Below are 69,609 nucleotides of genomic sequence, written 5' to 3' on the forward strand. Positions count from 1 at the left end.
ATTATGGCTACATCTGTCCTAGACGAACCCAACCCCTGTGTTGAGCCCCAAAGTCAAATGCACATGATGCAAACAAACGTTCTTACTAGGGATCCGACATGAGATTTTGTTATTCTAGGTTTAAACCTGGGGATGTGTTCTAGACATGGCTTACCCAAGCGGACAACTTGAGTCGAGGTGGGAGCGACATACCGGGAGCACGAAAGTCTACCCGGCCTAGTGGCTCATCCATCTTCGTTCTATTTGGTACGACCTCTAACAGAAAAGTGGGCCACGCATACGTGTGCCCCATATTTTTAGAAGACTCAGAAGGGAGGCGTAAGAAGACAGTTTAATACAGCTCAAATAATATCAAAGCGGTAAATAAGCGGCAATTAGCACATTAGATCCACAAAATACAGTAATATCAACATTAAACAAAGCCAAGTAAAAATCACATTAACAAGCTCGAATTCTTGAACCCTAAACCAGAGATTCTGGGTTCTTATCCCCAGCAGAGTCGCCAGAGCTGTCACACTCCTTTTTACCACCCCGAAAGGATATATAAGGGAGTTTTTCTAATTAAAGTGATAATAATCAAAACGGGATTATTTATTCAAATTTAGAGTCGCCACTTGGGATAATTTATGGTGTCCCAAGTCAAAAATATTTAGAATAGCGATACTAAACCTAAATTAAATATTTACTAAAATATGTAAAATCTTGGGAAGGGTAAAAAATTACATGTGTCACGACCCTAAATCCCAACCCAGCCGACACACCTCCAATTCACTTTAAAAAACTAAAACAATAACTACTAAGACTTTAATCAGAAATAAAATCCCCAAATGAGCATTTAACAGTATAATTTGCGGAAATAAAAACCAACACAACCCGACATCGGGGTGTCACTAGTCAGAGCATCTACTTAGGTCCGAATACAACTAGAGTCAAAAATGTACTAAATACGGTCTAATGAAATCGAGAGGGAGAAAAGCAGTACTGCGAACGTCGGGCAGCTACCTTGCTAAACTCCGATGACTCTGCCTCTGAGCAACCAATACCCGCTACCGGGTTCAGAAACACCTGAATCTGCACACAAGGTGTAGGGAGTAAAGTGACTACTTCCAACTCAGTGAGTAATAAAAATAAATGAAGACTGAGTGATAGGAAATCACGAAGAGTACATCAACATGCTGTATAGAAGCAGTACAAAACCAGTAAGAAAGGAATGAAGCTGTGAAATCTCTTAAGCACCTTAGCTCAGTTTAAACTTCTTCAAAAATGGCTTTTCGACAGTTAAGCAATTGAATGCAAGCAATTAGAACAGATAAGCATAGAAGATCCGCCCCTCGGGCACAATTACATAATTAAACAGGTACATGACAGGAAAATAAGAAAGATAAGTACATAAAGGTTCGCCCCTCGGGCACAATGTCAACAAATCCGCCCCTCGGGCAATATCTCTGAACAATACCAGCCCCTCGGGCTATATCTCAGAACCATACCAGCCCCTCGGGCTATATCTCACATCACAATGGTGCCCGCGCTCACTAGGGGTGAGCAGACTCCTGGAGGGGACCCTTACGGCCCAAGCGCAATATCAAGCCATCTCGTGCCATCATAAACAGGCTCTCGGCCTCATATCAATATCAAGCCACCTCGTGGTGCACAATCTCACGCCCTCGGCCTCATTATCATAATCAGTATATCACTGCTGCGGCGTGCAGCCCGACCTAAAAGTATCCTCACAATACAGGCCCTCGGCCTTACTCAGTCAGAATCTCATAAGCCCCTTGGGCATCAGTAAAATATGAAGCTCAGCTCAAATATCTTTGAAAATATCAATCTGTGTGTTTAAAACAGAATTACATAGCTAAGTTTTTAAAATAGTGAAAATATAGCATGACTGAGCACAAGTATGAAATCAAACAGTGAGGAAAATATCATTAACAATCCCCTAAGGGTTCAAACAGTTGGCACGAAGCCCAAATATGGCATTTAGCCCAAAGTATAATAATATCAAACAATTAGCTGCCCGTTATACAGAAAAATAGTCATTCGGGATGGAGTAAGTCACAATACCCAACAGTGCACGACCCCACGCTCGTCATAGCGTGTGTTTCACCTCAATATAGCACGACGCTGTGCAATCCGGGGTTTCATATCCTCGTAGCAGTATTAAAAATCATTACTCACCTCGAACTAGCCCGAAAAGCTACTCTGCAACACGTTTGCCTATCGACCCAACTTCCGAGTGCTCCAAATCTACCAATTTCAGATTTTTATCATCAAATTATGCTAAATGAATGAATTCCAATTGAAAAATATTGATTTTAAGCACAAAACCCGATATCAGTCAAAACCCGACCCCCGAGCCCGTGCCCCGGAACTGGACAAACCTTATACCAAAATATTTTTCATCATCTCACGAGTCCGTACACATGAAGAACTCAAAAATCGGAGTTCGTTTGACCCCTCAAATCATCCCTAGAAGGTCTCATAATCTCAAGCCCTAACTCCACCTTTTTTTACTGAATTTCATGTCTAAATCCATGTAAGATCACATATTTAACTCAAAAATAGGAAGAAATCACTTACCTAGTGTTGCTTGGTGAAAATCTCTCCTTGAGCTCTCCAAAATCGTCCAAGCCAAATGAAAGAAATGGGCTAAAACTCGTGTTTAAAACAATCTGCCCAGGCTTCATCGAAATGTACCTTGCGCTGTGCAGGTTGTACATCCTCTTACCATTTTTCCCTGTTGTACACCTTCTGTTAAAACGCCCATAACTCCTTGTGGAAATTTCCAAATGACAAACAGTTTGAAGATTTAGGAACTAGACTCGAAGATCTTTCATTTGATAGGTTGTACACCATATAACACTTTATATATTCCGAGATATGAGCTTCTACAGTCGGCTCCAAGCATCAGAACATTCTATCGAAACTGCTCCACCAACCATCTTCAATCGATCATAACTTTCTGATAAAATGTCCAAATCATGAATGGTTTAACTTTCTGGAAACCAAAATGCAAGCGCCACAACTTTCATGTTTTGCAATATTTCTGATTCCTTATAGATTGCCAGACATGAGCTTCCAAACTCGACTCCTCGCATCAAAAATTTTCTGGTGAACAACTGAAGCTCAAAAATCTGCAACTTTTCCAAAGCATGAAATAGTCCATTTAACCACCCAAAACTCACCCGAGGCCACCGGGACCTCAACCAAACATGCCAACATATCCCATAACATCATTCAAACTTGTTCCAACCTTCGGAACGCTCAAAACAACATCACAACACTAAATTCGCATCGGATTCAAGCCTAAGAATTTCAAAATCTTCTAAATTACGCTTTTGACCGAAAACCCAACCAAACCACGTCCGAATGACCTAAAATTTTGCACACACATCCAAATGACACAACGAAAATAGTGCAACTCTCGGAATTCCATTCCGACCCCTATATCAAAATCTCGCCTATCAACCGGAAAACGCCAAAAACTCAATTTCGCCAATTCAAGCCTAAATCTACTTCGGACCTCCAAAACACATTCCGATCACGCTCCTAAGTCCCAAATCACCTAACGGAGCTAACCAAATCATAAAAATTCTAATCCGAGATCATATACTAACAAGTCAAATCTTGGTCAAACCTTTCAAATTTCAAGCTTCAAACTGAGAACTGTTCTTCCAAATTCATTCTGATCACCCTGAAAACCAAAACCAACGATTTACATAAGTCATAATACACTAAACGGGGCAAGTCATACCCGAGAACTGGCGAGCAAAGTGCAAAAGCTCGTCGTTACATCCTCCCCCACTTAAACATACGTTCGTCCTCGAACGTGCCCAGAGTTGTTCCAAAAGCCAACCAATCACCGAATAAGCTTACCACGCATATACCCAGGGGCGATCCCACGTCACCCTATATCACATAGGTCCGATAATACGATATAACTAAATTTTCACAATCCAACCTAGCCCTTAAACCTTAGAACCACATTTCCACTTCTGAAATCTTCAATACGATCAGAATCTCACATTTATACTGTCAATAAGTCTGAACAAGCTGTAACAAACCATATCTGTAACCTTAGGTGCAATTACATGATATACCACATAACTCAAACACTGGTAGTGATAACTTCTAATCACAGCAGTTGCACACAACAACCGAATATCGATAGAAAACCTCTTATCAACTAAAGTATCATTCCGTCACTTTCATATACTGCCAATGATATATGAAACACGCAATAAGCCATAACCATTTCTCAGATCAACCATTCATGAAGCCACTTCTCCGTTGGCAAAGATCATAGCAAATTTCAGAGCCAAACCTCGATATTATCCTTCCAACATGCTGAAATCGAATCACTTTGTACTCATTTCAGATCCCGACGATCTCATCTAATCCAACACCACTACTCTGGTGACATGACACATCAATACAATCTAAAGCCACAACTCGTGCAATCCGTGCACCAATAAACAACAATTTGAATGTACTCCAATCATAAAGACGACTCGAACGAAAGGGCTGTACCACTAACTCACCAGTACCACCACAACAAAATGCTGAGAACCCATCACACGTCGTAGAAACAGAATACACGAATCTGACCCGAAGGGTCATACCTCCACATAACTTCTCCGATATGCGCGACCCTATCCAAACACTGGTCCACATGAAACACCTCAAGTCACTATGCTCGAAATCGACAACCACGCGCAATTTGTTATTTGGAACCAAAGCAAATCATCATACCCACGGTGAAGCAAATAACATACACCACACTAACCTGAAAGGACATAACCGATACGCCATTCACCGAGCCCAATGAATGGCGTATGTGCCTATAACCACTATGAAACCCCAATAGAACCGCACCATATGTGCCTATAACCAACAAATCATAACGCCTCGCAACACAGAAAGGTAACTCATAGATCTCCCCAGATTACTGATAAGCTCAATAACAATCGAATCAACACATCCCTCAATATTACAACTCGGAGCCAACCAAGCCGACTCAAGTTAGAACACACATCCACATTGGCCTGCCCACGAACCCCTTATCAAGGAAATCCTGAAGCTGCTCCTTCAACTCTTTTAACTCTGTCGGTGCCATACGATACGGTGCCCAGCACCAAATCAATACCAAAATCAACAACCCGGTCCGGTGACATGCCCGGTAGCAGGAAACATATCCGGAAGAATCCCTCATCACCAAAACTGAATCAATGGTAGAAGTCTCTGCACTAACATCCATCCCGAAAACCTAAGTAAGAAAAACAGTCCTTCCCAACCATCCGCTAAATCTTCGAAATATAAAACCACCCTACTAGACCATAATCCGTTGAACTTAGCCACTCAGTCCGTGGCATTCTCGGCATAGCCAACATCGTCGCCTTAGCGCAATAGTCCAGAATAATACGACACGGAGACAACCAGTTATACCCAATATCCCTCAAATCCTAACTTACCAAGCAGCAAAAGATCCACTCGGGTCTCCAAACCCCGATAGTCACTACACAGTGCCAATACACGCGACCCACAACCACAACATAACCTGTTTATGAGAACTCCCAGTCTCCAACTCCATATAGCACACGAATCACCATATCCGATCCTAATTCCACCGTCTGAGTATACAACACACCTCTAATACCCAATCATTCCCACGGGAGATACTCTTATGATTCTTCCGTGCCACCCAGCAAACCCGAATATGAGCAGTCGATCCAATAAGAAAGTGCTGCAATACTACCGAAGTACCCTCGACTTAATCACATTGCCTTTTTCTAAAACATATACCCTCGTCAAATCAACCCAATTAGCAATACCATTTCCTTAATCATCTGAAGATCATTTCCCTAATCATCTGAAGCTCATTTCTCTATTTATCCGAAGCTGTCCGATGCCTAAGAGTTTTATGACCTTCCTTTCAGAACTGAACCATAACCTTGCACACGCAAATCAATCCTCCACAACATACCGCATATACTATACCATCCTAGGATAACATGAGAACTTCATCTCCCTTCCGAGCCACAAACATCTACGTACTCAACTAGTCAAGAACTTCCCATTGATCCCACCTAGAATAAAATCATTACACATCCCATGCTCTTCACGCCAGCAGAAAATATACCTCTCTAACCGTGGTAGAAACCGTCAAGAACTCTTCTGATTCCTTTTGCACAAAACTAAACCGTCGGGTCTGAATCCTTCTAACTCAACCAAACTACGCAGGCCACTATCACCCAAGAGCATTGCCGTGAAACACTTGTAGAAACTCATTACCTCGTAAGCACCCAAAGAACTAATCACATCCTTACCATAACGATTCAGCCTATTACCAAGCTACCCCATCTATTCGAGTTTCCTTCTGATTTACCTTCGACTTGATACTCCCTCTTGCTGTAGCACCACAATTCCTCAACCCAGACTTACCACACAAGATCTAAGAATAAAACCACACCGTCTAAGGCTCACAAGCCGTTGAGTACTCTCTTAAATGTTTCCAAAAGCACCACGTTCAAAATACCTACCCCGAGAGACTTCATGCGAATCTGGAACCATTACCTTCCTAATACCGATATAAGAATCCCCTAATTGATATAGAAATGACACAAGTCTTGACACCCTCCAATGCAAACCTCAGTTTCTAGCCAAATTATACACCTGAAAATCTCCAATTATTACATGTAAAACCTTGAATGCATTAGAACCATTCTCTAGAGTCATCCACTCTACTCAAGCTTCAATTATCCTAATCAAATGAACCAAACAACCCGTGCCTCATTAGGACTCCGACACCGCAGAATGTAACCTCATCCCAATACAACCAAGCAACTTCCTGCTCTATGCACCGAGCATTCCTTACCAACAACAAGTCAAGACATTCCGTGTATTCTCACACACCTATGAAGCATACTATAACCTTTGCCAAGAATTTTTACTCGAGCCATCCTCGATCTCGATCTCCGTAGGCCATAACTGATTCACCAGTACACCTCAAACTGGAACCAACATAGCACATAACCGTGCAATCAACAACTCAATAGCATACTCCCCCACTTGGCTCGAAGTCATAGGCCAAAACACACACTATAACTCATAATGCATATACTCTATTGCTGCCATAATACCATAGTGAGATTAAACTCAATCCTTCATCAGCTCGTGAAACACAGACCATCTAGTAATTTAAATCTTCTACAAATCTCGCATTCACTCTCATAACAGTTAAACCCGCTCTCATAAGCGACCCAAACTTAAATTTCAACACATATATTTCACTTGTAAATGAGATCTTGTAACAGACAACATAAGGATCACACAACTTCAGAACACTCCGCATGAGATAACCCACCTGTTTTGCCTCAAACTAACATTTCTGTATACCTTCCACCGTCATAAACATTACGCAGTCGCTTGATCTTCCTGAGTCTGAACTCATACCGCAACATGAAATTTACTTCACTCCCAACTAAGAAACATGAAAAGGTTCTTCACACACCCATAACTCGGGGCTATACCTCCAATCAAGATGGAAATCATGCACCTAATAGTTCTTCTATCCTCCAGCAGACCCTTCTCATCGCTTCTTAATCATATGAATACATCTCGCAGTCACATCACACTCATCACGTAACTATCCAGCAATCACTTCTACTAATAGGGGCACTACCGAATATATAAGTTCAAAAATACAGCTTACATAATCAGCACCTCGGTGCTCAAGCTATAGGTAAAAATCCGGCCTCAAGTCCTCCAGACTGGCCCAACGTCAAACACACATAGATCACATCTCGCCCCTCGATCAGGGAATCACAAGCCATCGATGCACATCTGATACTGAGCGCTCATGTGCGCATACGAACGCGTGGAAGGAATTTCAAGAGTTACTTTTCAAGCTGAATCAAGGACGCACGATAAGAATTCAAGAATGTGAAGTTTTTCCTAAAGGTTCTGCAGCCTCTTGAGGATAAATACAGACGTCTCTGTACCGATCCGCGAGACTCTACTAAACTTTCTTATGACTCGTGAGACCAATGTAACCTAGGCTCTGATACCAACTTGTCACGCCCCTAAATCCCAACCCGGTCGTGATGGCGCCTCTTGTGAAGACAAGGCCAGCCGACACACCTCCAATTCACTTTAAACAACTAAAACAATAACTACTAAGTTTTTAATCAGAAATAAAATCCCAAAATGAGCATTTAACAGTATAATTTACGGAAATAAAAACCAACACAGCCCGACATCAGGGTGTCACTAGTCATGAGCATCTACTAAGGTCTGAATACAACTAGAGTCAAAAATGTACTAAATACGGTCTAATGAAATCGAGAAGGAGAAAAGCAGTACTGCGAACGTCGGGCAGCTACCTTGCTAAATTCCGATGACTCTGCCTCTGAGTAACCAATACCCGCTACCGGGTTCAGAAATACCTGAATCTGCACACAAGGTGCAAGGAGTAAAGTATGTACTTCCAACTCAGTGAGTAATAAAAATAAATGAAGACTGAGTGATAGGAAATCACAAGGAGCACATCAACATGCTGTATAGAAGCAGTACAAATCCAGTAAGAAAGCAATGAAGCTGTGAAATCTCTTAAGCACCTTAGCTCAGTTTAAACTTCTTCAAAAATGGCTTTTCAACAGTTAAGCAATTGAATGCAAGCAATTAGAACAGATAAGCATAGAAGATCCGCCCCCCGGGCACAATTACACAATTAAACAGGTACATGACAAGTAAATAAGAAAGATAAGTACATAAAGGTTCGACCCTCGGGCACAATGTCAACAAATCCGCCCCTCGAGCAATATCTCAGAACAATACCAATCTCTCGAGCTATATCTCAGAACCATACCAGCCCCTCGGGCTATATCTCACATCACAATGGGTACGCGCGCTCACTGGGGGTGTGAAGACTCCTGGAGGGGCCCCTTACGGCCCAAGCGCAATATCAAGCCATCTCGTGGCATCATAAATAGGCTCTCGGCCTCATATCAATATCAAGCCACCTCGTGGCGCACAATCTCAGGCCCTCGGCCTCATTATCATAATCAGTATATCACTGCTGCGGCGTGCAGCCCGACCCAAAAGTATCCTCACAATACAGGCCCTCAACCTTACTCAGTCAGAATCTCATAAGCCCCTCGGGCATCAGTAAAATATGAAGCTCAGCTCAATTATCTTTGAAAATATCAATTAATGTGTTTAAAACAGAATAACATAGCTGAGTTTTTAAAATAGTAAAATATAGCATGACTGAGCACAAGTATGAAATCAAACAGTGAGGAAAATATCATTAACAATCCCCTAAGGGTTCAAACAGTTGGCACGAAGCCCAAATATGGCATTTAGCCCAAAGTATAATAATATCAAACAATTAGCTGCCCATTATACAGAAAAATAGTCATTCGGGATGGACTAAGTCACAATCCCCAACGGTGCACGACCCCACACTCGTCATCTAGCGTGTGTTTCACCTTAATATAGCACGACGCTGTGCAATCCGGGGTTTCATACCCGCAGAACAGCATTTAAAATCATTACTCACTCGAACTAGCCTGAAAAGCTACTCTGCAACACGCTTGCCTCTCGACCCAACTTCCGAGTGCTCCAAATCTACCAAGTTCAGATTTTTATCATCAAATTATGCTAAACGAATGAATTCCAATTGAAAAATATCGATTTTAAGCACAAAACCTGAAATCAGTCAAAACCCGACCCCCGGGCCCACATCCCGGAACTGGACAAACTTTATACCAAAATGTTCTTCATCATCTCACGAGTCCGTACGCATAAAGAACTCGAAAATTGGAGTTCGTTTGACCCCTCAAATCATCCCTAGAAGGTCTCATAATCTCAAGCCCTAACTCCACCTTTTTCTACTGATTTTCATGTCTAAATCCATGTAAGATCACATATTTAACTCAAAAATAGGAAGAAATCACTTACCTAGTGTTGCTTGGTGAAAATCTCTCCTTGAGCTCTCCAAAATCGTCCAAGCCAAATGAAAGAAATGGGCTAGAACTCATGTTTAAAACAATCTGCCCAGGCTTCACCGAGTTGTACCTTGCGCTGTGCAGGTTGTACATCCTCTTGCCATTTTCCCCTGCTGTACACCTTCTGTTAAAATGCCCATAACTCCTTGTGGAAATGTCCAAATGACAAACGGTTTGATGATTTAGAAACTAGACTCGAAAATCTTTCATTTTATAGGTTGTACACCATATAACTCTATATATATTCCGAGATATGAGCTTCTAAAGTCGGCTCCATGTATCAGAAAATTCTGTCAAAATTGCTCCACCGTCCATCTTCAATCGATCATAACATTTTGATAAAATGTCCAAATCATGAATGGTTTAACTTTCTGGAAACTAGAATGCAAGGGCTACAACTTTTTTGTTTTGCAATGTTTCTGATTCCTTATAGATTGCAAGATATGAGCTTCCAAACTCGACTCCTCGCATCAGAAATTTTCTGGTGAACAGCTGAAGCTCAAAAATCTGCAACTTTTCCAAAGCATGAAATAGTCCGTTTAACCACCCGAAACTCACTCGAGGCAACCGGGACCTCAACCAAACATGCCAACATATCCCATAACATCATTCAAACTTGTTCCAACCTTCGGAACGCTCAAAACAACATCACAACACCAAATTCGCATCTGATTCAAGCCTAAGAATTTCAAAATCTTCTAAATTACGCTTTTGATCGAAAATCCAACCAAACCACGTCCGAATGACCTGAAATTTTGCACACACATCCCAAATGACGCAAAGGAACTACTGCAACTCTCAGAATTCCATTCCGACCCCTATATCAAAATCTCACCTATCAACTGGAAAATGCCAAAAACTCAATTTTGCCAATTCAAGCCTAAATCTACTCCGGACCTCCAAAACACATTCCGATCACGCTCCTAAGTCCCAAATCACCTAACGGAGCTAACCAAATCATAAAAATTCCAATCCGAGATCATATACTAACAAGTCAAATCTTGGTCAAACCTTTCAAATTTCAAATTTCAAATTTCAAGCTTCAAACTGAGAATTGTTCTTCCAAATTCATTCTGATCACCCTGAAAACCAAAACCAACGATTTACATAAGTCATAATACACTACACGGGGCAAGTCATGCCCGAGAACTGGCGAGCAAAGTGCAAAAGCTCAAAACGACCGGTCGGGTCCTTACAACATGTCTACAACTGCCCCTCTTTGACTTGAAACGCAAAGAGTTTTCACACAAAGAACGACGAGACAGGTTTTTTGACCCGACCCTTATTTAAAGAGACCAAAAACTAAGAGAAAGGAGAATGTGACCGAGCCCTGGTATCTGAGCTGCATACATATCCTTGGCTATAAAGGAATCAGGCCACATGTAGTTCAGAAATGAATGAGGTGATGGAGTATACCGATGTGGAGAGTTGATTGAGGTGTCGTCGAGGTTCCAGTCTGCGGTCCCGTTATTACATCAAAAATCAAAATTGAAAAAACTAACTAAGTCTATCAGCTACGAGTTACAAGATTCTTATCTATGAGTCTTCTGAAGCTTGATCTTGAGTCTTGAATGGTTCTTCATGCGGACTTTAGATTTGAACCTTGACGCTTGCTAGCTGCAGGTGCTAGTTCATTCTTCTTTACCTTTTTGGATCAAGACCGACATGTAGGGCTCATGACCACAACCACGCCTTGAGCAGTTCACATTTTTTTCTGCTTCTGCATTTTGGATTCACTTTTTTTCTTTTTTTTTTTGGATTGAGACTACTTCTGTTGGTCATCTCAGATTGTTGACTCGCATTCTTGCCGCGAGCTTTTGCTACTTCTAACTTGAATTGAATTCTGAAATAACTTCCCTTGTTCTCTAGGTGGACGCCTGCTACTACAACAAAACAGACCAAACAAAAGAAACTTTTCTGCCCCAGTTTGGTACCGGGAACATCTGTGAGTGTTAATCGAATCCTGTTATACGAAAGAGTTCTATGAATTTAAAAGCTAAATCCCATTATCCAGGAGGGTCCTGAAAGCTAAAATTAAATCTCATCTTAAAAGTGAAAATTTGAAAGCTAAATTCTTTTTCCTAAAGGTAAAACTTACGCTAAATCTCATTGTCTATGAGGGTCCCGAAAACTTAAAACTACATCCCATTATCTAGGAGGGTCTTGAAAAACTTAAAATTAAATCCCATTATCCAGGAGGGTCCTAATTTTAAGACAACTAAAGATTGATAATTTAAGAAACTAAAATTGACCCCTTCTTTTTTTTTTCGAATCCACACTTCCTTTTTTTTTCAAATTACCCTAGGAGAAAATTCGTCAGACTAGATTTTCTATCTTAGGAGAAAGATTCATCAGACTAAGATTTCGATCCTAGGAGAAAATTCATCAGACTAGGTCCTTTTTTCTCTTTTTTTTTTGGTATCTTAGGAGAAAGATTCATCCGACTAAGACGTTTATCCTAGGAGAAAATTCATCAGACTAGGTTTAGAAGGAAATAGATGGCTAGGATTAAATCTTGCACTTAAGTGGGCTAATGGGTTGGGATGAATGGGCTAAGGGTAATTGGGTTGGACCATGTCTTTTGGGTTTGAACTTAGGCTAAAAAGACCAAATAATACAATATATCTATAAAAATGTAAAAATCACTCTAAATTAAAATAAACTAATATAAAACTAAATACTATGAGTGAACCTAATTTTTTTATTTTCAAATGTTATAATACTATAAATATAAATATACTAATTGACTTTAACCTAAAGATGAAAAATATTTTTTGCAATTTTTATTTTTTTGTGATAAAAATAAAGTAAAAGAGTCAAAAATATTTAGAATAGCGATACTAAACCTAAATTAAATATTTACGCTAAAATGTATAAAATCTTGGGGAGGGTCAAAATTACATGTCTACAAGGGGCAGCTGTGAGCATGTGATTTTTGCCCTATATGAATTACTCCTATAAAATCCAAGAAAATAGATTTTTGCCAATTATTTGCCATTTTTATAGAATTTTTGTAGGATTTTATTAATTGTTTGCACTTTTGTGCATATTTAATTTTTATTTAAATCATGAAAAATGTCAAAAAAATACCGTGCATCGCATTTAGGTTTTGTTTTACATTTTTAGGATTAATTAGTTAATTATTTGTTCTATTAAAAATAAAAATCACAAAAATGGCTCATTTTACATTTTTTACCTTTTAATTTTAGATTATTGATTTTTTCTCTTTTAATTTAGGATCAAGTAATTTTATAATTATTATAATTAGGTAATTAGTTTAATTTTATAATTTAGATTAATTTAGAAATTTAATATAGGAATTTTAAAAAAAGAAAAAAAAGGAAATGAGAAGAGAATTTGAAAGAAGGGGTTTTAATTGAATTGGGCTGTTTCAATACCCAAAATTAACCCCAAATCCGTTCCCAAACCCAGGCCCAAAATTGCCTTACCCGGTCCACCCCCTTTCATAGCCAAAACGACACCGTATCACTTTGTTTTGATCCCAGCCGTTGTCACTTTGGATCTAACGGCTGGGAACTAATTAGCCCTTTACTATATCAGTGTCCGAAACAGACCCCCTTATCCCCCAAAAGCCCCCTCACTTCATCTCTTCCAATCTCTCTCTTACCTCTCTGAAACACCGCCGCTGGCTGCCGTAGGAAATCGCCTCACGGCCGCGGCGATCCTCCAAACCTCCCGAAAACGATACCATACAACCCCTCTCCCCTCCTCTTCTTGAATCCAACATCAATTTCCCCAAAAACACTCTCAAACTCCCCGGATTTCAGATCTGAGTTTCAACCTTAAAACCCTAAGTCACCTAAATGCCACCAAATTCACACCCTACAATCCTCACACCCCTTCTTCGAATCAGCCCCAATCTGGTCGAATCTTAAATATAAGATTCTGAAAAGAAAAAAAACCTAAATTTTCTTTTCTTCCTTTCTTGGTCAGTTTGTTGGAGCGGGTGAACCCAAAACGTCCATTAATAGACTGTTCTTGTTAAGAACAGTCAATTAATGGTTGTATAAGTTCACGTTTTCTTCTTTCAAAAGTTCATTCACTGGTCCAGTCCGAAACAGCCCTAGGTAATTTCTTTTCCGTTTTTGTTTTCTTTATTTCTTTTCTCTTTATGCTATCTTCTGCTTTCTTCCACTTGTTTCTTTCTTTTAGCACGTATGACTTAGATAATGACAGTGTTTTCCTTTTAGTTAGTATTGTTTGTTGTTTCATGTGTCAATTGAAGCATGCCGAATATTGTAGTTTAATCTCGATTACATCGGATTTAAAATAATTAGGGTTAATGTTAGATTTTTTTTATTTTTTATAAACTGCCTGATTGCTCTTTTCCTTCTCCATGTTTCTGTTTATTTTCCTCTGGTGTTTATTTGTTTATGTTCAGTAAGATGATTAGGATAGTTTTGCTCAAGCCCCAAAGGGTTAATTAACAACCCATCAGACCTGTTTTCAATTTAGCCTTAGAAACCTTAGCTCGGCTGTTTAACTCGTTTGGGCAATTTGATTAGTTTAATTTTTAGATTTTTCTTGGCTTCACCACCCTGTTTTGTTTTTGTTTAAAATAAAGGTTTTAAGATTCAGTTTTCCTGTTTAAGTTTAACTTGTTAAGTCACTAGTTTAGGAGTAAATATTTTGAATTAAGCCCTAAAATACTCTTAAGCCTAAAATTCTTTTTAGAATTAAAAGGACTTTGAAACCAGCCTAGAACCCCTAATGCTGGAACCTTCTGGATTTTTCTAGGAGATTCCACAAGAGTTTTTAAAATCAGAATTTAGGTCAAGGCTAGTTAGAATTGAAATAAACCAGCAAATGGGAGGGTAAAACTGGATTTTTACATAGGCTAATATCAGAAGGTTCTAGGTCTTTGGACAGCTGCCCCATTTTTAGCAAAGATGCTGAAAATTGAGTGGGAAAAGGACAGACAGCTGTAAAAAGATTCTGTACTATTCTGATTTCAGAATTTTAGGTTTGAATATTCCTTTTTGATGCCTTTTTGTGCACTCTATAAAAGGAAAACATTCCCTCACTAACACACACACATTCATCATCATTCTCTGCACAAAAGTTTTTTTTCTGAAGAAAAACATATCAGATTTCAGGAACCCTAAGAAATACACTTTAAAAAGTTCAGCTGTCTTACTTTTCCTTTGATTTTAGCAAACTTGAAGAACTTCTTTGGGGATTTCTGGTTTTTTTCATAAGTCAAAAAATGGTTTGAAGCTGAAAATTTCTCTTCTGGAGATCTATTTGGTTGTTGTTCATTGCTGTGTTTGTTTAAAGCTTGGTTGAGCTCCAGATCTAGTTATTTGACCTCTCATTTTGGTCTTCTACTGTTCTTCTTTTCTTTTCTGCCTCTAGGTATGTGGCTATACCTTCATACTTTACCATGGAATGAAAATCTTTGTTTAATCCATGCTTGAGCACATGTATTTTGTGTTGAGTATTAGATTTTGCTGTATATGTTTAGGACTGTCCAAATTTCTATCACATTTGACTTGCTAAATTAATATTTGGACTGATTATGTCATAATCTAGTTTGATTCAACATGTTATATAGGATTTCTTCTTTCACTAGTCTTTGATGTTATTCATAATGACGATATCCTTGTTAAGGAGTATTTATTTGAGAGATGAGATTTCAGGATTGAGGCAATATTAAGGATGTAAATTTGATTATCAATTGGTCAGATTTACTCCTGAAAAGTGCAAGCACAATGAATGTTGGCTATAAAGGGCAGAAGTATGTTGGTTCTATGACTAGATGCAGCACCTAAATTTTATAACTAATTAGGACTCGTTCAGATTTGGGAGGTTGTAATTAATAAGGCTGTGTTTTGTTGCTGTAATAGGATAGATGTTAATTGATCCATGATATTTTCTTTATCATTTTTGTTCAATATAGTTTGAAGTTGTTCCATCATGTAATGAGCAAGTTAGTTAAAAGATTCTGATTATCCACGTTTGTTTAGTACTCTAGTTTCAGCAGTATTGAAGTGACTGCATATTTAAGTTCAATATGACTCATGAACAAGTAGGGTTCAAATCTTCCTTTATTAATACTCATAGCATGTTAATGGTTAGGCTTAGAATATGCCCTTTTTTTGTGCTGAAATTTTTAATATCCTGGGCTTGCATTTCGTGGCCCAGACTTTAAAGTCCTTTAACGTTATATCGCCTTTGTAAATCTATTTGAAATCCAACCCTATGATATATGTCATGTACTGTTAATGTCATTAGCCAATTCAAATGCCTTGATTATTTCTATGTAACATCCCTTGTATGAATCAATTTAAGCTTGACAGCCTTTGTTTTTGCTTTCAAAAATGGCTGAAAACAGGACTGGCCCAGTACTTGAGCACGAATCTGGGCCAGATTTCAGCTTGGCCCATGATTTTTAGGCTAACGAACTTAGTCTTAGAAGACCCTGAACAAACATATATTTTGTAGTCCGAAATGCCTCTATCATTCTTAAGTAGATATTGCAAATAACTTAGGAACACCAATAATCATGAACATTTTAGTTTGCTTTAAATTGAATACACCCCTTCTAATAAAATTGTTGTGTGCCATACACAAGTAAAAAATCCGTAACTTATGGCCCTCATATTAGGTATTAATTTAGTATAGTGAAATACCCTTTTAAACACTCGTAGTTTGCTTTAGGCGCGTTCATAATAAAATCATCATAGTTGCGGGTACGGTTGTGACGATCCGACACGTCGTCACGTGAGTTACCGCCCTGTTTTCCCCATGTTACGCTTCTTTAAGTTTCATTATCAGTATTTGATGTGTTAGAGTTGGTTTGGAATGGTTTTGATAAGAAATGAGACACTTAGTTTCTTTTAAGAAGGCTTAAGTTGGAAAAGTCAACCGGATGTTGAATTTTGTGTTAGAGGGCTCGGATTTGAATTCCGATGATTTGGTTAGCTTCGGGGGATGATTTGTGACTTAGGAGTGCGATCGGAATTGATTTTGGAGGTTCAGTGTAGAATTAGGCTTGAATTGGCGAAGTTAGTATTTTGGCGAATTCCGGTTGGTAGGTGAAATTTTGATCTGGGGGTCAGAATGAGATTCCGAGAGTTGCAGTAGCTTTGTTAGGTGATTTTGGATGTGTGCGCAAAATTTCAGGTCATTCGGAGGTGTTTTGATTGGGTTTCTGATCGAATGCGTGTTTCGGAAGTTTTAGAAGAACTTAGGCTTGAATTCGATGAGAAATGATGGTTTTAGTGTTGTTTGAGGTGTTTTAATCATTGGAGCAAGTTTGAATAAGGTATTGGATCATGCTTGTATTTTTGGTTGAGGTCCCGAGGGCCTCAGGGTGATTTCGGATGGCTAACGGGAAGTTTTGAACTTAAGAGATTTGCAGAACCTGTGCTGCTTCTGGTATTCTCGCTTCTGCGGAATTGGGACCGCAGAAGCGGTACCGCAAAAGTGAGAGGAGAGATGCAGAAGCGACAGGGACCGCAGGTGCGGAATTGGTGACCACATCTGTGGAGTCGCAGACGCGACAGGAGGACCGCAGATGCGGTATTTGAGCTCTTATGGGGATCCGCAGATGCGTTAATTTGTCCGCAGAAGCGGAAGGCGCAGGAGCGGATATTAAACCGCAGAAGCGGATATGTCCGCATAAGCGGTGCATCGACCGCAAAAGCGGGAGCCGCAGATGCGGCCATGGAGCCGCAGATGCGGAAATAACTGGTCAGAATAGTTTTATTTCCCTTCGCGAATTTTTGAAAGGGTTTCATATTTTCACTTCGGACTTGGAGAATTTGGACGAGTTGGAGGAGAGGAATCAAGGGATTTCATTGAGGTAAGAATTTCTAAACCAAAAACATGATTTTATGGTGCAAACACATGAAATTAGACTGAAAACTCAAGGATTTAAGGTCAAAAATGGTGGTTTAGGGCTTGAAACCTAAGAGAACAAAAATGAGAATTTGAGGGGTCATTTGGACTACGATTTTGGTGTTCTTTATATGTATAGACTCGTGGCGAGATAAGGAATTCGGTGATGTGAATTTTATAATTTTTTGAGAAGTGGGCCCGGGGCTCAAGTTTTGCCAACTTCGTGATTTTCGATATTTTTCGAGTCTTTTCGATTGGGTTATATTCCCTTAGCATATTGTGACGTATTCGTTGTGGTTTTTATCAGATTCAACGCACGAAGAGGTGAATTCGAAAGGCAAGGGCATAGCAAGCTAGGACCTTGGCCGGCTTGAGGTTAGTAATAAATGTAAATGTTGTGTTGAGGGTTCGAAACCCCGAATTTGCATAATGTAGTGCTATGTGAGGTGACTTGCACGCCGGATAACGGGCGTGGGGTAGAGCACCGTCAGGGATTGCGACTCGGTCCGTCCCGCTTAATAGAATTGATACCTATTTGATTGTAGATTTGTAATATCCTTATAAAAATGGACTAATTGTCATAATTGGGCTTCGTGCCAACTACTCTAATCCTTCAGGGATTATTTTAATGGTTTCTTACCATATTTATAAATATTAAACTCAGTCCTGGTATCTAATATTGTGTTTGAAATCTCAGCTATTTTCTTAAATTAGAAATTAAGTTAATATTTTTAAATGAAGTTTGGGTTGAATATTTTTATACTATTGTGTGATTTTGGACTGAGTATGAGATCGGGCTGCACGCCGCAGTAGTATTATAATGATATTGATATGAGGCCAAGGGCCTGTTTGATGCCACGAGATGGCTTATTATTGCGCTTGGGTCGTAAGGGGCCCCTCTCGGAGTCTGCACACCCCCAGTGAGCGCCGTCGACGTTAAATAAATGGAGCGGGCTGCACGGCCGCAGCGGGGTACTGGAGGTACCGGTTTATGTGTTGCATTGCATACTTGATTGCCATTTACTTATTTGTCTGTTGTGATATTTCTATAATTGTATTCATTAGTTTATTGAGTTGAAATGATTTAGATTGAGCTGCTGTAATTATAGCTTACTTTGTGCCTGTCCAGGATTTCTTACTCTCAACCCTTATTTATGTTTATTACTTTCTGAGTTGGAAGTACTCACAATACTCCCTGCACCTTGTGTGCAGATCCAGGTACACCAAAGGGTGAGTGAGGGCTTGTTAGCTGAGCAGCAGTTATCTGGGAGTGTCGAGGTAGCTGCATGGCGTTCGTAGCCTTGATCTCTCCCTTCTATCTTTCATTTTTTATTCGTATTATTTTTCCTAGTCGGACTTGTAATAGGTGAATAATCTGCTTCTAGAGGCTCATGTTCGTGACACCAGATTCTGTGGGCTATTTAGTATTTTACTTTGGGATTTTCGAATGTTAGAGATTATATCAGAATTTCCGCACTAAATTGATATTATAGTAGTGAACATTTATTTATTTAATTAGATTATTTGGCTAAGGTTGTGTAAATGGTCGGGCTTGCCTAGCAATGTGTTGGGCGCCATCACGACCGGGGTTTGGTTCGTGACAACGGTTCCCGTGACGTAGTTGTGGTACCTAATTCGGGGGTGCATTTAATGTAACCTAATCATAACAACTTCGAATTTTTAATAAAATAAATATGTCGTGAATTGCGGGTGCATTTCATATAGCGTGACTCGCGTTGTGTTTTATTCAAGTAAATAATCCCATGGATCCTAAAAGCAGTTTCTAAATTCATAAAAGTGGTTATAAATTTAAAATGCACAATAGGTTTAAAACTTGTAATTAATCAGATATTAGGCCAACTTTAATATTTTAAGCGACTGTGCTAGAACCACGGAACCCGGGAGTGCCTAACACCTTCTCCCGGGTTAATAGAATTCCTTATCTAGAATTTCTGGTTCGCATACTTTTAAATAAAGTCGAAAATTTCCTCGATTTGGGATTTTAAATAAATAAACTGGTGACTTGGGACACCGTAAATATTCCAAGTGGTGATTCTGAAATTGAATAAATAATCTCATTTCGATTAATGTCACTTTAATTGGAAAACTTCCTTATATACCCCTCTCGAGTAAAAATGAGGTGTGACAATAGTATATTACTAATTTTTTTTTTTAAGGAATGATCCAATCCTCTATATACCAAAATAACATATTATATACCATTTTGGGTAATTCAATAGTGTATAATTTATTGCATTGAACTAGTGAAGAAGAATTTGTACTGTATACCAAAATGATATACTATATACCACTTTGGTATACAGTTCATTCCAATGATATACTATTATAGTATACTATATAATGTAACGGTATACTCTTATAATTAGGTCTTTAAAAAAAATTAAATTTTTTATTGACAACTGAGATTATTTCAGAATAATTGAATTAAAAAAACTTTTTTAAACACTTTGCGTACATCCCTGTTGGTATAGCTATATACTATATGTCACGCCCCAAAACCAAGGGGCGCGACCGGCGCTCTACCGAGCAAGCCCGACTGAGCAAGCCTATTAGGTTTTTTTCTACCCAAAATTAATTTATGAATAACAAGGAGATGAACTCCATAAATCCTACTTTATGAGCATTACATTGACAATTTTTATCTTTGTCTTTCATTAACAGTTCAATCATACAAATCAAATTATTACAATTAATAGATACGAAGGAAACATTCTGCCAAATAACAATATATCTAGTTGAAATTTTTCAATACCCGACACCACCCACAACCCATCTACGGAGCCTCTAAATACAACTGAAGAGTAATATGGAAATGCCGGCAACAAGGCTCCGGCTATACCTTAAAATACAAAGTACATGATAAACAACGGTACAGGGCCCCGAAATGAAGTGGGGCTCACCAAGTCAGCTGAAAGGAAGATGCGTCACAAGAATAAAGAAATCATAGGGATCAACAAAGCTTTAAACAGTCACCACATCATCAAATACAAATAAGGGATCACATAGCTTTCACACAATTTCCATAACTTTAGGTTGGGGCATTCCATATTGATGCATCATCATTCACAATACCACCGCTTTCTTGCGCGGAGTCCGATCACGACCCGATCGGCTAGGTTGCCTCATCTGAGACATGTACCTCAGTCACAATTTCATTCTCACTTTTTGATGTCAGTATCTGCACAATACCACTATGTGTGTAGCATGGCGTCTGATCACGACCCGGTCGGCTAGGCCGCCTTACCAAGACGTTGTTCCTTTCTCATGAATCATCTCATTTCAATCTCTATTTCACATATATCAAATCATAGGCACATAGGGCCACAATTATCACATCATTCCCACTTTCAACGTTAACCTTGCAATTTAGGATCATAGGCACATACAAAAGCAATTCAAGTTGTAAGCATAGAGAGCATTTCACGTAGTTTGGCAAAACAATCAATTTAAACTTGACTTCAAATCTAGGCATTCTAGCACATAGCTCGCATTCTTCACACATTCTCAATTCATCAAGAATAGCATATCGTGCACATTGAAACACACCTTCCACATATAATCTTGCAACATTATTTCATCTGAAGTAAAAATTACCACATTTATAAATTTTTCAGACTTACACATTTATATGGATACCATGGGAGCTCAATTTCTAAGAAGAGGGGGTTTTAGCCATACATACCTCAAAGAGTTTTTCCTTAAGTTTCTACATCCACCAACACCTCTATCAATAACAACCTATAAGGAGATAGCGGGAATCGATTAATAATTGGGAAGAGCACCCATGGTGTAACTCTCTGTGACGACCCAGCTGGTCATCTTAAGAATTAACGCCCCGATCCCCTATCAACTGCTTCCCCAAGTCTATTTTCCGCTAAATTGAATTGTCGGGATGTTCGGTTTTGAGTTACGGAGAGTTTTGGGACACTTAGTCCCTAAATGAGAACTTAAGTGTTGGAAAGTTGCCCATAGTCGGAACAGTGTGAAGACGGCCTCGGAATGGAAACCCGATGGTTTCGTTAGCTCCGTTATGTGATTTCGGGGTTGGGAGCGTGTTCGGAATGTGTTCTGGAGGTCCGTAGCTAATTTAGGCTTGAAATGCCGAAGTTTGAATTTTTGAAGTTTTCGGTCCGATAGTGAGATTTTGATCCGAGGGTCGGAATGGAATTCCGGGAGTTGCAGTAGCTCTCTCATGTCATTTGGGATGTGTGTGCAAAATTTCAGGTCATTCGGACGTGGTTTGCTTAGGTTTTTTATCGAAAGCGTAATTTGAGAAAATTTGAAGTTCTTAGGCTTAAATCTTTAATTAATTCGAGATTCCAACGTTGTTTTAGGTGGTTTAAGGATTGGTGCAAGTTTGAATGATGTTATGAGATATGTCCGTAGGTTTGGTTGAGGTCCCGGGGGCCTCGGGTGTGTTTCGGATGCTCAACGGAGCATTTTGGAGTTGTGTAAAATTGCAGAAATCCATCAGCTGTTGCAGACCCCTTTTTCCTCTTCGCGATCGCGTCCTCCTCCACGCGTTCGCGTAGAGTAATTTTGGAGGACGACCAATTTCTTCTTCGCGTTCATGTTCAGTGCCCCCGCGTTCGCGAAGCCCTGCCATTTCCTCCTTCGCGTTCGCATACCAACCATCGCGTTCGCAGAAGTTCAGTTTGGCTCTGAGGGCTGAGCCCATTTTATTCATCGCGTTCGCATCTCCCTTGTCGCGTTCGCGTAGCTTTGTCAGCCAGGCCTTCGCGTTCGCGAAGAGCATTTTTGGCAGCCTTCACTTTTCTTCTTCGCGAACGCGTGACTTCCTCCGCGTTTGCGATGCATTAAATACCTGGGTAGTTATAAACATTTCAAAATCCGAGGGTTAGCCATTTTTACCAAAACTCAAGCTTGGGAGCTCGGATTTGGGAGAGATCTTGAGGGATTTTCAAGGGCAACGATTGGGTAACGATTCTAGACTCCTTTTTGCTCATAACCCACTAATCTAATCGTGAATGCTCCTTTTAATTTCGGATTTTAGAGGAAAATTTGATAAAACTTCATAGACCGAATTTTTGAGTTTTGAATGGGTGTTTGACCTCCGATTTGAGAGATTTATATATGGGTAGACTCGTGAGAGTACGAGGGTTCTGAAAATGTTAATTTCATTCGATTCTGAGATGTTGGCCTGAGGGGCATTTTGGTCATTTTACCTAATTTCGCGTCTTAGCTTTGAATTAAATAGTAGAATCAGTTGCTTGAGATGTTATTTACGATATGTAATTGAATTGAATAGATTTCGGCCATTTGGAGTCGGATACTCGTGGCAAACGTGTGATTTCGAGTTGATTTTGGAGCCGGTTCGAGGTAAGTGGCTTGTCTAACCTTGTGTGGGGGACCTTTCCCCTTAGGATATGATATTTGATAATTGAATGCCTTGTACCTGAGATGACGAGCGCATACTTGAGCTAATTGTTAAAAACCCGGTTTTTACTTAAGATATTTAGACTGAGTTCCTTTCGTATCTGCTTTATTCTACTTGCAATTATAGCTGTGTTAGTTTAGAAAAGTATGCTTAGTTGATTTAAATTGCCTATTTGCTTAAGTTGCCTTGATTGTACTACGTGAAGCATGTTAGGCTAGAACTATCTGTTGCTTTGTATTTTTGTACTTCATTTCTGAATATCCTCTGGTTGTGGTTGCGCTTTTACATTGGGACTACGGATGTGGGATTCCGGTAGCTCCCCCCCTCCCTTGTTTGTTTAGTTTGGGACTACGAGTTAGATTTTCGGTAGATCCCCCTGCACATATACTTTGGGACTCCGTGTTAGATTCCCGGTAGATCCCCCTGCACATTTACTTTGGGACTACGGATCGGATTCCGGTAGATCCCCGCGCATTGATAGTTGGACTAAAGGACGGTATCCTGGGAGATCCTTGGACAGTTGATGGGATGGATTACAGGACGGTATCCTGGGAGATCCTCGTTGTTGGTATTGGTATTGAGCTATTTACTCCGTGTTACCTTATTCTCTGTGTGTTATTTGTTGCTTTGTATAACCTGTCTTACTTCATAGCCGTACTTATTATTACTGCTTATTTTATACTGTTGCAAAACTTATTATTATGATTAACCTCAGTAGGGCCCTGACCTTCTTCGTCACTACCCGACTGAGGTTAGGCTTGGCACTTACTGAATACCGCTGTGGTGTACTCATGCCCCTTCTGCGCATGTTTTTCATGTGCAGATCCAGGTACCTCCACTCAGGCGCATTATCCTTGAGGCAGAGGGAGCTACGGAGACTTCGAGGTACATCTGCCGCGTCCGGAGACCGAAGAGTCTCCTTCTTTACTCTATCTTGTAGCCTTTAGCCTTCTATCGTACTTTTGATGTAGACCTTTCTGGAGATTATAGCACTTCACTGTATTCTTCTAGCTTGTGTTCCCGTGAGTTTCCGGGTTTTGGGGTGATATTGTAGACTTCCGCGTTACTGAGTTGTATATGTCGAGTGGCATCTATATACAGTTTTCTTCTAGTTGTTCAGTTTTAATTATTTATTTCCGCAAGTTATGTTGTTTTCCGCATTGTTAGGCTTACCTAGTCGTAGGGAATAGGTGCCGTCACGACATGTTCACGGAGGGCGAACTGGAGTCGTGACACTCTCTTAGGAATTTCATCAAACACCTAACATGTGAAGTAGTCTACAAGGTCTGAAAAAGGAAATTCCTTCTTCCCTCAACCAATTTTAACAGGAACTACCCAAATTAGTTCTTTAATATCACATACTACAACTTTGTCCCACATGCATGGCCTATTTCTAATCCCCGCAACATATTTGAACCCTTAACCTCTTACATGAAATCTTGGAAGAAGGACTTACCCGAATGGAGGATAATCAAGTGGTTATCTTCCTTGATTCTTGAAAACTTGAGAAAGATTTGGGTGATTATGAAGCTAGGCTCCTTCTTTCTCTCTCTATATGCTCTCAATTCTCTCTAAAATCAGTAGAAAAATGACCCCAAATGAAGCCCCAATGCCTATATATTAAAATGGGGTCGGGTTATAAAAATAGGAAAAATAAGCCTCCGAAATCGCGTCTACAGTCGCATAATGGACCGCAAAACAGGAATGTGGGTCGCAAAATGCATCGTGGAACTGGTGCCCAAAATTGGGCTACACTGGTCCAATTTGCGAACAGATTTGCGATCGCAGATCAATTATGCGAACCGCATAATGGTTTTGCGATCGCAGAAGTGACACAGGATCGCATTTTCCCAGCCTTTGGTAATTTGATTATAACTTTGCGTAGGAATGTCCAAATGACGAACGGTTTGAAGCATTGGAAACTAGACTCGAAGACCTTTCAAATGATAGGTTGTTCATCACATAAAACCTTATATGTATTTAGATATACTCGTTCAAAGTGTGTACTTGTGCAAACTCATTTGAAATTTTAGCCTATTATGAAATTTTCCGATTTGACTTAGACTTAGGCCCCTCCTTGGACCCCACATTACTTATTATATGACGTATACACTAATTCACCTTATCCAATTCATTTATATCATATTTATAGCACATAAAATATTATAATTAGCCTACATGGCACCTCGAAATCCTAAATTACTTAGCAAAATATTCTGGGGCCTTACATTCTCCCCCTCTTAGGATCATTCGTCCTCGAATGAGAGGTACAGCCCTCCCTAAACACCTAATATAACATATCTCTTTTCTAACCTACCTCCGGTCTCTAAATTTTGACTAATTCCCAAATTTTCCAGAAATTTCGACAGCATCTCCTTTGTAACTAGGCCTATCCACCTGCCAGAGAACCACCAAAACATCCTAACAACTCATCCACAACTCGAAAAAGCACCACAATGTATATTTCCATAACACTAATCCCACTATTACAAGCGCTACATTATCATAATGATACCTGAACATGGACTGCACATTTTTAAATCATAACACCTATAAGGTACCTTTTAAATCGAAACTAACTGCTATACAATCAAGAGAAAATATTTTATTTCCACAACACTCTCGGCCTTCAATGTCCTCTTATACTTACAGACTTCGCCAGAACACATTCACGGAAACAATCTCCACCCCAAACTTACCTAACAAGGATGACAAATAGATACCCTTCATAGGCCAACTATCCATTACCTCCACCTTCAGTAATTTCTACCGAAATGATACACAAAGGATCTCCAACTACCTTCTTAGACATAGACATGTGAAAACACAAAATATATGGGGAACAACTATGGGGAAACTTCATACTCCTAGTGCGGCCCAATGTGATATACACTTATGCAACCTTCATTATCAACTCACATAACATCTTCAGGGGAAAATATTGGGAATAACCTGTTTACCCTCCTAAATTCTAAATCTCTATGCGAACACCCACACTAAACCGTAGATGACCTTCAACGATAACACTAAGATATACTATCCTGAACTGACCATAAAATTACCTACCGAATATATGTGATCACACGGGGATGCTCCCTCTTTGACATGTTTGAACCTTCGATACCCAATAGATTTAATACAACGAGGAGCAACGGAGTTTAAGAACGGGCTGGAATTATTCAGGAATCCATTAATGTGCTGAGTAGAGTAATTCACGAGGTTATATGCTAAGAGACACAAATATTACTACTAACAATACTGACATAGTTAATCATTGTGACGACATCAATTATTAGACAAATGAGGCATAGGGGTAACTAGTACATTGGCAATGGGAATCATTGAGGAGGAATATTCAAGTACGTGACCCAGTCGTCTCCTGGTGTGTAGGGAAATCAGTTTATCAAGAATGAGAATACTCTGGCACCTTGAATGCGATATGGGTTTCAAAATACATGAAGTTGAATTACACTCTGTCACGACCCAAAAATCCCTTCGAAGGAGTCGTGATGGCACCTAGTCTCTAAACTAGGTAAGCCTAACATTAACTGAAATAACATTGATATTTATTAACTTAAAATGAAATTTCTCTAAATAGTTTACCATTCCCAAAACCGGTAGTACAAGTCATAAGCTTTTCTAAGAGTAGTTATACAAAATAAATACATCACTGTTCCGAACAAAAGGAACATATGGAAATAAGTACAATTGAAGGTGACTCCGAGGACCGCGAAGGCTGCAGCAGGTTTACCTCGATCTCCACTGCAACGAACAGCTACTATTGATCAAATACCTGGATCTGTACACAAAAATGTACAGAAGCGTAGTATCAGCACAACCGACCCCATATGCTGGTAAGTGCCTAGCCTAACCTCGGCGAAGTAGTGACGAGGCTAGGACCAGACTACCTAATAAACCTGTGCAATATAGCGTACAAAATAATAGGAAGCAGATAACAATGGTGGCAACAATGATCTACCAGTAATATAAATAGCAGGCAACATAAATGTTTCTCAACAAATAATAAATACAAGTGCTATCAATTAATCAAGTCCTTCAAATATAAATCTTTCGCCTATAAATCCTTCAAGTAATAATCTCTAAGATAATATACTTTTCAATAAATATATTTCGAATATATTTCCGTTCGAGTAAAAGTCATCTTGTGACGCCTCATTTCATAATCATAAATAATATTGGTCTCAGCCCACTTTCATATTTTCACGGCACCTCATGCCCACATATTTCTGTCTCATTTTTCACAACAATATCCTCATATTACTCAGTTCATAGGTTCCATAACCCAATACAATTAAGAATGCTCAAGGAGCCTCATTCACTTAACATAAAGTAGGGTACAACTCCCAACCCAAATAGGAAATCAACAAGAAAAGATGAAGTTATTTTTAGAAATCATTTGATAAAGAAAATACCCTTTTCAATTGAAGTACAATATCGAATGAATTATTACCTTTAATACGAGAAGTCAATAAATCAAAATATAGAAGAAATCCCTTTTTAAGTAAAGTACAACCTCAAACGGTTTAAGGAAAATTTAGCTGAGAAATCAATTGAGTTAAAAATATAACAATTGTTGAAATTTAAAGTATTGAATATATATAAAACAATAGGGCGAGGTATTCTCAACACTATGAATTTCTACACAAAGGATCACAGCCGTGAAGGAAATCTAAACCATTAAAACACTTGAATTGATAACAACAATTATAACGGAGATAAAATAATCACAGAAGGAGTACAACTCAATGCAGAGATAACAACCGGGGATCTCCCAGGATACCGTCTTGTAGTCCCAAATGTAAATACTCGGGGATCTCTCAGTATCCTCCGTATATGAGCTAGGGATCTCTTGGTATCCTCAATATATGTGCAGGGGGATCTCCCGGGAATCTAACCCGTAGTCCCAAAGTAAATGTGCAGCGGAATCTCCCGGGAATCTAACCCGTAGTCCCAAAGTAAATGTGCAGGGGGATCTCCCGGGAATCTAACCCGTAGTCCCAAAGTAAATATGCAGGGGGATCTCCCGGGAATCTAACCCGTAGTCCCAAAAGTAAACAAACAAGGGGGAGCTACCGGAATCCCACATCCGTAGTCCCAAAGTAAATACACAACGCAACCAACAGAATCAACAGTTACAGCACAACAGAAGGATCGGATATCACCGCAATACATATAACAACAACAAATGATAATAATACCAGGTAATATAAGTAAATCAACTCAGGGCTGTAAATCACGAGAAAAATGGTAGAATCAGCTCAAAGGAATAACCACAGAAAAGAGTACTGGCATAAAGGAAACAGTACAATAACGGAAAAACTAACACGTAACAACGATCCCACAATATACAAGTCAATAATAAGGAAATCAACAGGAGTCAAGTAGTTATGAAAATATAACATAACAATAGGAGAGGCAAAACTCTTCAGTTAAGTCAAATAGGAGTCATATTAATCAAAGTATAAGACTCACGGGCATGCTTGACACCAACGTATAGATACTCGTCACCATGCCTATACGTCGTACTCGACAAATAACACATAACAATTATGACACAACTCCTAATCCCTCAAGCTAAGGTTAGACCAAACACTTACCTCGCTTTGCTATCAATTCAAAATTCCAACAAGCCTTTGCCTCGCAAATTCGTCCGAAGCTTCAAATCTAGTCATAATAATCCAATATACTCAATATAAATCGTACGAATTAATTCCGTATGAATTTACATATTTTCCAAATTAAATCCGAAATTTAGCTCAAAATTGCCCGTGGGGCCCACGTCTCGGAATCCGACGAAACACATAAAATCCGATAACCCATTCCAATACGAGTTCAACCATACAAAAATTATCGAATTCCGATATCAAATGGACCTTCAAATCCTAAATTTTCATTTTTGGAAAGTTGTACAAAAACTTAAATTTCTTTCATCCAAATCCGAAATAAACGATGAAAATAACCATGGATTGATGTAATATAAACACTTTCGGATATAGAACACTTACCCCAAATGTTTCCCTTGAAAAATCTATTGAAAATCGCTTTTCCCGAGCTCTACAATCGTCACAAATGAATAAAAATGGCTAATGCCCGAATATAAACTGTTTTCCAGGCAAGTCGCATCTATGAAATTGGACTTGCACTTATTTCCAGCCAAAAAAAGGCAGTCCCGGCCTTCACTAAATCTGTCATAACTTTCGGTACAAATGTTGGAATGACGAATGGTTTAACTTTCTGAAAACTAGAATGCAAGGGCTACAACTTTCATGTTTTGCACATTTTCAGATTCCTTTTGGATTTAGAGGTATAATCTTCCAAAGTAGCCTCCTCGCATCAAACATTTCTGGAAAATTTCAAAACAGCTTTACCAACCCTTATTCAATCGATCATAACTTTCTGTACAAATATCAAAATAATTAATAGTTTAGCTTTCTGGAAACTAGGATGCAAGGGCTACAACTTTCATGTTTTACACATTTACAGGTTCCTTATAGATTTCGAGATATAAGCTTCCAAAATAGGCTCCACGATTGCATAGTTGCTGTATAAGACAGCTTCTGCAGAAAATTCCAGCAACCCTTTTTTTCCGATTTCCATTCCGTTAACCTTCCGAAATCCACCCGAGGCCCTCGGGACCTTAACCAATTATACCAACATGTCCCAAAATAAAACTTAATCAATGCTTCAAACCACGTCAAACAACACCGAAATTACGAATCGCGCATCGAATCGAATTATGAGTTTTCGAATCTTCCAATTTCTACATTTTGTGCCGAAACATATCAAATTAATCCGGAATGACTTCAAATTTTGCACACAAGTCATAAATGACATAACGAAGCTATGAAAAATTTTCAGAACTGGATTCCGACCCCGATATCAAAAAGTCAACTCTCGGTCAAACTTTTCCAAAAATCTTCTATTTTCCAACTTTCGCCAAAATGCGCCGAATTGTTCTTCGGACTTCCAAATCCAAATCCGAACATGCTCCTAAGTCCAAAATTACGATACAGAACTACCGGAATGGTCAAAACTTGGATCCGGGTTCGTTTGCTCAAAATATTGACCGAAGTCAACTCAGTTGAGTTTAAAGCTCTAATTCATAATTTAATCCATTTTTCATACAAAAACCTTCCAGAAAATTATACGGACTGCGCACGCAAGTCGAGGAATTATTGATGGCGCTTTTCAAGGTCTTAAAACACTGAGATGATTATTTAATTTAAAGATGACATTTTGGGTCATCACACACTCCTAACGTTAACTGACATAAGGAATCTATGCCACAAGCCCATGAGGATGAAAAGAAGTTGAACACTTATGAGATTATCATATTTCAAACAGCTTAGCCCTTCCTGATAATTGAACCTGTATGAGAGAACTAAAGATACAACAACTTGTCTTCCAAATCAATACGCTCATGATATGTGCAAAAATTTGAAGGCATCTAATCTCAACCTTTCAGGAGTGAAACCACATAGCTAGGACATCCTACCATAGGGGTGAAATCATGTATTGGTTAGAGGGGTTCTAATGGTTGACGTAACGCTCCGGGAAGAAAGAAAATTAAAACTCCTATCCTCCTTAAGGAGGTGGCATGCCGGGGGTAGCAAAATTTCCCGCACATGACAATGACGTGGTCAATAATCCTAGAAGCCGAGTGAGCAGAAAGCCACGTAACCCATCCAATCCGACTCATTTAAGACTTTTGAAAAGGGGACGCACTTTGGTTTGAAGTCATGACAATATAAGCTTGAACTTAAGGAAATCATTACTTTTGGAACCCATGATACAAGCCCACGTAGCCCTAGAAAATCGTTAACAATGGCGAGAAAGTACTTAAAAACCATACGAGTTGGTGTAGAACAAGTCCTCAAAGTGTCCACATAAGTAAGTTTTAAAGAATGAGACGTCTTAATGCATTTATCGGGGAAAAGTAACCTAGGTTATCTAGTCACAAGGACAAGCAGAGCAGGTAAATGGTTTTTAGAAGAACATCTACAAGGAATACCAGCAATATTTATTTATTCTAACAAAAGGAATATGTCCCCATCCTTGATGCTATAAGACTTCCTCTTTGATGCCATAAAACATAAAACGAGTCTTACAATGAGAGCTATCAGATAAAATAGATGCTATAAGACTTCCTCTTTAGCAATGCATGCATAATCATATACCTTGCAGAGCTTTTTTATTCCACATTGGCATCAATATGAACAACACTTGCACAATATGTAGAGAAAATTTAGAAGATGCACAATATATTTTCCTCCACTGCCCTGGCACTAAGCTTTTTTGGAAGAATATGGGCATCCCCATTCACCCTTTAAATGATGCCCCCCACGGATGATTAGCCTAAAAGAAAATTTTATTCACAATAGTAAGTATGCTACTGGTAAACAATCTTTCCTTTCTCCATTTGGAATATCTGGAAAAACAGAAATAACAACAACATTAACAACCCTACCTATGATGTATTGATGTTCAACCCACCAATGTTTTACAACAAGCCCGGGAATACAATTTCTTCACGGAAAAAAATCCCTTCAAAAGGTTTTTAATTGAGATCAAATGGAATAAACTCCCATGAGGTACTATTAAGCTAAACATTGATGGTGCCTTTTCAAAAACCACACTGGAAGCTGGTCTTGATGTGTCTTTAGAAATAGCAATGGAGATTGGATTGTTGGCTTCTGCAAATCAACATATGCAGCATCAGTCATGCAAAGTGAATTAATGGCTCTTCATGAAGGCTTAAAAATTGCTCGTGAAATGAAGTTCCCCAAGATAGAGATAGAGACAGATTCAACGGATATCATAAAACTTCTCTGTGAGAACAACAAAACCTCTCTAACCTAATTTTTGAATACAGGTGGTTAATGCACCAGTTGAAGCTCCCAACCCCGATGCATAACTTCAAGGAAGGAAATGAAGTGGCCCATCTCTTGGCGAAGGAAGCAGTGAAAAATTTCAAATCTTTTGAATATTTTTGCCATGCACGTCCACCTTGTTTTGTTGAATCTCAATTGTCAAAGGACAAGCATGGACCTAGTAATAGTTCTAAGTATGTTGTTTCTAGTGTGTGTAACAAACTTGCCAAGTTTGGCAATGCTAATGTCCTCAGGGACTGTGTAATGACTTTGTAATTTTCTTTTATCAATATCATCCGTTAAAAAAAAAAAAAAATCTGTACAGGCCACCTATGATATGGGTCAAATTGAAGTTTCTTAAGAGTTGAAGGACTAAATGCTGTTGGAGGTGAACATAAGTGAGTGAGTACTATGAATGGCAACAGCCCTATAAACGGTTCCATACACATAATATCATCTAGATTTGTATGATACTTTTATAAAAAGAATCATAAAGTTCTATGAAGCATATAAATAGTGCAATTTTGATAGCTTTCGAAAATTAAAACTTCTTTAACTATTCAAAAAATTATATTTTAAGATAAAATGTTAGACCATGTTTTATAATCGAGAAATTTTTGGAAACCAACAGGTCTATGATTTAAAACTAGGTAGATAAGGACTCACCTTTTTCACCCTTCATCCACTTAAATGGTAGATTTTGTTTCTATAATGAAACACATCACGTGTTACTCTTACTGGACACTTCCAACGATTACTTTTTCTTTAAGCATTAAGGGTGTGTTTGGTATGAAGAAAAATATTTTTCGAAAAATGTTTTCCAATTTTCTCATATTTGGTTGACTTAAATGTTTTGGAAAAGATTTTCCTTATCAACTTATTTTCCTCCAATTGGAGGGAAAAAATTTCCTTATCAAGAGAAGGGAAAATATTTTCCAAAATACATTCTCAACAAAATATTTTCCAAAACACATTCTCAACCTTTCCCACCCTATTCCTCACCTCACCAATCCACCCACCCCACCCCACCCCACCCCTCTCTCCTAAAAAAACGTTTTTTTTTCTTTCAAATTTTAGTTTTTTTATTACGTCAACCACCCCCCCCCCCCTCCCCCCGCAAAAAAAATTACTTTTTTGTTGTAATTTCAAATTTCTATTTTTTCGTTTTTCTCGTCCCCCCCCCCCCCCCCCAACCGCAAAAAAAAAAAAAAAAAAATTTGTACTCTTTTTTTTTTATAATTTTAAATTTCCTGCTTTTCGGTTTTCTCCCGACCCCCCCCCCCCCACCCCGAAAAAAATTATTTTTTTACATACTTTCAGTTTTAGTTTTTTCATCTTTCGGTTTACAGGTTCGAAAGTTTTTAAGTTCCAAAGTCATGAGTTCTGAGGTTATGTGATTGGAAGTTTACGTGTTTAGGAATTATAAAGTTTATGAGTTCGAAAGTTCGCGGTTTCGAAAGTTAAGTTTATGAAATTTGTGGGTTCGGAAGGTTATTGGTTCGAAAGTTTATGGCTTCATGTTTATTGTATCTAAATTATTTATGAATACTCTTCAGAAGTTATTTTCCTTAATTTGCGTACCAAACACCGGAAAATGAATAAGATTACTACTTATTTTTCAAGAAAACATTTTCTTGAAAAATATTTTTCATGGACAACATTTTCCGTTATACCAAACACACCCTAAGTATCTTCTTTTTCTGCTAAAACCAAGATCGAGTTTGAGATTCTTTTTTAGTACAAGTATACCTAAAATGACTACGATTTAAGAGTGTCTAGCACTAAGCTTATTAGCAAAAGTTCTAATGGACGAAATTGGAGCAGCATAATAGATTGAGGCTAACTTCAGAAATCATTAATGTAGCCTATATTATTTTCTTGTTCCTTTTATATTCAAGTACAAACCAATCAATAATTCAATAATTTAAAATATCATAAGTAACGTTACAAGCTTAACCTAGGTTACTATATACATTATCGCTACAACTAGGTGAAGAATAAACTCGATAACATGATGCCTGTGATGACAAAAAAGGAAACAAGTTCAGGCATGTTGAGTTAGCACCAAGCGATATAAGAATTACAGCAATACTTTCAATGCCTTGGTTAGGGTCTGAGCTCTGAACTATGAAGCTCCTTCTACTCCTGCTCTGCCACCTGGTCTCATTGTGCTCACTTAGACCTCTTATTCTGTGGGGGTAATCCACAGTCATTAAAAATTGATAAGGACAAAATTGTGTAAATCCAGCAACTGATTTTACCCAAATTTGCCAGTGAGCAGCATAATTCAGAAAACTAGAGTAATCTCTTGGCCAGACTTGATCAAATCGAAACAACTACCTAACAGCGACGGAAAAGTAGACTTCTTTTTCTTCACAGAGATGAGCAACTTCATGATTAGGACCTCCACAGCTCCTGAACAACTGATCATCGTCAGACATGCATTCTAAAACGATACAGATCTTCAATGAGAAACAGTTTGCCCTGGGGGTCTGATAGAAGGGTGCAACAAACGTGAATTTCCTTACTTCATTGTGCCCTTCAATCTCATGAAAATCCAGGAAAACAAATTGAGTTAACTTCTCTTCGAGACTCATTTTTATCCACAGCCTATTCTCGCTCGAGATGTTATGGAGTGTGATATCTAAGGATACACCAACAGGCAGCCCAGAGATAAAAGGAAGAGGATTTTGAAAGTCATTGCCTTGAAAATGCAGTTCAGCTTCCATACATTTGAGATTTCCCGAAGAAACTACCTTTCTTGGAGTGAAATGCTCAAGTGACTTCAGAAGGAGATATGGATTATCCAAGATCGGACAACTAGTGGTATCAATCTCACTCAATGACTTCTGAACTTCAACCACAAAACTGGACGATACAGTGGATCCTTCTCCACAAATATGTTCAATACAAGACATCACATAATGTAATTTCTTTAGAGTAGTCTTGTCTGCACAGGCTTCCATTTTACAAAGTGTCAATATACCATTTGCAATTATTAACTCTAAGATAAGAACATTGTCCTCTTTGGTTAAACCTATGAACTTATACCTCATATCCCTCAGGCATCTGTCGAGTTTTCCCAAAGAGCACTCCAATTTCCCCCATTCATGGCAGTAGAACTCCTTGGACAACATCAAGTGTGAGCATAAGTGTCCAAGTCGTTCCAAAGCATCTATATATAGCAAAGCAAATACTAACTCACCCCTGTGATTGTTATCTGATATCATTCCCAATTCTGCCTTCAAACTCCTGCAGAAACCATACAATTGAGAAACATTAGCAATGGGTAGTATTAGATACCTTGACTGGAATATACCAACAAATTACAACATGCAAGATTGATAGAAAAGATAGCCATCATTGCAGCAGAATGCAACTTTTTCTATAAACAATTATAGGAATTCCTGCAAGTACTCAACATAATAAAATGAAACAAAAATAACAGTTGCATTCACGGGTAGTCATAATTTGATACTAAAGAATTGCAACCTCAATGTTCGAGTTACTTCATCAATCAATCCAAGTTTCAGCGATGGCCAAATGTCTATTACCACCTGAAGGATGATATTCACACAGTTTATCTCTTTATTCTGCTCAACCTGGAAGTCCAAAAGCGAGCTTTCTGCTTCCTTCAGTTGTAATTTCCTCCGAATGTGATAATTAGAGATAACTTCATATCTTTGTATCAATTGCACATCACATCCCTCCAGATGCTCTTCCACTTTAAAAAACTCCGATGCAGAAACAAATGTGAATCTACTGCAATAAGAAAGATAAGCCAAAAGTGTTCTCTGGTCAACTATTTCAGCCAAACTACGAGTGATTCTCCCTAATAGTGTGACTGCATAAGAGAATATTCTTGGTGGAATGCTGCAAGTTTGCTGCTTCATTGAGACTGGCGCAGAGGTGGCTAACACTAAATATGAAGCTTTTCTTGCATTGTCATAACCCAACTTACCTCCAGAAGAGGGCTCTACCTGCACATACATTACATGGTGACTAAAAAAAAACTTATATAAGTGAAATAGCCAGAATACAAAGAATCAAGGAGATTAGATCTAAAATAAGACGTTTTCATAAGTTCTGCTTTTAAATGCCAGAAATGCTGTCAGATCATATCTTTCACTTTGTTTATGAGTTTTTCAGTTTATTTGACACAGTTATATCATCTGTGTGGATATATGTAACTAACAAAAGTAAAAAAATAAGTAGGGTTCTGTAGGAGTCTCATGCATGACACTATCCTACAAAATACATGTATTAAGGTAAGTGACTTAATTTGGGTGATGTGAAATGTGCAATAGGTCATTTAAAAGCGGGCAACTTGGACATCTTAACTGCACATGTAAGGAAATTGAAGAGCTTTCAGAATATTTTTGTCCTGCATAGCTATTCTGATTTTTAGGCTTTCTTTCTGGTTGGTTAGAAATGTCATTTTTCAGAATCTAAACTGCTGAATTAAACAATTATAAGCACTCATGTTCAACATGATTACTTATTAAACAGTGGCAAAAGAGAAACTAACTCATGTGTCTAGATTAGGGTAAGAACAGGGATTTTGACCAAAAACCATTTAAAAAATTAAAAGAAATTTATCAATTAGTTGAAAAGGCTGATATATAGAACTCGTAACATCTACAGCACTCAAAGAAGCTCCACATACATTTCTGGAATTGTCCATAAAGCATCACTTGAACTAATGTACTGGAACTTTGAAGAAAAAAAACTAACGTACTGGATCATACAGGGATCCATACTTACCATTTGGGAAACCTCATTAATCAAGCTGACTAAAAACTTTCCGTGATTTTGACCAACTATGAACAAAGCGGAAAAGACTTCAGTTTCATCCTGATAAATAAAATTTTCAAAATCAGAACAATAATTAGATAACAAATGTATCCTAGCTTCCCATATCTAGGTAAATAATCTACTAAAAATAAAAAGGAAATATCATAAATGGGATATCCTCAAATTGGGATTTCAAGCAACACTTCCGCTTCTCCTAAAATAAAGCACCATAAATATAGAATGCACAAAGCTGGGTCAATGGGTAAAAGTTGAGTCTGAACCCAACCTAAAGATTGATATAAAACTTTAACATCTCCTTCTATTTAACATCTCAGTTTCAACTCAGCAATTAGCAAATACCTCAGCTCAAGTCAGCAATTACCAAAAAGGACATTGTCCCATCATTATCAAGTCCAAGTTCTGTTTGCTTGGAAAAGCAAATATCTTTTTCTGAGGTAAATTTCTTTAATGCTTTTCTTACTCTATTTCTCTGTTAAAAAATTTGAAGATTATTATTCATTTTACAAAATCAAAGCGCTCGTGGGAGAAGTACCTTCTTTCTTGCCATTATTGATCCGAATTATTTTCTTTTAGTCCAATTCTCATACATCATTCGGTTCCGTCATTGTTGTCCTTTAGGTAGCAGTATTTCTGCAGTCACTGAGTTATTTAAGCCTTGCTTACGGTGATATTATTAAGAATGTGTGGTTACAATGGGGAGAAGTACCTTAGTTTTGGTAGGGGCAATTCATTCGAAGTCTCATAATTGGGGGAGAATTGGTATGACATTATTGAACAATAAAAATTCTTGATAGAATAGCTTGTGATAAGTTCATATTATGTGGTTACAAGATTAGACAAGATTAAAATGACCACATTCGCAGAAAGCGCAAGTAGCACACTCTGAGGATAAAATGAGAGAAGGTCACTTGAGGAGGCTGACAGAAGTTGGAAAATTCTGGCTGGAGTTTAAGTTAAAGGATTAAATGGTATTTTCTTCTTGTTTTGAATTCCCATCAAGGAGAGAAGCAGAAAGAATCAAGTTGGGTTGCTAGGCCTTTTAGAATCTCGAGCTTCATCTTGAATGGTGGTTGTCGATTAGCATTTGGCATCGACAAAATTGACACCCTAACTGTTAGAATAGTTATGTAACCCTAATCCCATATGTATTAGGAGTAGGACATGTTATGTATATATATGGCTCATTGTATCATGTTTAACATATGAGAATATCAATCATATTTTCTCCCGTGCATTCTCACATGGTATCAGAGCTTTAGTGAGAAACCTATCGCTGTGCATCATTCCAGCGACTTCCGGGAAGAAAGACCTCGTCGCCGTGCAATTTTCCGGCGACTTAGAAGGCTGCCCGTAATTACATCAATTCTGTTGGTGTATGCAAAAATCCAACACCACCACGAGACTCCTCAGGCTCCGGCGACCAAACCCCAGTAAACCCCATCGGAAAACTCACGTACACGCGCCCTCACGCGCCAGAACTTTCCGGCGAGATCTGACCCACGCGCCCCACGCGCCGGCGCGTGAGCACTGTTCCGGCCATTTTTTGAAAAACTTCCAGTTGGACAGTCGGATCGCCTAGTAATTCCGAGTCTATCCATACGTTTTTCGTTTGATTCCGACCACTTTTAGTTTTTCCGGCGACTACACTGACTTTTTCCGGCAGCTACAGTAATTTTCCGGCAAAAAAAAACGGTGTTTCCTTCATCTGTTTCAGCGAGTTGTCAGTTGATTCTTTCTGTTATTTGGCGATAATCCAACGATGTCTTTGGGAGTCGATGCTTTCGGGTCTAAAAACCCGGGTTCTGGCAGTTACGGTGTTATGATTACCTCAGAACCTTTAATGGGAAGTTCAAACTACTTAGCTTGGGCTTCGTCTGTCGAGTTGTGGTGTAAAGGTCAAGGAGTTCAAGATCGTTTAACAAAAAAGGCTAGCGAAGGTGATGAAAAGGCCAAAACACTTTGGGAGAAGGTCGATGCTCAGTTATGTAGTATCCTGTGGCGATCTATTGATTCCAAATTGATACCCTTGTTCCGTCCATTCCAGACATGTTATTTAGTTTGGGAAAAGGCTCGTAATTTATACACTAATGACATATCTCGTTTCTATGATGTAATATCGCAAATGACAAGCTTGAAGAAACAGGAATTGGATATGTCTACTTACTTGGGACAAGTACAGGCAGTCATGGAAGAATTTGAGACGTTGATGCCAGTTTCTGCTAGTATTGAAAAGCAACAAAAGCAACGACAGAAGATGTTTCTAGTTCTTACACTCGCTGGACTCCCTGATGACCTTGATTCAGTACGTGACCAGATTTTGGCTAGTCCGACTATCCCCACAGTTGATTAATTATTCTCTCGATTACTTCGCCTTGTTGCAGCACCAAGTCACCCAGTGAGCTCATCACAGACATTTGACTCATCTGTCCTCGTATCCCAGTCAGTGGACAATCGGGCATCTCAAACTATGGAGAATAGACGAGGAGGAGGTCGTTTTGGAAGATCTAGACCCAAGTGCTCTTATTGTCATAAACTTGGACACACTCGTGACGTGTGCTATTCTTTACATTGTCGCTCACCCAAAAATGCTTATGTTGCTCAGACCGAGACTACAGGTAATCAGGGATTTTCTTTATCTGAAGGGGAGTATAATGAGTTCCTTCAATATCGAGCAAGTAAGCAGACATCTCCCCAAGTAGCCTCTGTTGCTCAGACTGATACTTCTGTTGCTAGTAATTCTTTTGCTTGTATTTCCCAGTCTAGTACTCTTGGACAATGGGTTGCGGACTCAACCGCTTCTGATCATATCTCTGGTAATAAATCACTTTTGTCAAATATTGTGTATTCACAGTCTCTTCCCACTGTTACTTTAGCCGATGGGTCTCAAACTAAAGCAAAAGGTGTTGGACAAGCGAATCCCCTACCCTTTGTCACTCTAGATTCCGTTCTTTATGTCCCTGGCTGTCCTTTTAATCTTGCATCTGTTAGTCGTTTGACTCGTGCCCTCCATTGTGGTATATATTTTATTGATGATTCTTTTATTATGCAGGACCGCAGTATGAGACAAACGATTGGAACAGGACTTGAATCAGAAGGCCTTTACTACCTTAACTCACTCAATTCCTCCAAGGCATGTCTAGTTACAGATCCTCCGGACCTAATTCACAGACGTTTAGGACATCCAAGTTTATCCAAGCTTCAGAAGATGGTGCCTAGTTTGTCTAGTTTATCTACATTAGAATGTGAGTCATGTCAGCTCGGGAAACATACCCGAGCCTCCTTTCCTCGTAGTATTGAGAGTCATGCAGAGTCTGTTTTTTCTTTAGTTCATTCTGATATATGGGGTCCTAGTAGAGTCAACTCAACCTTGGGATTTCGTTATTTTGTTAGTTTCATTGATGATCATTCAAGATGTACTTGGATTTTCTTAATGAAAGATCGTTCTGAGTTATTTTCTATATTCCAGAATTTTTGTGCTGAAATTAAAAATCAATTTGGTGTTTCCATTCGCACTTTTCGCAGTGATAATGCCTTAGAATATTTATCCTCTCAATTTCAGCAATTTATGACTTCTCAAGGAATTATTCATCAGACCTCTTGTCCTTATACCCCTCAGCAAAATGGGGTTGCAGAGAGAAAGAATAGGCACATCATTGAGACTGCTCGCACACTTCTCATTGAATCTCATGTTCCGTTGCGTTTTTGGGGCGATGCAGTTCTCACAGCTTGTTATTTGGTTAATCGGATGCCTTCATCTCCCATCCAGAATCAGATTCCGTATGCAGTATTGTTTCCCCAGTCACCCTTATACTCTGTTCCCCCTCGTGTTTTTGGGAGCACTTGTTTCGTTCATAACTTAGCCCCTGGGAAGATAAGTTAGCTCCTCGTGCTCTCAAGTGTGTCTTCCTTGGTTATTCTCGTGTTCAGAAGGGATATCGTTGTTACTCACCTGATCTTCGTAGGTACTTTATGTCCTCCGACGTCACATTTTTTGAGTCTAAACCTTTCTTTACCTCTTCTGACCATTCTGACCACCTTGATATATCTAAGGTGTTACCTATCCCGATCTTTAAGGAGTCTACTATAGCCCCTCCTTCACCTTCCGCCACAGAAGTCTTACCCATTCCAACCGTTGGGGAGTCTAGTGTGGCTCCTCCTACACTCCCTGCCACAGGAACACCACTCTTGACATATTATCGTCGTCCGCACCCAGCATCAGGCCCAGCTGATTCACGTACTGCACCTGACTCTGCTCCTACTGCGGACTTGTCTCTTCCTAGTACACCGATTGCACTTCGGAAAGGTATACGGACCACCCTTAATCCTAATCCCCATTATGTCGGTTTAAGTTATCATCATTTGTCATCACCCTATTATGCTTTTCTATCTTCTTTGTCCTCTGTTTCCATCCCTAAGTCTACAGGTGAAGCATTGTCTCATCCAGGATGGCGACAGGCTATAATTGACGAGATGTCTGCTTTACATACGAGTGGTACTTGGGAGCTCGTCCCTCTTCCTTCAGGTAAATCTACTGTTGGTTGTCGTTGGGTGTATGCAGTCAAGGTTGGTCCGGATGGTAAGGTTGATCGTCTTAAGGCTCGTCTTGTTGCCAAGGGATATACTCAGATATTTGGGCTCGATTACAGTGATACCTTCTCTCCCGTGGCTAAGATAGCATCAGTCCGCATTTTTCTATCCATGGCTGCTGTTCGCCATTGGCCACTCTATCAGCTGGACATTAAGAATGTCTTTTTACACGGTGACCTTGAGGATGAAGTTTATATGGAGCAACCACCTGGGTTTGTTGCTCAGGGGGAGTCTCGTGGCCTTGTATGTCGCTTGCGCCGGTCACTTTATGGGCTAAAGCAGTCTCCTCGAGCCTGGTTTGGTAAGTTCAGCACAGTTATCCAGGAATTTGGCAGGACTCGGAGTGAAGCTGATCACTCTGTATTCTATCGGCATTCTGCTTCGAGTCTCTGTATTTATCTGGTGGTCTATGTTGACAACATTGTTATTACCGGCAATGACCAGGATGGTATTACTAAATTGAAGCAACGGCAAACTAAAGTATTTTCTAGGTATTGAGGTCGCTCAGTCTAGCTCAGGTATTGTGATCTCACAACGAAAGTATGCCTTAGATATTCTTGAGGAGACAGGAATGACAGGTTGTAGACCTGTTGACATTCCGATGGAGCCGAATTCTAAACTTCTGCCAGGACAGGGGGAGCCTCTTAGCGATCCTGCAACATATAGGCGGTTGGTTGGTAAATTAAATTACCTTACAGTGACAAGACCTGACATTTCCTTTCCTGTGAGTGTTGTGAGTCAGTTTATGGATTCTCCATGTGATAGTCATTGGGATGCAGTTGTTCGCATTCTTCGGTATATAAAATCAGCTCCAGGCAAAGGTTTATTGTTTGAGGATCGAGGCCATGAGCAGATCGTTGGATACTCAGATGCTGATTGGGCAGGATCACCTTCTGATAGACGTTCTACTTCTGGATATTGTGTCTTAGTAGGAGGAAATTTGGTATCTTGGAAGAGCAAGAAACAGAATGTGGTTGCTCGGTCTAGTGCAGAAGCAGAATATCGAGCAATGGCTATGGCGACATGTGAGCTAACTTGGATCAAACATTTGCTCAAGGAGTTGAAATTTGGTGAGATTAGTCAGATGGAACTTGTGTGTGATAATCAAGCTGCTCTTCATATTGTGTCAAATCCAGTGTTCCATGAGAGAACTAAACACATTGAGATTGACTGTCACTTTGTTAGAGAAAAGATACTCTCGAGAGATACTGCTACAAAGTTTGTGAAGTCGAATGATCAGCTTGCAGATATTTTCACCAAGTCTCTCACTGGTCCTCGTATTAACTACATATGTAACAAGCTCGGTACATATGATTTATATGCACCAGCTTGAAGGGGAGTGTTAGAATAGTTATGTAACCCTAATCCCATATGTATTAGGAGTAGGACATGATATGTATATATATATATGGCTCATTGTATCATGTTTAACACATGAGAATAATATCAATCATATTTTCTCCCATGCATTCTCACACTAACCATGTATGGATTTAACTGCTCTGTGAATAGCAATGTAAAACAATCTTTCTGCAACATACCTGTGGATACAATTCAAACTCTCTTATAAGTCCATCTACACACATTTTGAACATAGCCAAGCTCGGTAGTTCTGTCAGTTTTAGTACCTTCCTCGCTGTACACCTTATCAAGCTGTGACTGTCAAGTAGAATCCCAAGAAACTGTAAAACCAGAAATAAAAAGTTTAGAAGAAATCGCAACAGTGTCAACATTTCCTTTGTAAGTAGCTCGAAAAGTCAAATTAAAAAGAGAAACACATCAACTTCTTGATGTTTAAGCAAGCATAGCTATATTAGAAAGGGATTAGGGATAAATCAAGACTTGACCAGCATTCCAGCCTCAATTGTCAAGATGAGATGATGTTATTTTTAACCAGTTTATTCCATAACTGCTAAAGTTGTACTATGTTCAGTCACGCTGACAAACAATCACTAAATGCAGCAATATAGCAAGATGCGGTCCAGGTGTAAAATTTGAATGAGATGCAGGCAAGGTATTCACACTTGCCTTGTCTCTCAACAAGGATCAATCAAACAAAGGCCTCAAGATGGATCAAAGATTTACCATATGCAGATGCGCTTGTTGCACCTTTAGATGGCCAACCATCGCCATATGATGCATAGTATCTAAAGCTTGTAATCTTACAGCCGTTGAATCATCATTAAGTACGTCCATTAAAAAGTTCACAACCTCATTAGTAAAATCAGCAGAAAGGATAGCCAATGTTTGCAAAGCTCGGCAAGCAGATTCTCTTACCTTCAATTAAGCAAAAGAGAGTTATACTTGCATATTCCTTATTGTAAAGTTTCTAAAATTAGAGAAAGAGAAAGAGAAGTGACTCTCGGAACATGGCAACAACAAAAAACATTACCTCACTAAATTCATCCTCCAGCCCATGTAGAAAAGCAAAACTAGCACTCGATGCTGGTATCCTGAAAATTTTCTCAGCGTACTGGCCAGGAAAATTCATTTCTTTTGTTGCAGATGAAGCTTTCTTAGATAGCGTTTGTAACAGAATATATTCCGAAACAATTTCAATCTTCCCTAGGGCACTAAAAACTTCAATCCTGACTTTGACACTCATGTCTCTCACCATTGAACATAGCTGCAAGCATATCATGTAGAATGAGAAAGGTGAATCAAAAAGATATCTTGCATTATTGTTTATATGACCATTGCACAAAAACAAGATAAAATCACTACTATAAACATCTTATAATCATACATTTGAAGCATTTACCAGGTATTGTTGAAACAAATTAGAAAAACGAAAAGAGAGAGTGAGAGAGTACATGCTGGCTAATTCGGTTTCACACAATTTTGATTCACAAGATGATCATGGCAAGACTCAGACACCTCACGGCAACATTGTTGTTAAATTAACAAGAGAAGTATCTCCAACGGATTCTTCTGATCTCCCTCCAGAACCTAATACAGTAAATGCAAAATGACTCATTACAAATATTAAATCTCTATTAATATTTTTCAAGAAGTTCATTAGCAGACCAAGTTGGGTGCCATCTTCCTCTAGAAGCATCATAATTACCATTACATTTACTTACTGTGTTTCCTTCTTTTCTTATCTGTAGGTAAATACCTTTATTCCATTTTCAAACGAAGGGTGGCAAGGGTGAGATATTAACAGAGATGAATTTCATGTAACACCCAATCAGAGAGTTAAATGGAAAAGATACCTGCAGAAATAATGCATCACACCAGTCCCTTTTACTTCTCTCTTGTTTAGATGCCACAATTAACTGCCCGCATGCACTAACCTGGATCAGTGACAGGAGTAAAGAATTAGTCATTGATTATAAATATCTCTAAGCAGGAAAGTCTCTGATCCTCAGACGTTAATTTTCCTACAGCAGAGAAAATTTAATGCAACAGGAACCAATGTACATAAAAATTTCAACAATAAACAAAAATGAACCAATTGAACAACAAGAAAGACCTTGTGTATCTTAAAACAAAAAATTCAGCCTTTTATTTCAACACGAAACCTTTAAGGGTTGTTTGGTTGGTCTAGGAAGGAAATTTAATCTCCGCATAAAATCCAACATTATTTTAATGCTGGTTTGCTTCCTACTTTTGTTGTTTTCATAAACAATAGTTGCATAAGTTATGTAGGAATCTGTGTACATCATTTTATGCACGATAGAATGTGAAATAAGAACGCAGGTTTTAGTAATACATGGACTAAAAATACTCAAATGACAAAACTAACCCTCATTACAGTATACAAAATGTTTATTGTTTTAAAAGTAAACAGATGTTTTTTCAATAATCTTTTGGCCCTATAAACACAAGACAAGGGTGTATTTGACAAGTAGAATCCAGTCATCTGGATGAAATCCACAACAATCGTTGGTGTAAAAAAAGGTAAAAGCCAGAGTTAAGTTGTCACAAACTTAATTCTAGCACAGAAGATAACTAGTACTATTTGACAACACTTGTTTATTCCAGTTCTGACACATGACAAAAATTCATAATTGCAACATAATTAACCAAAGAAGAACATATAATTTAGTTCCAATGAGATGTAATATAAGAACTGGCCAAGAACAAGTTTTATTCAATCACAAATAAACATCTTTCTAGCAAGAGCCTCATCATACTTTATCAAAAATAAAATAGATAAATAAGAGTCTCATCATGACTTACAGCAACAGAAACACCTGCATACACAATTATGCCTCTATCCTAGCTAGTTGGTTCGGTCATACAATCTCAAATATCTCAATTACGCTACTTTTGCACCTATTTTTCATGCTAATATTCAATATTTTGAATTCTTTAACACTAAAGGGTCTCTATAATTTTCTACTAAGATACAAATAATTCATACATTCCAAATAGCTTTTTTCAGTAATGCAAATACATCTCAAGCAGTAATATATACACATCAGACTTATTCAGCTTTCGGAGATCTTACTGCACGAACAGCAGAGCATCGCACTGAGTCCTCGGAGTCAAACAGAAGCTCAACAGCTCGAAGATAGCAACCGTGGATGAGACTATCATCTTCCACAACAATGCACTTGCACAAATCAGCTAATCCATCCAAAGCAACACCACGAATGTACGGATAGGGGTCCTTCGTAAATCCTAGCAGAACCGTAAGCAAAACCGACGGCCGTATGTCAAATTTACTCACATTCAAAAGCAACCAATGGCGAACAGAAATACAGGGACGAAGAACGAGTGAGAGGAATGTCGATTCATCGTTGACGTTGATATCTGAGAGGGAGAGACACGCGAGGGCGTCGGCAAGTGAGCGCGCAGAAGTTGAATGGAGGAGAGAGAATTCACGGACGGTGGAGATGACGTTGTGAGGGAGGTGTGGACGGTGATGGAAAAGTAGAGAGAAGAGGCGGAGAATGTGGTGGCTGAGAAAAGGATTCGTATTTGGGTTTTTGAGAGAGAGCGTTAGGGTTTTGAGTATGGATGAAAGTGTGGAGTCGGAGGTGGAAGGGTTGACGATGAGAGAGAGGGCTTGTAAGAGAGCTTGAGGCCTGATGTTCTCGTTGATCTCCAAATTCCGCCGGAGGTGGTGTTCCATCGGCGGATGACGGCGGCGGACAGGGACGGTGATTCGTCGCCGGCGAAGTTATGAACTCCTGCTGTTTCGGTCTGGAAAACACGTTAGGGGACCTTGAAGTTCAATGTTATGACAGTTAAGCCCGTTTGGAATGTGACTATTACATTAATTAGAAGTCTAGAGATGGTAATTAGGAATTTATAGCATTTTTGGCCAAGCTTTTAAAATGAGCTTATTTTGAGTAGTATTTTTTCTCAAAAGTACTTTTGGTACGAAGCAATTTGTGTTTAGCTAATTAGTTTGAAAAATATTTCTAAGCAGAAATTAGTGTTTGGCCAAGCTTTTCAAAAGTGATTCTATACGTATTTTTCTCAAAAGTGTTTTTAAAAAAGCACTTTTGATGAGAAGTTACTCTTTTCTGCTTCTCTAAAACTATTTTTACTTCTATTCGAAAGTATTTTTTTTCTTTTTAAAGCTTGTTCAAATACTTTAACTTTAAAAAAAATATATACTTTTTTCTTGGAAAAGCTTGGCCAAACAGGCTATTAGAGCGGTAGGTTCTCAACTTTGCGATAAGTTCTAGACATGGGCGGATGGGCCTTTTTCCTGGTTTTTTCCATTTTTCTTTTCTAAAATTTTAAAATTTAAAATGTAACTAGTGGTTTACTGCAAGTTTCAAGTATTCTTAGTAATGTTAGATTATTATTGAGAGAAAAAAGTAATGCTAGATTATTAGTAGTGTGATTCTTACTATATTTTTATAAATAAACGATACTTAATGATATATAACATTTGATAGAATGTTGTATTACAAGTATTATTGATTATTCGACATGTTCAAAAAAGTTATGTCACGATATAATGGATTTGATATATATAGGTTAAAATATTATGATGCAGAAGATTTTTTTTCACGATAGTGGTGTCTGAGCCAATTTTGTACGCTCTTAATTATTTTATTGGATATCTGCTACCTCCTACCATCATAAGTATTAATATTAATTACACTAAATTCCCCGATAATATGACTCGGTTTCAAATTCCCTCTCTATTTTAAAATCAAGCACTTATACCCCTTTTATCATGAAAATTCTATACTTGCACCAAATATGAGGTATATCCGCAGCTAAGTATATTAAAATATAATTATTTAAAAATAAGTTAAAATTACAAATAAAAAGTTTTACATATTCATTTGTGAGAAATTTAAAAAGGAGGATAAGTATTTTTGTTAAAAGTTAGTTTTCACGTCTTAGATTAAAAAAGAAACTGAAATATAAATAAGCAACTCATAAAAATAAATTAAAATCATTTAATAAGTTATACCAACTCTTATTACTAAACATGTGCACTAGTTGTATTTTTATTTAATTATAATTTTATTTATAGGAATTTTTCATGTTTATTTTATTTATTCTTCTGCTTCAAAATCATCTTAATTACTTAATAGATGAAGTTTGTTTAGAATTTTCATTATATAAGAGGTTAATTTGTAATTTAATTTGCTTTTAGTATTTATGTTTTAATATATACCTCAAAGGGGATGCGAGTATAAGAATTCCATAATATAGGGGTATAAGTGTTTGATTTTAGAATAGAAATGGTATATTTAAAATTGAGTCACATTATAGGAGTGTTTAGTGTAATTAACTCTAAGTATTACGATGTAGTTGGATAATTGAGAGCGTCTTTACAAGAAAACAAAGAAATTACTAACACTATATTTGGATCATTGTTATCCATCGTTTTATAATGTATTGTATTGTACTGTACTGTATTGTATTGTATCGTTTTATGGATACAATGTTTGAATAGATTGTATCGTTTGCTGTTGTTAAATAACATTTTGTTGTTTGGTTTGACTGTATCGTACTGTACTGTAACTGATAAGTTCACTAAAATACCCCCAATTGTTTTAAATAAAATTTATCAAGAACTACACATAAAGATAACTTAAGACAACCTCTTTCTACTAATTTATGATTAATTATGTAGCTTGAAAACAAGAGCAAAAACTTGGAAAAAAGGTTAACTAATATTAGCAACAAAAAAATTAATTATAACGATGGAAAGATACAAAAGATTTAATAGAGACTTGGATAATAAGAACGGGGCAAACCAACTCTAGAAAAGATGGAAGAAGATAAAGTAGGTCAATAGGTTGGAGATTTGGAGTTAAAATAAAATAAAAAAATAAAAAAATAGAATTATAGAGTAATAAATAAGGGCAACAACTACCCAGTATAGTCCCACAAAGTGGGGTCTGGGGAGGGTAATACGTACACAGGCCTTACCCCTACCCGAAAGGGCAGAGAGGCTGTTTCCAATCGACCCTCGGCTCAGGAAAGAAAAGGAAAAGGAAAAAGAAAAACAAAAAAGCATTAGTGACTCCAGCAGAAATCGCATAAATAATAATCTAAACATAAAACCATAAATTAAATGGCATGCAATAATATCGACCAGTAACTACCATAAGGGGGCACAATAAAATACGCAAGTCATCTATGGAGAGCCCTACCAAACCCCACCTATCCCCGGGAATAAAGTACGAAAAGTTCTAGAAGCCCCTATCCTACAACCCTGATACTAGACCTCCAGACTTTCCTATCAAGGGCCATGTCCTCGAAAATCCGCATTCTTGCCATGTCCTGCCTAATCACCTCTCCCTAATACTTCTTAGGCCTCCCTCTGCCTCGACTCGAGCCAACCACCGCCAGCCGCTCACAACTCCTTATGGGGGCATCAGGGCTTCTCCTCCGCACATGCCCGAACCACTTGAGCCTCGCTTCCCGCATCTTCTTATCCACTGGGGCCACCCCCACCTTCTCTCGAATAACTTCATTCTTAATCTTATCTAACCTGGTGCACCCGCACATCCACCTGAGCATCTTCATCTCCGCAACCTTCATTCTATGAACATACGATTTCTTAACCGGCCAGCACTCCGCCCCATACAACATGGCAGGTCTAACCGCAGCTCTATAAAACTTCCCCTTGAGTTTCGGTGGCACTTTCTTGTCACACAAGACTCCTGATGCAAGCCTCCATTTCGACCACCCCGCCTCTATACGGTGAGTGACATCCTCGTCGATCTCTCCGTCCCCTTGAATTACCGACCCAAGATATTTAAAACTGTCCCTCTTGGAGATGACCTGAGATCCAAGCTTCACGTCCCTGCCTACTTCGCTCGACTCGGCACTAAACTTGCACTCCAGGTATTTTGTCTTAGACCTGCTTAGTTTGAAACCCTTAGACTCGAGAGTCTGTCTCCAGACCTCCAACCTCTTGTTAACACCGACCCTCGTCTCGTCTATCAAGACTATGTCATCAGCAAATAGCATACACCATGGCACATCCCTTGAATATGGCGTGTCAGTGCATCCATCACCAAGGCAAATAAGAAAGGGCTAAGCGCGGATCCTTGATGAAGCCCCATAACCACCGGGAAATGGTCTGAGTCGCCACCCACCGTCCTAACCCTAGTCTTAGCTCCATCGTACATGTCCTTGATCGCTCTGATGTAGGCTTCCGGCACGCTCTTCGCCTCCAGGCACCTCCATAGCACCTCCCTTGGGACCTTGTCATACGCCTTCTCCAAGTCAATAAACACCATGTGCAGGTCCTCTTTCTTATCCCCGAACTGTTCCACCAATCTCCTGACCAGGTGGATAGCTTCTGTAGTGGAGCGGACCGGCATGAAACCGAACTGGTTCACGGATATGGACGTCATCCCCCTCACCCTCGCCTCAACCACCCGCTCCCAGACTTTCATGGTGTGACTAAGTAATTTGATACCCCTATAGTTGTTACAACACTGGATATCCCCTTTGTTCTTATACAAGGGCACCACTGTACTCCACCTCCACTCCTCTTAGTCCTGAAGATCACATTGAACAACCTAGACAGCCACTCCACTCCTGTCCTACCCACGCATTTCCAGAACTCCACCGGGATTTCGTCTGGCCCGGTCGTTCGACCCCGACTTATCCTACGCAAAGCCCCCACGACCTCCTCCACCCTAATGCGCCTGCAGTACCCAAGGTCTCTATGACACTTTGAATGCCCCAGCTCCCCTAGCTCTATGTCTCGATCCCCCTCCTCGTTAAGCAGGTCTCGAGAGTACGACTGCCACCTCTGCTTGACTTGAGACTCCCCCATCAGAACTCTACCATCCTCGTCTTTGATGCACCTAACTTGGTCTAGATCTCGAGCCTTCCTCTCCCTCACTTTAGCCAACCGGAATAACTTCATGTCCCCGCCTTTCTCCCCCAATTCCTCGTACATACGACCAAACGCCGCATTTTTAGCTTCCGTGACCACCAGCTTCGCTTCCTTCCTCGCCACCTTGTAGCTCTCCCTGTTCACTCTCCTTTCATCCTCGTTTGTGCTCCCTACCAACTTAGCAAACGCCGCCTTCTTTGCCTCCACTTTTCCCTGGACTACATCGTTCCACCACCAGTCACCTTGATGTCTGCCTGAATAGCCCTTTGCTACCCCAAGCACATCCCGCGCTGCCTCCTAACCAAGTTCGCCGTCGCTGACCACATTGCGTCCGCATCCCCAGAACTTCTCCAAGCTCCACCATCAACTAACCTCCTCTCCAACTACTGGTCTTTCTCTTTAGTCAAAGCTCCCCATCTAATCCGCGGTCGGCCCCGAGCACCCCTCCTCTTCCTCTTCACCCAGAGACCGACATCCATCACTAGGAGTCTATGTAGAGTCGAAAGGGACTCTCCTGGAATAACCTTGCAGTCCTTGCACAACCCTCATCGCTCCTTCTGAGGAGGAGGTAATCAATCTGAGTCCTCGCTGCCGAACTTTTGAAAGTAACCAAATGCTCATCCCTCTTTGGAAATGACGAGTTCGCAATCAAAAGCTCGAAAGCCCTGGCGAAATCAAGCAGCGAAGTGCCTCCTCCGTTCCTAACCCCAAGGCCAAAGCCACCATGTACCTCGCCATAACCACCAGCAGTAGCCCCAATATGGCCATTAAAGTCCCCTCCAACAACTAACTTCTCAGAGTGGGGAATACTACTCACCAACTCGTCCAAGCCCTCCCAAAAGCGCCTCTTAACCTCCTCATCCAGGCCTGCTTGCGGCGCGTAAGCGCTGATGACATTGAGGACACATCCACCAATAACCAACTTAATAGACATTAACCTATCATTCACTCGCCTAACCTCAACCACGGACTCCCTAAGATCCCTATCCACCAAGATTCCTACTCCATTCTTACCCCTCACGACCCCAGATACCACAGCTTAAACCCGTCTACATTCCTCGCATTCGACCCTACCCACCTAGTCTCCTACACACAAGTTATGCTGACCCTCCTCTTCTGAAGAATCTTCGCCAACTCAATGGACTTACCCGTCAGTGTGCATATGTTCCACGACCCGATCCTCAATCTATGAGCGCCCGCTATCCCCTTCCCACCCTTGCCTCCCGTCCCACCCACAGAACCGCTCCCCGCCCCCTGCTCACCCCCACCACCACCCCCACCCCCGAGGACATGACCTTACACTACCATCCCCCGCCGCGGCCACTATACCTCCAACCGACTACGGAAAACAGTGACGCACACACGAACTTTAGCAGAGTACGTAAAAGGATGCTAGCTAGATAGCCACAGAGTAAACCGCACACAGGATGCTAGCTAGAATACGTAAAAGGGTGTACAGAGTAAACAAGAGAGCGGGAGGTACTAACTCTCGATGGAAAAACTTGAAAGTAAGCTTTGATGCGCCCGAGGACAACTACTGCCAACTCTTGCACGTCCCGGTCGGTGTTGCTTCGCTCTTCACTTCCAAACGCCGCAAGCTCGCCTCGTCCGCCGCGACTAGTACCTGAAAACCACACACACAACAACCACACACAAAAACGAGAGGGGGGGGCTACCTGACCCGGGAAAGAGGAGGGGGCGCCTATTTTAGAGAAGGGGGTGGGGTAAGGGGTGAAGAGGAGGTGGGAAAGGAAGGTGGAGTGGGAGAGGGAGAATGGGAGAATAAAAATCAATAAAAATAGGGAGGGGGGGATGTCGGCGCCGGCGTTGTCGCCGGAGTTAGGGAGTGGGGGGGAAGGGGGGGTAGAAACGGGAGAGGTTGGGGGGGGAGGGGGAGGGGGCAGAGGGCTGGCTATGGTGGAGGTGGGGGAACGGGGGAGAGGGAGGAAGAGAGAGAGAGAGAGAGAGAGAAATGGGTGAACTTACCTGTGGGCGTCGCCGGCAGGAGTAGGGTCGCCGGGAGGGGGGCGTCGGCCGGGCAGGTAGCAGGGATCGGCCGGGAGGGGGGCGGGGGGCTTAAGGGGGGGGACAGTCGACGGGGGTGGGTGGGGGGAAGGGGAGCTGACCGTTGGGGATAATGTAGAGAGAGGAGAGAGAAGAGAGAAGAGAGAGAGTCTACTTAAGTTTGCTTCGGCATAATTGGAAAAGAAAATAGGAAACGATCCCACCACACCAAATCGGTTGTTTCATAAAATGAGGCTTTTGGTTGTTCCGGAACAATGGATTTAACAATACGATACAACCAATTTTAAATAAACAATCAAAACAAACATTGTTTTGGGATAACAATACAATACAGTACAATGGGTAACAACCATCTAAACAAGCTGTAAGTACTAGTTTAAATCTGTTAGTAGAAAATTTATATTAAATTTTTAATCTCATTATTTATCTGAATTTTCGAAAACAGTCTCTCTATCTTTATAAAGTATATGTAAAATCTGCTTACATACTACACTTCTTAAACTTCACTTGTGGAAATGTATGTTGTTGTTTGTTATTTATTTGAGTTAGTTTGTTCTTCTGAAAACACGGACAACTTTTTTCATATGCAAGTATTAAGAGCCAGTTTGGCCATAAGAAATTTTTCACTTTTTTTCGAATTTTTCTAAATTTTTCTAAATCAGTGTTTGGCCATAAAATTTTTAATTTTCATTTGAAGATGAATTTTGAAATTTTTCGAAAATTTGGAAAACTCCAAGAAGTCGTTTTTCAAAATTCACTCATATCACTCACAAAAATTCAAAAACAACCCAAAATTATATTCTTGTCCAAACACAACTCTAATTTTTAAATACCATTTTTACTTGAATTTTTTTTTACTCTTTTTCGAAGTTTTACAGTTTTTATGTCCAAACGCCCACTAAGATTGGCACGTGTACTTATTTATTTGTCTTGCTTTTTTGTGAAAACTATTTTTCTCAATATTTTGAACCAAACGTCCTAGTAAATTAGGAAAGTAAAATAAATGAACCGGAAAAGGAATTAGGAAAACTGAAATTTCCAATTCCCAGTCATTCAAGGAAAACCAATTCCTACTCACTGAAGGAAACCAAAATCTCTTCCTATAAATTCAGTTGCAACGCCCAAAAGTCTTCATTCACCAACATCAATCTCTCTTTAGAATCAGAATGGCACCAATTAGAGATTTAGAGAAAAGCGATTCAAGAAGGGCGATGCTTTCAAATGCAATAAAAGCAATAGCATTCAAGAAACAGCAGGCACCAAAAACACCATTTGAAAAGGGCGATGAAGTTGAAGTAGCAAGTCAAGAATATGGCTACATTGGCTCTTACTACACAGCAACTATTGTTTCTTCCGTTGGCGCTTATCATTACAGAGTCAAGTACAAGACTCTGTTGACTGACGATGAATCTGCGCCACTAGAGGAGATTGTCACTGTCGGCGAGATCCGTTCCGTGCCCCCTCAACATCCAGAAATCAACTTCCGTTTGTACGGTATAGTTGATGCATTTGACAACGATGGTTGGTGGTTAGGGTTTATTACTGGGAGAATTGGGACAAAGTACATTGTCTACTTCCCTACAACTGCGGATGAAGTTGCATATCCTCCTGAGGTTTTGAGGTTTCATCAAGAATGGTATAATGGCAAGTGGGTTTTTTCCTATTAGAAAAGCTGGGTGGATTATTGTCTTAATACTTACTTTTTTGGTTCAAGAAATAACGTTTCTCTATCAAGAAAAAGAAGAATTGGTGTTTAGAAATAGAGGGATTAGTTGTATATTCGTGATTCATTACTTTCTTTCTATAGGGTTAGTTTCCAGGTTTTCTGTTTGCTATGGTGTAATATTAATGTGGTTTATTGAATTTAAATTTTTTTTTTTGCATGCCGGGTATATACTTCCTTTAAATTGAAAAAAATATAAACCATAAATTCTCTTTTGTATCATCCAATCCGTAAATATTTGTCACAAATCACGTATAGTACATTTTTAAGCACAAATCCGCGCTTGGTCATGATTAACTTCTTAGATGGGTAAAAATGTTACCTTATCTTGTTATCTTAATTGAATTCAAATACTTTTTAGTGCCTGGTTTTGATGAGTTTTCGGAAAAATGTTTCAAGACTAGAAAGTACTAACATGTGTTCGAAACGTCGTTTTGCACAAGAACATTTTTTGAAAACATATGCAAATCTTTTTTCTTTTCGAAATCAAAATCTGACCTCTTAAAACTAGGTTGTTACCAAATTAACGCAGATGTTTAGGAAAAAATTAAATCGAAAGGTAATTCCAATACATAACTTTTTTCTAAACTTGTTTTCGAAGAACCTTTTCAAATCAAAATTCTTAAACAACTAAATCAAAACCAAATTCAAACCATTTAATAGATGACTGATATGAGAAACACATATAGAATATTTGTAAAATAACCCTTGTGGTCCAGCCCTTCACATGACCCTGCGCATAGCAGCACCTTAAAAGCTATAGCATTCAAGAAACAGTAGGCACCAAAAGCACCGTTATAACGGGAGCCGGGACCAAAATGTGGTTCTTTTGGACTCAAAGAACAAAAATATGTGGAAAAAAATATAGTGACCAAAATATATATAGCGTTTTTCTAAAAAACGCTATAACTTAACGGCCGTTTGGCCAGTTAAATATAGCGTCTTTTAAAAAGACGCTATATATATATATAGCGTTTTTCACTAAGACGCTATATGTATTACGTGGGCCCACAAATAATTCTTCCGGGCTTAACTGACAGAACAATAATTCAACTGAGTATAGCATCTTAAGCTAAGATGCTATACCTCAAATAATTTACCCCACGGATTGGTTTTTGCCTTATTTAAGGACGTGAAGGATTTTATAAAAATCCATTCAGAAATATTCTCAAGTCTTGTGAAATTTTTCTTCGTTAAGTTGTTTTGCATTTTATCATAATATCTGAAGAGCGGAGAATTAGGATTTCATTATATTGGGGGTGAGGTTTTGGTGGCGAATAACTTAGTAAGCTATAGTTTATCTCCACAGTGTCATGTTAAGTTGTCATTTACAATGGAGTACGATAGATTGGTATCATTGTTATATAATAAAATGAGTGTGAGCAAATGTTCGGTGAATCTTAAAGTGATCGGAAGATATCCGTATTCTGTGACTCCGCAAGGGGTTGCTTGTTATGTTGAGTTTAACATCGAAGACGATGGAACTCTGACAGAATTTTTGAGGACTACGGATGTATACCGGGAATTTATTGTGATAAAACTGTTGAAAATGTACGTCAAGGTTGAAGATCTTCGCAATAATGAGGTTACGCAAAGTAGGAAAATCCATCAATCATCGGGTGGTTATTTTGGAGCAGTTTTAGCCGAACAGGTTCCGGTAGAAAGAGTTTGGCCGGATCTAAACTTATCTCCACGGGCGAATGAGGAGCGAGAAAATAATTTCTCCCCTAGTATACATAGTCCACAAGCCGAGTGGTAAACTTCCATTTTCCTTTGTGTACGATGTATATTTTTGTGTATTTTATTTATATTAACACTCATATATTCCACAGGGAGTACTGACTAGATATGAATTTTACAAGTTATGAACCAACGGCCAGTTGGAATATGCCTAGCTTTGGTATGTTGGATCATGGTGGTTCATCTGGGAGTCAGCATCAACAATTTAATGTGTATCATGGATATCAACACTTTATGATTTGTAAGTTAATATATAAAGTTATATGTATTGTTTGGACCAATTTGAATAACTCATTATTTCTTTGGTTGTGCAGTGGAAACGAGCAACTTGATGGTCCTGTCCTTACTCAATTGCCCGAAGATGACGTATTTAATTGGGATCTGGCAGATGCGCAGAGTCAGGAAGAGAATATTGATTATGACAACAATGCCGATGAGTTTGGAGATGACACACCCTTCCCTGGCGAGGATGATGAGGAGGAGGAAGAGAATGCTGAACCTGATTTGACGAGGGAGCATGCTCCACCTCCTGTTAGTCCAAGAGTGTACGAGTCCCACGTGTCGTTTCATTCAAGGCATATTCCCTACCTTGATCATTTTCCAAGTATACCGGATATGAATGGCCTCACAAGGGATATTGATGAAATTCGGACAGCAATGTGGGATGAATATAGACCAACGGTGCTGTCAAAGGGCATGTTTTTTCCTGATAAGGCGCGCCTAATCAGGACGGTGAAAATGTATAGCGTAAAAGAGTGCTGTGAGATGATAGTATGGGAATCATCTCCGGATGTATACAAGGCCGTTCGTCGTAGATGGTTTACGGGTTGTAATTGGATGCTGCGTGCAAGGAAGAAAAAAACAAATATGTGGGTTGTGCGTAAATACATTGGCACCCACAATTGTGAAATGGACACATTCAGCGGGAATCACTTTAACTTGGATGTTGACTTAATTTATCTTGTCTTGATTCCACACATTGAAGCCTCCATTAGGTACAATATCAAAGAGTGTATTACATCTGTCCACCAGGAATATGGGTGAACCATTACCAGGTACATGGCCGCATTGCAACACTTTAACCCCGGGACTGTTGTTGAATGGAAGCTTGAGCGGAGTCCTAGAATACCAGAACATATACTCAGATATATGTTCTGGGCCTTCAAACCAGCAATTGATGGTTTTGTGCATTACCGGCCGTTAATATCCATAGGCTGCACTCATGTCTATGAAAGTATGATATTAATATGTTGATCGCCGTTGTAGTAGATGGTAATGGAGGTATATTTCCCCTTGCTTTTGTTATTTGTGTCAATGAAAGCCAAGAGACGTGGACGCTATTTGTGGAACTCTAGCCATGCCTCATACGCCTGGTCACCCCTTGAATGATCATCCCGCGGGTAATGTGTCCTAAGCCAAGCGGACGGTGGAGGTACATACTGCGGTTGACCAAACTGGCGAATGACTCGTTCTGTGGCATGATGCTCGACAATATTGAGACACATCAACGGGACGGAAAAACTCCAGATAAGTTGCCCGGTCGAGCAATAATCGGGCAAACCAGCTATTAGCTTGTCGATGTATGGCCTTCAAATGAGCTATTACGTAAAAATAGGAACCGTGAGTATATACAATACATATAAATCTAGGCCAAGTAAACTTAAGTATAGAATTACCTTCGCGGCCTCCAGCAAATCCAACAAATCCCTGTAATAGGGGAGATTATGTCGAGTCTCGTACTCACGTCCGTATCCCTGCCTATCAACCCACCTGCTAGCTAAAGGAAGAAACGGTAGAGGTGGTACATCCTGAGCTATGGGTTGTAGAGGTGGCTGAAACTGCAGGAACCACTCCCAGGCCCAAACCTAATATACAATTTCGACGTAGAATTTAAGGTATATTTTTATGATGTATGTTATAACGAAGAGAGTATTTGACTATGTTTTCACCTGCAACAGCGGCATAAATCCTGCAATGTCTCGATGGGTGCCCATGCATGTGTTTACCTTGAAGATGGTAGCTACAATTATATTTAATTTTGTGGTTCTAAAAATATGTGATTTATCTTAATACAAGTTGTTAGGCGATAGATGCTAAGTGTGAGTAAACAAAACAAGGAATGCGAACCAGAAAAAGGTTGTTAGGCTGGGCCTCGAGCTAGCTGGAGCAAGGCCTCGAGGTCTATTCGGGCTGATAGCTACGAACGACCGATGAAGATCAATGATAATGAGGGCCTTACAGATGGCCTTTTGTGGTTAGTGATGAGCAATAAATGAAGAACAATAATGAACAATGAAAGAATAAGCAATAAAAGTGAAGAACAATAGTGTTAGAAAAGAGAGCAGAGAATGTTGTATTGTATTCAATGTGTTGTGTAATAATGCGGATCCCCCCTATAAAATGACAAAGGTCCCCTTTATATAGGAGGGGTGAATCCCAACACAGTACATGTCTAATAAACAAAGAATTAATGCTACTAGTACAGCTGTATAGCGGATCAGTGCGGATGTGTACTATTCTTGCAGACTCTGTCAGTCATCATCATGTGCTTTTGGGGGTTCCCGCCTTTCCTCGACGAACACCGACCCGTGCCGCTTCGAGATCGACCTTCGATGTGTCCCTCGAGGGGAGCCATTCGGGGTCTGCCCTCAAGTCTCACTTCGAGCCCCTCGAGGCCGGGCGTGAAGTGGCACAGAAGCCTCAAAGTCGGATTCTCCGATTTTGGTCGCATACAGATAGTCCCCACGTTTCTTAGAATGAAATAATAAGAAACGATCTTGAGTTCTTACCTCTCCGATATCCCCGTCATGATGTTAGCCACGTGAGATCATTAAATGGCGCGGCAGAAAAAGTTGTACAGGGGTCTTGTCATCACAATTCTCGAAAAGCCCACGAACCGCTATTGGTCGCCCTTTCAACTCCTCCAACTTACTTATAAATACTCCAATTCCCTCTCTTTCAAACATTTGCAACATCTTCAGATCTTCAAAAACTTTCGTTAACAGTTTTCCTGTGTTCACCCTTCTTCTACGCTTACTTCTTCACCACCTTGCTTTGAAACTTCGTTATTATCATGGCTAAAACTTCTAAGACGGTACCCCGAAGGGGGGAAACCTCTTCTTCATCACGCTCGTCTAAGAGCAAAAAAGTAGTGCCTCCCAGTGTTGAGGAGTGCGTTGCCAGGTCCTTCGATACATCATCCGATTTCAAAGTCGACAAACCCTCTTCGACACTGGGCCGATGCGAGCCCATGTCTCGGTATGTTAGTTTAATAACTAACATAGAGAAGGTGAAAACAGACTGCCACTGGGGAAGGGAGGTGCATGCTGAGATCCCTTCTCCGGAAGAGGACATAACTACATATAAACCTGGTTTCCTCAGCGTGTATACGTACCCATTTACTTTAGGCCCTGTAGATTCTTCTTCTCCATCAATAGACCCGGCGATCCTCGATTTTTGCCGAGAATACCAAGTGACACTTGGTCAAATTTACCTTTCTTTTTGGAGAATCGTCTATTGATTTGGCATTTTTTGAACATGATCGAGGGGATGTCTTTCACCCTCGATCATCTGATTAGATTGTACAACCTCCGCCTTTATCGAGGGGGCTTAATCAAGCTGGAACATCAGTCTGCCAAGGCATTTTTTGCAAATACTGACGAAGATAAAGACCGAGGATGGATGAGCCGCTTCGTTCGAGTTAGGACCTCGGACCTCATCCCTGTTGAGAAGATGCCATTCCCTGAGGAATGGAATATGAATCGTAAGTGTCATTATATTGAGCATGTTTTTCCATACGAATGTCTTCTTTTCTTCTTTCAAACTAATTCCGTTCTTTTTCCTTCTTGAATTGGTTCTCCTCTAGTCGCGTAGCCACCGTGTGGTTCCCCGGCGTGGTCGACGACCTCCCGGGCTGGGTCGAACTGTTAGATTCCACCTCCCCATAAGACAAGCGTGTTTGGCGCGATTCGGCCAAAGCTCGATGGGAGGCTAAAAATCATGGTATGTCCTTACCGCTGTCACTCTTAAATTCCTTACGCATGGATTTTTTGGCGGTGTTTTCGACATTTTACTCTTGTTCAGGTCTCAGGGAAGTCGTTTTAATGAGGTCGCCTCCCTCTGGCGAAGAGGAGATAATAAAATTCGCTAAGGACCGAAAGAGAAAGAAGGAAACACCGGTGGAGTCCCCGAAACCAAGGAGAGCTAAGGCTCGAAAACCTAGGACCGATGTAACTGTCTTAACTTCGGCAGCTGCTGAGAGTCTCCGTGCCGAAGGGGAAGATGACGATTGCTGCTCAATGGTATACAGGGCGAGGCAAAGCACCGATGCTTCGGAGTTTGCCGGAGAGAAGGCTGTCGAGTCAGAGGAGGCCGATACGCCCCCACCTCATATTGACGAGCCCATCGAGGAGGGTTCGGATGCAGTCCCCGAGCCACCCACTGAACAACATACATCTTATGCCGAGGAACACTTGGTTGGCGCATTCGGGGGATCCTGCCCTAAGGCCCTTCGAGGGCAAGAAGAAACCTCGATAGAGGTTGATGTTGTAGGCGGTCTTAAATCAGGCCCATCGTTTTTCCCAGGGCAAATACGGGATACCCAGAACAGGGAGGCTGCCGATGCGGGGGCATCTCGGGGGGAAAATGATGCAATTGGAGCATTTGGGGATTTTTTTGCTGGCGTTGAAGATGATGCTGACCTCGATGCTCCATTCATTCTCGAAGAGGCTGTGAAACTCCAAAAACAGGTGATTTACGACATAACCCTTGTGCCTTGAGTTTGATCTTTGTTTTTTCTAGTTTCTTTCCTTGGTGCTGCAGGTCACGATGATGTATGACCAGGCCTTCTCCAAGTTAAGTGCTGAACTGACTCATAGTGAAGAGGAGTTCGAGAAGCTTGCCACGGAGTTGAAAGAACTAAAAACTCTATACGCCCGAAGGGAGGGGGAGCTGAACAGCCTCCGAGCGGGCTCGGAAAAAGCGTCCCAGGAACGGGCTAATTTCATTAAGTAGGTAGTTAGGTATTAATGAGCTTGCTTGTTGTCTCCATAGCTTAGTGTTTTACCATCTTGGCTCGGTATTTGCAGATCGAGCAAAAGGATGCCTTATCTGAGCAGCTTCGGGAAGAGATTACGGCAAAAGATGCCGAGGTACTTGAGCTGAAACGGTGCAAGGATAGCACGACTTTCGAAAGGGATACCCTCTGAGGGGAGCTGGCCTTAACCCAGGGTCTTCTTCAAGGTGCTAAGGAGGAAGCTCACAAATTCCAGGTGCTTCATGCCGAGTCGGCTGCTGCCCTATTCACGGCCAAGTCTGAAGCCGAAGAGCTCATGTCCTCGTACTGAAAAGATGCGGCCGCTGAAAATGCTCGGGCTAGGGAGATATCTGTCGAGGCCGAACTCAAACTGGCTCGTGCCCTCGTACAGGCTCGATTAGAAGCTCAGAGGCAGGCCTTCGAAAAAGCGCATGCTAGGGGTTTCGACCTCTCTGCCGAGATTGAAGAAGCGAAGGCCCTAGAAGAGGAGTTGGCAGCTCCGACTACTTCGGACGAGGGCTCTTCGGGTAGCTCGGGTAGTAGTGAAGATGAAGGCTAGGCCACCTTTGCTCTTTTTACTCTTTCTTTTGCATGTGGGCTCCTCGTGGGAGTTTTGTAAATACATTTTTGTAAATGCATATTGTAGATGTACTTTGTAAATATATTCTTGTAATGCAAAGGACTTTTCTTATGTCTTCAAAGTTTTGCCTTTGTGTTCGTGCCAAAGTCAAGCCTCGATCTTGAACTTAACTCCTTTGAGCTTGGTCTCAGAATGACAGAGACCCTTGGGGTCGGGTTGTTCCAGTTTTGGTCGTGCGCCTTCCCGCAATCGGGTTGGTAAGGATTTGATTTAACTCCTTGATCTCTCGAACATTGTGCGATGGCGTCATTCCTGCGATGTGACTGCGAATTGACAGAAGTGGCCCCATCGGTATATTTTCCCAGAAGGTCATAAGTTCTCTGCCAGAGCTGACTGGCTATCAAAGATAATGAATAGCCGCCGCTCTTCTTATATATACATGCTTTCCTTTTATTGAAAGCTTTGCCTCATTGTGTAACTATCTTTCTCTATAGAGTTTCCCTTTTTGCGCCAGTCCTAGTGCTGTTTAAGATCAAAGTTTTCGCATGGATTTCCATCTTCCCTTCCTTGTCCTGAAAGAACCATTGCTACCATGCCCAAATCTGCTCATCAGAAAGAAGGAAGTCCCACCTCTGCCTCCCGCCCGGCCGGTGGCACACCGCTGGCGTTTGGCGAGCCGACTTCAAATTGTTTTGTCACGATGAGGGATTTTGCGATAGAGAAACCTCTCGATGTTCCAGGTCATCGAGAACATGCATCGAGGTTTATTTGCTCACTAGAGGAGAGGCATCTTGAGGCCGTGAGGAGAGACTGTGGATGGGGAGGAGAGGTGAGGCTACAGATACCCTCCTGAGAAGAGGATATTACGACCCACGTAGAGGGTTTCTGACCGTGTACACATTCCCTTTTACGTTGGGTCCCCCCGACCGCCTCATGCTCGAATTCTGTCGAAGATGTCAGGTTACTTTGGCACAGATTCATCCATCTTTCTGGCGGATTATGCTGATGATGAGATATTTTGTTGAGGAAGCTGAACTCGAGTTGACTCTCAGCCACTTCATTAGGTTGTACCGGCCTTTGCATTATCGAGGTCTAATTACGCTACGACGTCGATCCACCAAGCCCTTTATCACAAATTATGAAGAGGACAAGGATCGAGGGTGGATGAGTCGATTTGTTTGAGTGAGGACTGTCGATATTATTCCTGCGGAGTTCCTGCCATTTCCAGAAAAATGGAATTTCAAGGGTAAGTGATACACTGAACTTCATCACTTTTGTTCTTGGTGGGGCCAAGTTTTGTAAGGACATTTTCTTTTGTTTTCCGCAGCGATCCCGTGGATACCAAATAAGGTCCCCGATCTTGCGGACTAGGCCCGTAAACTGGCGGCCTCTTCGACTCATGACGAGCGTAAATGGCGAGATTTGTCGAAGGGCAAATGGGAGGCTAAGCATCATGGTATGTGCAAAATAGTCCTTCCCTTGAAGGGTACCTTCCTTTATGTGTGTTAATTTCTTTATATGCAGGCATCGGTGATTTTGCTGAGGTGAGATCGTCCCCCTACGAGGAGGAGGAAGGACCCTCGACTTCCGAATCAAGGAAGGGCAAGAAGAGGAAAAGATCCTCGAATGATGAGGATTCTCATAGCAAAGCGGGATCGGCTCGGGGGCCTGAGGAGGGCGTTTCCGCTGATAAAGATTTCATCTATATCGGTAGCTCCAAGGATATCAGCGTATTCGAAGAGGATAATTCTGTAGTGGCGACTTGAATCGGGAGGCCTCCCGAGATTGTTGAACCTACTGGGCCCAAAGCCCCTAATCTCGAGGGAGAGACTTCGCAAGAGAGGAGGGGCGAATGTCCTTCAATTCCTGATTTGGTAGCTGGTTCTCGGGCGACGGGAAGCACCCCGAGGGAAATGGACTTTGTCATGTCTCGGCCGGACATGGCACCTCGGGTTGCTCTACCGGGGCCAATGAGACTAAGCCGGTAGATGCGAAGTCAACCTTCGAGGAAGCCCAGCGGCTCTGCTCTATGGTGAGTTTTATCATAACTTTTCCAATCTTCATATTTTCTCCTCTTTAACTGAACTTTTCTTTCACATTAGATAAGCTCAAGTCTGGGCTTATCTAATGTGAGGCTAAGTTGCGTAGAGCTTTGAATGGGGAGACATCTCTCAGGCTCCTTTGTACAAGAAGATAAGAGAGCTGATACATCTCCGATCAGAGTTGGTCCGATGCCGAGATTATGAAGATAACCTTGAGAAACAGGCAACTTCTGTTTTGAGGGAATATAGGCTTCTTCTTCCATTTTTCGGAAACTTATGTTTCGGTATCCCAGTTGCAGAAAAAGACAGAGACGCTGGAGCGCCTTCGAGGCGAAGCGCACCAGGTCAATTCTGAATGCAACAATTTGAAGGCGCAGATAGATGTTCATGTTGCGGCCAAAAGGAACGCTTTGGCTAAGGCCTCTGCCCTTGAGATACAGCTTCACAATGCTAGAGAAGGTGACTTAGTCTAGACGAGCAGAATTGCTAAGCTTGAAATAGATCTTTTGAAGCTGAAGGTCGAAGTCGTGGACGCTCTAGCCGAAGCCGAGGAGGCCCGATCAAAGGCCGATAAGAAGGTGGCCATTTATTTGAAAGATGCCGCCGAAGCTCGTGCGAAGTTGAGGGAGTCTTCCGATCGAGAGAGGAGGAGCAATGAATATGCCTGGTGCAAATCCCGGAGGGTAACTCTCGAGGCGATTCATGGTAAGGGCTTCGATCTCTCTGAGGAGATAGAGCAGGACAGGGCGAATGAATTCGATGCCAAGTTCCTCATTTCCGATGACGAAGACGATGAGGAGGGGGCCGGTGAGGGAGCTGGTCCCAATGGGGCCGATGACGACATAGTCCCCGAGGGAGGGAAAGGCTAAATTCCCGAGGGTAGACTACGCTTTCCTTTCTTGTTCTTTATATAGGGCTCCCTATGGGAGTGGTGTATATGTACCTTTGTACCATCATTCATAATAACAAAGGAAACCTTTGGTTTTCCCTTCGTATGAATTTCCACTTGTTAGTGTCTTTGTTTATGTTTTGAGTGTCCCAACTATGCCTTATAAAAGACAAAGCGGTCGTTGCAAATATAATCCGGTTTTTCAAGTCCGGAGTCGAATCCTCAGGGAACTAACCTATCTATTACAACTATTCGTGATGCTAATACAAGTTCAACCAATTTCCAGATGCAAGATTTTTATCAATAAACAAGGAGATTTATTTAACTAATATAAAAGGATATTAAAACTACAATATTCTAAATTAAAGATAAATCGATGGTAAAAAGATCTAGGGTATTGATTTCCCTAATTGCTAGCTTAATTCTTAACTCTTTGCTATAATCTCGCCGTGATACTCTATGAGGATTATGAGTTATGGGTTACCGCAATTATCTCTCGATCAATTACGATAATTTACTAGAGCATTCTCTCGAACTACTCTAGTTGATAATTTATGCAGCTTGGAATTATCCCACCAAAGTTTCGTTATCTCTAACCCCACTTTTAAATTCAAGTAATGAATCTCTTCAATTACCCAAAAGTGGTGTTGTTCAACAACAATCTAACCTAGTATTCTTTCTCAAGAAACACAAGGCAATTAGACACGATTAATCAAGGGCCCATTCAATTAATCACCATACAAAGCATAGTTGAGCAATCATATAATAAACCCGGCTCGATTTTAACAAAATTGAGTCAAAACTTCATCTAGCAATCGGTTCCATCAACCCTAGATTAACTGTTTAGCTACTCATAGAAAAGCAATATAAAACCATAAAATCATTCATAATTCGCAAGTAATGATAACAAGAAGAAGATTGAAAAACTCTAATGGTGTCTTGATCTTCTCACACTTGTTCTTGCCTCCAATTTAGTATAAAAACCAGCTTAACCTTGACTTGGGCGAGTTTGTTGAGTTTATATAGGGTTAGGATAAGTTTCCCACGATTTACACTTTGGCCCTCAAACTTCTTGGCTGTCTCCAGATCCACCTTGGTCGCGGCACGACCGCGGTATTTCACAAACATTCTGTTTCTCGCCTTCTTTCACTGCGTTCCAGCCGCGGTCCCACCGCGATCGCGGTGAGCTATTGCCCCGTTTTTTTTCGCCTTTTCTTGCTCGTTTTCATCTGGGCTCTTCTCGATTGGCCTTGTATCTACATATTTGACCCCAAAAGACTATATTCTCCTCCTAACTCGGGGTAGTTCCTGCATAGCATAAAAACCTCAATTAGAGCATTTTGTTATCATTTAGCACTTAAAACATCAATAAAGTATGGTTAACTTAAGGCATAAATAGCATCTACATCATATAATATAGGCTACTACCAACACCCTACACTTAAACCGTTGCTAGTCCTCTAGCAACAAAACCACACTCTATAGGCCTAATCGTTATTGGGTCACTTCCCTGCTCCTTATACCAAGAATAATTCACATGGATAGACTACCTTAGTGTAACCTCCTAACCTCAAGAGTGGACTCTCTTCCTAGCCACGTAATGTCCCTAACCGGCTTTCATACACTCAGTCAAAGGTCCAGACTTACCTTTCGTTCATGAAGCATGTGCCTACTCACCACAAAAGAGACTTGTGTTATGTCATTATAATTCACACACTGAGGAATTCAAACACGTAAGATTTCACTCACCCTCAGAAATAAATTATTATGCCACAAACAACGCACCATAGGATTGCCCGTAGTGTAATACTCGACTAATCGAGCCCATTTGGTCTAGAATCAAGTAGGACATTATTTGGTTGTAATATTGGCTGTGGGACAGGTAGGATACATATGGGTATAGTGACTACACCTCCCTAAGCACTTCAATACACTTTCCACTTTTAAGCCCATGCCTTATCAAACATTCATTCCACCTTTACATCATTAAGTTAAACCCCCTACTTCGTTAAGCACACTTTCTCTTTTGAAGAACACCAACATTTTGAGACTTATTCTTGTAAAAATTATTCCGCTCAGTTTCTTCTTCCTCTTTTTTTTTCCTGGTGGCTTCTAATATTGTTTATCACACAGTGCACCCCTTTTGTTTTTAAGTCTTCTTGGTTCCATTCAAAAGCCCAACCAGCCACCCCACACTTTAACTCTTTTATATTCATTACAATTCAAGTGCTTCTAAGAGGTGATAGGGTTCAAAGAGATTGGTACTTCAAAACATGGTAAGGCTTGTAATGTGGTTGCCAAGGAAACAGGATTACAGGCTCAAAGGGGTTAACTAGGATATATACACTCTGGTGGGTAAAAACATATATAGATAGGTTCAACAAGGAAATGCCTATATCATTTTCCAGACCAAGTAAGACTACCATTTCGCTTTGTACACACAGGGCAAGTTCTAGGCATTGAGTGTTAGCATAGAATACACAAAGCCTCACTCACATATGGCACATGACTCAATTCGGTTAGGACCATTCGACACTCTGCTCAAAGTGTTTAAGCCAACTCAAGAACACACAATTTAAGGCTTGATTGCTGGAGTCAACTAATGAGCCTAAGTGTCACACTAAAGCAATCTCTATTCAAGGTACCATGGAGTCAAGGGATCCTATTCTAATATTTCCTCGCCCAAAAGTTCCTAAACTACAAAAGAAAAACTAACTACACCCGGTTCAAATGGAAATCCTTGGAAAGAACTGTGGTTTAAGGAAAAACCAAGGGGGAGTTGATACACTACCTAACAGAAGAAAATCTTTTTTTTTCGTTCGACTTAAGTTCCTCAAGAGACCCGTCGAAAGGTGTCCGCCTTTGGGCCAAGTCGAAGTTAATTAAAAATAATCAAAAACACCAAACAACAACCACACCAAACAAATGTATACAATTGTACAATAACAACCATCCCCACCCCACACTTAAAGATTTGGCATGTCCCCATGTCAAAGAATTTAAAGTAGAGTAAGGTAAGGGGACTTCCCTGGTGCTCAATCCTGATCAGAGACGGTGCCAAGATCGAGGTGACACGCTTGTCCTAGCGCCCTGAGCCAGCCCATGATCTTTTTCTCTGACCTGGCATTTTGAGTAGCCAAATTGTCAACTCTAGTACTCGGGTCAGTGACCGAAGTGCATAAGCCAGCCATTTCTTGCTCCAGGTCTGTCATGCGGGTACTCAGGCGGGCTTGTGATGGGCCTGCCTCAAGCATGCATAGTTCCCTCATCATCATCATCGGTCTCATCATCAGCATCAACCACCACAACCGGCTCTTTCCCAACTGTGATTTTGCTAACCCTGAATGGGGCTTTCAATGGAAACTTCCCATCTACTATGGGATTTTCAGGAACTCGTGAAGCACGACACAGCTTGGTGACCCGGGAGGGGAAGTAGAACCCTTTGAGTACTTCCGGGGAGCGAATGAACATCTCTTCTTGGATGAGCGGGGCCACATCAAAATCGTATTGGCTCATGAAACAATAAATCGTCGTAGCTCTTGGCCCATTAACATCGGTGGTGTTGCTGGACGGCAGCAAACGGCTGTTGATGATCGTCAGCCAACACTTAGCTTCCCAATTGAGAGATTGAGAGTTCAGGGTAATTCTCGGCTTTATCCATATTGGATCCCGATTAGCCACACAGATTGTTTCAAGAATTGGTTGCCACCCGGCATATAGAAAGAGTTGACAACCTCGGTAATAATCTGTCTCTCCAGTGACAACCTCAAGAGACGCATCCACCGGTGTCCGGCGTACCATGACAACCCTCTCAACATGTTCTGAGCAATTTGCATAGAATTTCCTTACCAGCAGCACATTGCCCTCCTCCGGTTTATCAAAGAAGATGTCGAAATGACGCCTCCTCAATTCTTCATAGATATGTGGGCATTCAATTTGTAAGGCATGCCTGTCAATGTGTACTTCTGGCAATAGCTTTTTGGACGCCTTTGCATTAAGCTTATCTTGAGCTGCTTTGGAAACAAACCGAGAACGATCAAACTGGTCCGCACTAACCTGACCCCGAGCTCTGGATGACCCTCCTGATCCACTAGTGGAGGAACCTGTGGCACATCTCTTCCTTGACTGGTGCATTGTACCTGACAAAACAGATGCTACAATTAGTGAGGGTTTGAGTTGTGTGAACCCTGGGTGGTTACACAGACTTCACCACCACCATGGTCACATTAGCCATTACAGCCCCATTGGGGCAATTTCACAAACACCTTTTGAGCATGGTCTGTAATTGAACACACCTAACCCATAGAAGCATAAATTCACCCCCCACATCAACCATTCTCACTTCACAATTCCACTCCACCACACTTAACTTTACACAACAATACCAAACTCGTCTCTACAACATTTTTACACATTACTCACTAAAAAGAAGAAAAAAGAAAAAAAAACTAACTTTAAATACTACAACAATCAAAGTAGTAACTTGCAAAATAGAAAAGTACAAGAAGAGATATGGAAAGCTTGACATACCTGATTCTTGTAGAAGGGGAGAGTAATGGAAGTTGGGGAAGAGAGAGTTGGAAGTGTGTGGGTGTGTGTGGGAGAGAAATGGTTGTGTGAGAGATGTGAAGAAGAAGAGAGGAAAAGGGGCGTAGGTTAGGGTTGGGGGAGGAAGATAAGATATGGGAAAGTGTGTGTGGGGGGGGGGGG

General features: G+C 40.3%; 3 protein-coding genes across 7 annotated transcripts; 1 reads left to right on the forward strand and 2 right to left on the reverse strand.

Moving 5' to 3' along the window:
• Positions 1-34,030: 34,030 nt before the first annotated feature.
• On the reverse strand, positions 34,031-46,809 carry LOC109239880 (protein SIEL-like). 5 transcript variants are annotated; one of them, XR_002069975.1, is made up of 10 exons: positions 46,039-46,809; positions 44,798-44,878; positions 43,975-44,208; positions 43,668-43,859; positions 43,124-43,264; positions 36,945-37,034; positions 35,673-36,160; positions 35,386-35,432; positions 35,232-35,305; positions 35,049-35,139 (listed from the first exon to the last, which is right to left on the reverse strand). XR_002069975.1 is itself a non-coding variant. In XM_019406474.1 (9 exons), exons 1-9 carry the CDS (start codon positions 46,663-46,665, stop codon positions 35,085-35,087), a joined length of 2,100 nt encoding a protein of 699 aa, XP_019262019.1. In that variant the 5' UTR covers positions 46,666-46,809; the 3' UTR covers positions 34,992-35,084. The 5 variants fall into 5 exon arrangements, 4 of the variants coding, with proteins under 4 accessions (XP_019262017.1, XP_019262019.1, XP_019262018.1 ...); XM_019406474.1 differs by having other exon boundaries at positions 34,992-35,130; positions 35,232-35,432; XM_019406473.1 differs by having other exon boundaries at positions 34,992-35,139; positions 35,232-35,432.
• Positions 46,810-49,963: 3,154 nt separating this feature from the next.
• Positions 49,964-51,799, reverse strand: LOC109239872. Its single transcript, XM_019406465.1, has 3 exons — positions 51,390-51,799; positions 50,492-51,115; positions 49,964-50,423 (listed from the first exon to the last, which is right to left on the reverse strand). Exons 1-3 carry the CDS (start codon positions 51,797-51,799, stop codon positions 49,964-49,966), a joined length of 1,494 nt encoding a protein of 497 aa, XP_019262010.1.
• Positions 51,800-54,056: 2,257 nt separating this feature from the next.
• Positions 54,057-54,557, forward strand: LOC109239873 (DUF724 domain-containing protein 3-like). Its single transcript, XM_019406466.1, has one exon. The coding sequence runs from the start codon at positions 54,057-54,059 to the stop codon at positions 54,555-54,557; it is 501 nt and encodes a 166-aa protein (XP_019262011.1).
• Positions 54,558-69,609: the final 15,052 nt, after the last annotated feature.

The sequence above is a fragment of the Nicotiana attenuata genome, unplaced genomic scaffold (assembly GCF_001879085.1).
Source record: "Nicotiana attenuata strain UT unplaced genomic scaffold, NIATTr2, whole genome shotgun sequence".
Taxonomy (NCBI): Eukaryota; Viridiplantae; Streptophyta; class Magnoliopsida; order Solanales; family Solanaceae; genus Nicotiana; species Nicotiana attenuata.

Coding starts and splice junctions, on each gene's coding strand:
- LOC109239880 (XM_019406472.1), bottom strand. CDS start 46,665: ATGGAACACCACCTCCGGCGGAATTTGGAGATCAACGAGAACATCAGG. Junction 43,265..43,667: donor AACAAGCGCATCTGCATATG/GTAAATCTTTGA, acceptor CTGGTTTTACAG/TTTCTTGGGATTCTACTTGA. Junction 36,161..36,944: donor TTAATGAGGTTTCCCAAATG/GTAAGTATGGAT, acceptor ATGTATGTGCAG/GTAGAGCCCTCTTCTGGAGG.
- LOC109239872 (XM_019406465.1), bottom strand. CDS start 51,799: ATGTCTATTAAGTTGGTTATTGGTGGATGTGTCCTCAATGTCATCAGC. Junction 51,116..51,389: donor GGTTGTGCAAGGACTGCAAG/GTTATTCCAGGA, acceptor CTATTCAGGCAG/ACATCAAGGTGACTGGTGGT. Junction 50,424..50,491: donor AGTGGAGGTGGAGTACAGTG/GTGCCCTTGTAT, acceptor CAAATTACTTAG/TCACACCATGAAAGTCTGGG.
- LOC109239873 (XM_019406466.1), top strand. CDS start 54,057: ATGGCACCAATTAGAGATTTAGAGAAAAGCGATTCAAGAAGGGCGATG.